Here is a 72,089-nt window from a genome sequence, read left to right as displayed (position 1 = left end):
ATTTCAGTCAGTGGTTATTAGCACACAGACAGCTGGGCAAGCAATAAGTGCAGGTACCCAGTACTAATTAATCTGTGACTCCTGAGCTTTAAAATGCAAACCTCAGAGTCACCTTTTTCCCTTAAAACCAACCTGCAAAACATATTCTGTACTCTCTTTTGTTTGTTTATTTATTTATTTAAACTACAGCAACCTGAAGCTCTTGGTGGATGAGAGTATGATAATAAAGCCAGGACACAGGCATTGTATTTCACAGCCAGGCAGGGAATAAAATAAAAATTTGGAATTGCACTTCAAATAAATCATAAAGGGAGCACCTCTTGGATGCTATCATCACACAGCAAATCATCCAGTTTTGCAGATGAGCAAGCCTCATGGATTTTTCAATGACAGGACAAAGACCATGTGATTAAACCTCCTAAAAGGAAGCTCACCAAGTGGATCTACCAAAAAAATTCCTTCTTCTCAACCACAGACCGTTCCTATGAAATAGGCACGCAGTGGAAATGAAGGTGCAAATCCCTAAAGGCTGTATCTGCATTTTATCCAGTGATTGCTTAATTTTAAATAAACAATCAGTCCCCGGAAAATGAACAAGCAATCCCGGAAGTAACTCCCAGAACCTCCTAAAGATCTTGATCACTGTAGTACCGACATCTTTCGGTGACCTTTTTTCTCCAGAATAGCACAACTGCAACAAGAAGCAAATATCTGACCAGCCTGATTAAAGTATAAAGAAAGTATTTAATCCAGACATTTTCTGGACAGAAAACCTAATTACTGACCAACCACACTAAGCGAACAGTAATATTGTCATAAGTCTGTTCTTTAAGGGAATGAAAATACACCTCTATTCCTTGAAATGGTACGAGGAACCAAATTAATACAAGTACCCAAACAGTAGAGTTTTCTAGCTATGGAACTCATATAAATGTTTCCGGCAGCCCCAGAATAAGAATTATTTGCATATATACCCATATTTTCAGTGCTTCTATCTAGATAGTCAACTTCTATTCCCTATTAAGCCCAGAGAGAGTAGGTACTATATTCAGAACTACTAATTTCACTTCCAAGCCTTTGTGAGTGTAGTTGGAAGTCCGTATTTGGCACAGAAGAGGACATAGTATTAAAACCCAGGGTATTATCTGTCATATCGCTTTTTCTCTTATTATGGGGTTTTGTTCTGTCAATTTCATTTTGTAACAAATAGATAGTCTTGTTCTAAGCTCAATGAGACACTCCTTTAATATATATTACTATAAATCTACATAACCCAGGCATTATTACTATCTTTAATAAGAATTCTTGTTAAATTATGCTTTTTCCCCCCACAATCTTAATGCAGGATCATATAAGAACAGTGTTTCAACTGAATTTGTCATCCTTCGTTTTGTATGTCTATGGCTATGCAGCTAGATTAACGCATTCTTGAACTTCCCCAAAACTTCAGTATGCCTTCCATCCATATATAAAACCTGCAACTTGCATTTGAATTCAGGACCTTTAACTCTTTGAATATTGTATGATCAGAAAGGCGACATTTGTTGCAGTCTATACTACCCAGACCTGAAAAAGGTTTAGGGCTCAATTTCTATGCAGAAATGTCCTCTAGTTGTGTTGCATTTATGGGAAAATCAATTCAGAGGCCAAACATATGTAAACAAACTAGTCTATCAATGCTCCCAAATGACCAAAACAATCTTATCAATATTATCTGCCAACACTGCTTCCAGAAACTTCTTTTCCAGTCTGCCAACAGATACAAAACAAGACAAGTAAGATTTTTTTTTTTCCTTATTTAGGAGAAAAACTCCATGAAGTGAAAAATGAAAAGGTTACCCACTTCCAAAACCTTCATTATGTGAACAGACCCAAAGGTCTCTGATGATGAATAGCTCATTATTTGATCTCATTACCCTGGCATGTATATCCACTGAGTCTGACTGGAAACTGAGCACTTGCTGCCCACAAGCAGACAGAGTGCCTGTTGGAGATATAGCATATGCTCCAATACATGCACATCATCGAGGACCTCTAAGAACATAGTATGAAAAATAGTTGAGTCAAGACCCACAAAACTAATTCCTTGAAAAGACAGCGAAGACCAAAGGAGAATTTCTCCTTACTTAGCCAAAATAGCATGTACTGGCTGGGCTCGATATGATATACATATATATGAAATTGTGTGTGTCCACCAGATTGGAAGTTGTTGTTAGTGCTATAAAAATTATCTGCCATGTAAACACCCTCATCATAATGAACAATATGATGGAAAAGCAAATGTAACATGTCTGAAGATGTAAACCAAGCTCAAAATTGTATAGTAGCTCCCAGAATACATAGCCTAATTGTAAGCTTTCATATTTTGATTTCATAAGGTCAGTACATATTTAAGAATATGTTTCAGCACTCAGACTGCTAAAAGCAGATACATTCATCCTTCAGTTCAGATGTAAGAGATTTTATGAGGGCACTTCCTCAGCTTTTTTTTTTTTTTTTTTTTTAATATCATAGGACTCTTTCTCATTTCTCTTCTACTCTGCATGTAAACTTTTTTCCTTAGCTTCTTCTGTAATCAGTTAACTCCTGTGATGTTCTTCAAGCCTGTGTATTTACACAGTGCTATAAGACTCTTGTTCCTGTACTTTGTCACTTCAAAATCCATGAAGAAAGATCTATCAGTCCTAAATGTACATTTACGTGTACATTTTTATCTTCACATGAACAGCAGCACTCAAACTCATTAAGTGAATAACCAGTACATGACATCAAATACTACCAGAAAGTAGTTAGTTTAAATCTGTGAAAGGAACATCATTCATTAAATCTTTGTATTATTAGGCCTAGAAACACAGAAAGAGGATGTAGTCAGTTCAAGACTGCACAAATATATACATGTAAATACTAAATAGCAAAGAAACAGTCAGCAAGATTCAGCAAAAACATAGCTGAGGCCACTATGTTTTGATATGGTAGCAAACAGCAAACATTTGCTGCTTAGACTCATTTGAATTCTAGTAAAAGGCTCTAATGATAATTATCAATTTTTTCTATTTCTAGTAAAATGGCACTGATTTCCTGCTCTTGCAGAAAATTGCCATGTCACAAATGTGGAATTACACTTTCAGTTACATAATGGTCTATTTTCCAATGATGTAAAAATATGGTAATTATCACTAAATCTCTATTCATTAAATGAAAAATGCTCTTTCATTATAGGTTAAAAATGAAAAAAAATATATATGTCATTAGCTTCACTTAGTTGCCAAGCTTTTTATTAATAAATGGCCTTACAGTAACAAAACAAAATAATCCCTGACATAATGCCATTCCATCCCACTTTTGAGTTCTAATCAGCGTCAGAACAGCAGCATAAGGCACCCTAACTGTACTGAAACTTATCTATTTCTGCTCCTCTGATTCCAGCTCATCTTGAGGTCTGCCTTTCTTGTATTTTCTTATCCCAATCTTTCTGCCCATGCTTTGGAGAGTAGAACACTATCAAATTTGACATTGCTGCAGGCCCCTTAACAGAGCAGAACATAAGCAACAAAATGATTGTGTATGGTCTCTGAATTGAATATATTCCTACAGGCTCAGCTCTGAAGTGAAATTATCATTTTTAACTCACTCTCTTCACCAACTGAACTACAAGAGCTGTTTTGAGTAGCTGGAGGGCTAGCTGAGAGCTCTACGTGGAAAGCACCACGATATGCTTGCATACTCCAAAATGTGTCAGGATTACTAACAATATAAACATAAGTTTTAATAATAGAATTATTGGCTATAGGAAAGAGGCCAGTGATTTCTTTCATAGGAGAAAATTCACAAATATCATCAACTTGTAAAGAAGTTCACTTGAACCTCTAAAGGAAAAAATATACCTTTTTTCCCCTCTTTTCATGAGGCTTGGCTAAATATGAAGAACACTGACACATCTGTTTACTGTGTTCTTCTTCTTAGTTCTGATTTTCCCAGCTGAAATGAGTTTTATTTTTTCTTTTTAAAAAGTCTGCTCATGCCTCCAGGAGGAAATAAATAAATAAAGGGAAGCTTAAAATGCCTATCAGCTTTTCACAAAAAATGTTAAAAAAAAGTTTTAGCTGCACAGTATGCCTAACCTTTGTAGACGTCTTAGGACAATACCCCAACACTTTCTCTCTCTTCCCCTCCTTTCATTCCACCTCCTCGCAGCTCCTCAGCAGGACCTTCTCCTTCAGTTGTCATGAATTTAAAGAAGTGAAATACTTTACAGAAAAGCTGCCATTAGGGACCAAGTGGAGGATATCATGCCTGAAATGGAAATGGGAACATGTTACTGTTTAAATTCCAGAACCTTTGCCTTCGGTGCCTTGTTTACAGCTGTCAGAACAGTACAGAGACATAGCATTAGTCACTATTTACCATGTTTAGAACTTAAGATAAAAGCCCTCGAACTAGCAGAAGACTGACTAAGTACTAGCAGAATAAAAGGTTGGAAAGTAGTCTAGAGGAGATACGTTAAAAAGATTCAGCGCCCTCCTGACCTCCCTTCCCAGCATGTCCATCACAAAAGAATTGAGAATTTTACCCACCTCAGCCTTTCCTACTACCCATTCTCTGCCCCTTTTATTTTAAATAGCGCAATAATCAAACCGTGCTCTTAAACCAGAATAATTTATTCCTTCATTGACCTTTTCAGTAGTGCTTACCACCACAGCGTATGTGTGTTACAAAAAAATTGTGAATTTATTCAGCGGGAAAGGACGCTGATAGTATCCTCTTCTCACAGACTAGCACCCAAGTACGGAGACAGTAAAATCCAAGTAGAGATATGGGGTGCACAGGGTGTAACGGATGAAGCAGTCTTGACTCGAGGAATTTTACCTAATTTACTGTATTGCCAATTAATACAAATTTTTGATTACTGATTCTGGTATTGAGAAAAGGAAACAACTAAACACTTCAGGAAAGAGCTTTCCTCCACCTTCCCCAGGCTCAGCTTCAGGCAAACACCTCTCCCTCCCTTACTTCTTGTCTCGACTTCCTTCAGTTTTGCCATTGCAGTCAGGCCATCCCCCAATCTCGTCAGTGAGGCGATGGGCCATGCAGGAGGTTGGGGGCGCTGGCGTAACATTTGCTCTCTGCTGCGTCCTGCTTCTTGCTTGTTTTCCTCTGCTCTGCTCTGGGTCGTCCACCGCAGTCCGTCGGTGGCGTCCCTGGCCCCTTCTTAAACACGCCTGAGCAAAGGTGCCATGCCCTCCCCTGTCTGGGTGCGCTTTTGGTAAGGGGGTGGTCGTGGAACCAGCTGGAACCGGCTGGAAGCGGTGGGGACGGGCCCAGGGCCCCGCAGCCCCCGCACACCCTGCCACTGCCCGTGTCCCACGCGCAGAGACGCCTGGAAACTCATTTTTCCCCCAGGACTTTGTGCGATGCAGGCTGGCGACTTCGAGGCTGAAATAGGGGCTTTTTCTTCACATCAGGGACTCGGAAAAGTTTCTAAAAAAGTGAATTTCCTCAGAATAAAGTACCCGTTGTAGAAAATACCTGTCATCTGAGTTGAAGCACTAGGGCATTATAAGGAGTCGTAAAACCCACAAAAATGATTTGCCGCAAAATAGCTACTTCAAAATAGTCTAGCACCTATGATTTAATTCAGTAAAAATCCCCTCCCCATTGATTGTTCGATGTTGGTATACCACAACGCTGAGACTCAGATGAAAACAGAAAACTATAAAAACCTCACTAAGCAGCATGAACGGATTATAAAATATCACATCTTTCCCTTTTTCATCCCTTTGACAATTTTACCCTGTTCAATTCAGAATTTCTGGAAACTCCAAAGACCAGCAAAAATGTAAGTGTTTGTTCTTTATGTAAAAACAAGAAATTGAAATTAGTCTTTCCTATATTACTATCATTCATGCTTGCCAGCAGTCCCGATCCAGCAAACAACCTTCCCGTTATTTTTTTTCCCCCTTTGTTTCTGTAATGGGGGAGCTGGGGTGAGGTGAGCGCAAGGCAAGAACCAACCTCCCCCCCACCCCCGATGGTACATAATGTACATTTTTTATATTAAGCAGGCTGGGTACAGCGGGTGGAGAGTGGTGTCTCCTCCAGGACACCAGCACATCTCCCACTCACACCTAGCAAGCCCCCCAGCCCCCCAACCTACTTTACACCAGCACCGTGGACCCAGGAGACTGATCCCTCCCGCTTGGTGCCCAACGGCTGTGGACAGAGGTCCTCCTGCCCATCCAAGGGGCTGCTGTCTATCAAAACAGTTGGAAATACTGACTGATAACAAATGCGGACGCGTTTGCACAATTAATTATTCCAGAAGCAGGAAAAGTTAAAAATAATAATGTTGAATGACCGCACACAGCCAGGGTACTGTCAATAATAAACATGGACATACGCTACTAAGCCAGTAAAACTTTATATTAAAACTGTCTTGCAGCCTTAAAATGTATTTTCTAAAGCAGCAAATATATCACCACAAATATAAACCAGAGAATAAAAATAAACAAAAGTTTACAAATTAAGTTCCAAGATAAGTTAGCACCTTTCTGTAGCCCTACCTTTCAGCTCTGAAGCACTGGAGCGTGGAGTAACACGTCACGGTGCACCAGCTGACCCAAGTAACACGAGCAAAGCCTTCAACAGCAAGCGTGGATGAATCTTCTATATCCAGTCGCTTCACAGTTTTCATGGAAGAAAGGAGGCACACAGAACGACCACGGATCAGTTGATTCGTGGTAACTAGCTACCTTCTGGTTATGTTGCCCTGTGTTTGAGTCTTCAGTTGGCAGAAAAATTAAGGCTGAACCTGCCATTTTACTCTGTCCGGTTATGTAAGATTACAATGTAGTGTTTAATTGGAAAACCATTTTTTGTTTTCTCTGTGAATACTCATGGCAAAATAATACAAATTTCAATCATATGGCAATTTGCTTATTATTTAGAATGTACTATGCAACCTATAAAAGATTTTTTCAAAACAAGGTAAGTACTGTACTCATATAACACTCTACTGTTAAGATATAATAGCAAAGAGTAGAACTAAAGAACTTTGTATTAATTCAAATTTTCAGCTGCCATAATCATCACTGTTACAGTCCTTTATCACATTTTCTCCTGAAATTTCTCCCCAAAAGAGTATCTTCCTCAAAGATAAAACATCTGAAACGATATTACAGCAAATTTCACCTCTTAATAGATATCATAAAAAGCAGTAATCTCCTTTGCATTTGGCTAGAGTTAAAATATGAGTCCTCATTGAAAGCTTACAGAAGTCCATCAAACATCTGCCTGAGACTTCATCAGAAGGTGTACTTTGGATCCAGACTGTGGATCCTGGCAGTATTTCAGATAACAGGCAGAAGATTAGAATAAATCTTTTAACAATAAATCAGTATTGCTCAGCAGAGAAATAACTCTGTGGAAAAACTTCAGTTATCACTTAGAACTGGCAACTAATTGTCTGCAGACTGTCTGCCCATTTATTGCTAGTACTGAAAAGGCTGATGTACTGCGTTTAGAATTTATTGGCTGCTAAGAGGAGGATTCAGTTCCTTACTTCCTTGCCTAATGCTTTGAAGACCCATACCTCACAATTTGTGTTACATCCTTTCAAAGAACGAGCAAATATTCCCAATATATCAGAGTTTCAATGCAGTAATTTGAGGCTTGCTCTGTTTTCTTGGGATGAAATCTTCCATGTTTGTGAGCTCTCAGAAATGACATGGGGACCAAATGGAAGAGGTAGTCATGGATATCCAACTTCTTTCTACTATGCCAACTATGCCGTATGGTAGTGTTCATGAAATAGTAACCAATTCTAGGTTGATGACTGCTAATAAGGACTGCACCTTGCTTGAAGGGATTAGCTTTTCCATGCCCAGCACTGATTCTAGCATTGTTTTTTCTCCACTTTTTGACTGAATGCTTCAACAGAAAGAAAAACATCTGAAAGATGCTGGTTTGTTCATTCTTTTTTTCATCATAGTAATTTTTAAGTATATATGCCAACTATCTTTACTCCTTTGGTTTCTGGCAGATAAGGAATTGCATGCATAGCATTGACCAAGGCTAACAAAAGCATCACTACATTCCTCATTAAAAGGAATGAGCCTGTTGCAGAAAAGGACGATCAAAATATAGTTTCAGTTTTACACTATGAAGTGTTCGGTGTGCTGGAAATGTTTTCACTACCCATTTAGGAAAGTGGTTGATGATTTCTAAAACTTACTTTTTTCAGAGTTATAGAATTTCGTCCTAAATAGGTTAAAAATGAATAAATTTAGACTATCCAGGGAGACAATTATGTTGGACGCTAGCTGGAAGCATTCTGCCAAGCTGGTTGGAAGGAAATGGGGAAAAACTACTTTCCATCTTATGACTTCTTGAAGTAGTACAACGAATGCCATGGCACTCGTATTTGAAAAAATAATGTTTTGAATTTCATGGTCTTGGCTTCCTATTTTCTATATATAGTACGTTTCACCTAACAAAGACATCTGTTTGGAAAATCCACTTAATTGGGATGTCTTCAAGAGAACCAGTTTAACCTCATGATTGTGAATGGCAGCAAATTTTTAGCTGGGCCAAAATTAACATAAATATTGCTTAAGAGAAGTGCACTTGCTCTGTGACAAGGGATTAAGTGGTGCTTAATTTGGTACTGAATAGAAGTGAAACTCTTAAATCTGATCAAATGACATAATTGTCAAATTAAAAGGGGGAGGGAGCAGAAGGAATACAGATGAAATGAAATGAATTCTTCCATTTCTATATCTCCTTTCTAGAAAAATTCCACATACATTTTCAAAACCTTGAAATAAGCATGAAAAAACAAAACTCAAAACCTTTTTAAAACTCTAAAAACAGTTTCAGTACCATATACTAAGGTGAGATGCCTTTTATTTTGGAAATAGTATGGGTATCCCAGTTAGGAAGATTAGAGTGAACTATAAAACCATCAGTTTTAAACAAGGCTGTGTTATCACTATGATATAAGGAGAGAAGAAAGTCTATGAGCAAAATGAACGTTTAATAAAATTACACTCTTAATGCAGGAAGGAGTCCTTGCCTTCTGTAAAGAAGTGATTTTTCCCAAGGGACAGATAATTTCAAGTTTCATTAACTGAATCCAGTTAATAGAAGAAGGAAAAATTGTTGGCATCATCTGCGAGTTTTCTCTTTTTCTGTTGTCTGTAAAAAAGAATCCTAATACTAACAAATTTTGCCAAGGTTTAGAATAACCTCAATGATCTCAAATAAAGTATGCAAAAGGAAAAATCATCCAAAATATCAGGTCCATCTTTTTCATATAATGGGATTCAGAAGATACATCCATATTTTTAGATCTTAATAAATTCACAACATAATATCACATACCCTACAAGTCAGAAAATGCCTCCCTCCTACCAAAGCTTAATGAAATAAACACAGCTGAAAGACCAAAACTTCAGGATGCCAGAGGGAGAAAGCAGCAGCAGCAGAGGACGTTGCCAAAGCCCTACAAAGACAACAGAAGAGTTCTGGCAGCATCTGAGAAAGGGGAAGGTGCAGAATTCCTTCTAGGGCACAGGTTTCTCAGTTGCACTTCAGCAAACTTCTCAAGTGCTCTTCAGCAATACTCACTAGACACCTGAGAGATTTCTCAGTGCCAGTTTGTGTGTCACCACGGTGCAGTTATCCCATCTTGAGTTAGCCAATATTTAGCTCTTCAGAGGACAAAGAAAAAAACAAAAACACCAAAGCAACAAAAAGTCAAGTTATATACGTGCAATAAGAAATATGTGTCTATATAGGTAGACGTAAAGAGGAAGGGACAACTGATGTAGGAGAAATAAACAGCAGTGACACAAATAAATTAAATGCAAATTTTCAGCTGCCATTCTCATCCCTGTTACAGTCCTTCACAATATATTAATATTTATAATTATGTATAAATTACAGTGACACAAACATCCTACATTCAAGCCCCCTTACAACCTCTACTTATATATTTTCTCTCATGTGCTGATGAGATCACAGGTTTTTCTGCCTCTTAGTTATCTGCCACAAGAAAAATAAACTTCTGCCTATCAACTGTCTGTAACTTAGAAATATAATTTAACTATGAAGTCATAGCTATTATGTGCTTTAGCTATGCCTTCAGTAGAAATATTAGTGCACATGCATGTGTGTACAATAGCATGTGTATATCTATGTGTATATGCAGTCCCTCACTCCAGTAAAGTTTATTTTTGAACATTGTAACAGCGTTTTTCAGCACTTAAAAATTAGAAACACAATTCTTATTAAAATTAGTGAGGTTCATGAACTTAGAGGGAACATTAGAACTAGTTTAGTAAGGGATATATAAACAAAATGTAGTAATTAATAATAACTACCCACACAATTTAAGTTATTACAGTTGAAGTTCTGAGGACTTTTTTGTTTATTTTAAGATTTTGGATAATACAAATACAGTAACATGATAATCACTGAGCAATTTTTTTGCCCTGGTCCTTTGCATTGTAATCAGAATTGCATACTTTGTTCTTTCTTTGAACTACCCACCTCCGCTCTAGATCATAGAACAGAAGCTACTTTGGTCTTTCATTTCTAGCTAGTAACAAACACCTCCAAGAATAAATAAACATGAAGAAATAGCAAGGATTATGACATTTTCTCTTTTTTGCCTCATGAAAGGACATCCTATTTTGTTAGTTAAGGTCTAAGAAACTGAACTAATAAACAATTTACAAGCAAAGGATATTGTACAGGGAAGTACTTCAATCACATTGTATTTGAATGCTCAATAGCACTGAATGACTTGGGTTTTGAGATTTTTTTATTTGCTTGTTTTACGGACAGCATTTTATTTCGGATGATCAGACTAACCTGGATCTTTTCAAATGAAACATTTAAAATTTGTCATTCTCTGAAAACTCAATAACATTTTTTAAATATATATATTTGATTGAAATTCTTTTTTCTTCTTAACAATGGAAATATTACTACTTTTTTTTTTTTTTTTTTTTTTTTGCTAAACAGGTTGCTTCAGACTTTATCGTTTGTCTGTTTTCCCATTTATATTTCCAATATGGAAATTATAGCTCAGTTTAGTCACATTGATGGAATTATTTCTAACAAACTGCTAAATAAGGAATGGTCCACTGAAAAAAACCCTGCATTTAAACAAAGTACACCAGACCTGTTACTATGCTCGTTACACCAGGCTCAATAAAATGCCAATTCAAATGTCATGGCCCTATGTCCTCGTCCTTGAAGGACTAAGATTCCTTAAAAGTTCACCTTAAGCTTAGGGGTTAAAACCACCAACAGCTCTAACTGCTCATCTGAACTAAAATAGAAGATTTGTAAATGTAGCAAAAAGACCACACAAATCTAAAACTCTGCTTAGATTCACTGATCACCCTTTTTGTCTTCTATAATGAAAGCACATGATAAGGCACACAAGATATTAAAGCTCATCTAATTTATGTTTCCCTCATTTAGGAGTAAACAAAGAACAACTGTTAAACAACTGTTAATAAATACTACCTATGTTTCTTAGCACATCAGAAGTTTTTTCAGAGGCAAGCAATCAAGATGGTCGTCTAAAAACCTAAAATACAGAAAACAGAAGGAATGAAGTCAGAATCACACTTTTTCACAATTTATGAAGTTGCTGAAAATCTGGACAGGGTACAGAACAGAGACATAAAAATGACTTCAAATATTGAGAAAATACCAATGAGATAAGCTGAACAGTACTTGTGAGAAAATTAAACCAACACCTAACTACAGTATACTAGTCTGATCACAGAACAAAATACTGAAAGTTTTGTTTTTTTTTTTTGTTTGTTTTTGGTCAACTGACTTAGGTGATGCCTGAAAAAGGGCAAACATGCAGAAGTTTGAAAAGATAATTACTGAATAAAAACAAACATGTGCAAAAGTTTGAAAAAAGATGCACTTTGTTTTCGTTTACCTGGCCAAGCAACCATTTAAACAAATAACAAGCAAAATGAAGGCTTGCACGTTTCCTAAAGTTTTCAGATAAAGAATGGATACTTTTTAAAAAGGATTTACCTAATTCACTGCAAGCTTAATATTGCAGGCCTTAATACTCCAGGTGATGCTAGCTAGGCAGTCAGACAACTGATCTAACTCTTCCCTGTGGTATTAAAATATATGAACCTATAGGCCTTACCTCTCATCTTTTCAGTCACTATTGTGTCACCTCGCTGCCCTAAGACATATGAAAGAAAACAATCCTTCAATTGTAAAGTCAGGGAAATAATTTCTCCTTAGTTCTTATGAAAGCAGTGTAGGGATGTACGTGAAGAAGAAAATCTCTATGTGCACTCCCAACTTATTTTATTAAGAATATTGCACATCTATTTTTTGAAAAAGTTTTTTTTTTTTTTTTTTTTGCCAGAGAGCACATGCTATGCTGAAATATTAACAGCATACATCTATGAACGCGGACATACAATATATATAATGGATTCTTTATTAACATTTTAAATTCAGTATCTGCAATTTATACTATAGATTAAATTCTGCAGTGCAGAACATTTAATTTCTTTACAAATATATAGGCTAATAATATGAATTTGAGCTTTCAACTACCATCCATTGTACATTATGCAAGGGTATATTTTCTGTTGCTTTAATGTCCTTGACTTTCTCTGTTTATTTTTTACCCTATGATTTATGTAGCATCTTTACCAGAAGAGGTAGTGTATTCTATTGCATTCTTAGCCTCATTATTAGTAATGGATTCATTTTCAGTTTCATCACTAAAAACAGTTCATTATCTGCAAAGACAAAATTATCTTCATATACATTCTGAAGTAATTGATTCTCTCTATTTATATGCTGAAGAGAAAGCTCACTCACTCAGATTTGGAATGAAAACCCCTCTTCCCCTCCCCCTTTCTTCCATACAACAGTGGCATAAAACAACTGCTGTTTCCACAGATAATATTAAAATGTTTAGTGATAAAATAAGCTTAGTTACTCTGAAATTATGTTATTCTTTGCAGAGTTTTTTAAAGATATAGTTAGGCTAAGCAAAATGGACACCCTCTTCCATCATAAAAGAACTCTCATGAAGCATCGCTGGAAATAAACATTCTGTTTATTAATACTTAAAAGTATTAATATTTATCATTATCATTCTTCTTTTTTCATTAACCTCCTCTAAGAATACTTCATCCTTTAACAGCTCAGAACACAATTAAAGATTAATAGTAGTATTACTATTTAGAGAGTAAAATTTAAATTTATTTATCTCACTCAAGGAGGCGAGGAGAGGCTGAACAGTTGAAGTGTCCTAAGCATTTTCAGTAAAGTAGAGGGACTGTATTCTTTTACATTTTAATTTTGATTTATTTAATTAATTAATTTATTTAAATTATAAATTTATTTATTTAATATTTGGATTGGAGAAATTAGAGAAATTTGATTTCATTGTATGTTCATGTTTATGCCCACAAACGATACAGTTTTGCTCTAGATCAATTGTGCTTTCTAAGTGATTTATATCTGAGTACTTCTGAATGTGCATCCTCTTCATGTATATTTCTTCATTGAATTTATAAGCATAATAAAACATCTATTTGTCTGCATGGCTAGCATAGTTAGAAAGGTCTCAGCTGGTCTGGACAATTGCATGAACCAGTGGAAACATCCTCTTCATTGTAAATAGGAAATATTTTTACTTTCGTTATTAAATCGACTCAGTAAAATTCATTTTTCATTTTCTACATTTCTCTAATGAGTGGTCTCCATGATCTTTTGATGAATATTTTCATTTGGTAACCCAAAGTCAAATAAAAATGATTTTTTTCCTTCTCCCCTCAAATTTGTACGGACCTAGTTATTGCATGAAACCACCATATTATTTTACAATTTCTTCAGAAAGAATAGAAGTAGTCAAAGACAGCATTTAGACTCTCTTGTGGCAGCAAGATACTTCCATAACGTACTGCTACTTTCTCAATACTACTACGTTTAGCTGATTTTCATGACTGTCTTAAACTACAGAAGAATTTAGAGAGAAATTCTTAAAGCCTTTGCTCCACGTTACTCAGATCATGGCGCCTTCTGGAACACACCATAGCTTCCTCACCCTTTGCTTTAAAGAAAGGTTTCCCTTTAAAGGAAGGAAACACAGGAAGGTCTCCTTTCAAGTCCTGATGCAAGTCAGGACTTGATTCAGTAAGATGCTGAATTCTTAATACCATTAAACCCTTAAAAATTTATTTACAATATGTGCATGTTGTCCTCTTCTAATTTTATTACTCATGTGTTCACAGTTAAACTTATTCTTAATTTTTTCATTGGTTCAGAATCACAGCACTCAACATCTTGAAAGTTCAAGCCCTAAAAGCCTCTGTGTGTTCAAGATGGAAGGACGTGTTTTCATAGGCAACCACTGACATATGTAGCTAGCTCGTCCCTTACTCTGGTACTTCCAGCGTTTCAGGAATGTGATACCTTTCCATTGAGAGTGAATGCCATGTGAGTCAAGACAGAAGCTCAGCTGAAATTCATTGGTATTTCATGGGGGGATAAATACAGAGAAAGAATACACAATAATAGCTGGTGAGACTGGTTTGATTTGGGGAAAGGTAAAAGGTCTTTTACCAAGAACAGAGGTTGTGCGGAAGGAGTAGAGAAGAGACACTCATTCACATTGATATAAACAGGAAATTTTCAGCCTCTCGTAGTTTGACTCTGTGTGGAATTCTACATGGAAAGGCCTCACAAAGGGGTAATAAGATGTATTATTCTGCGCTAGGAATTGAAACTCATTCTCTCTTGGTACAAAGCTTGTGTTCAGCTTATATCCTCAGCAGCAGATCTTGATGCAGTATTGACCATATATTATCTGGGCTCAGTCATGTGCTAAACAGTATTTAGTATCTTAGCAATAATTTGTATTATTATGCTCTGTAGTAACTCTCAAATGACAATTCCAACTCCTCTCCTATTCCATACACCTGTCAATTTAGTTCCATCACATATCTTTGTCTAGTTACGTTAAAACACTAGAGAAGTGAATTATTTCAAATTCCCAAAAGAATAAGATCACATTATGTAAATATTGCTCTGTATGAATGAGCAGCTTGCAAACACATTTTCTTGTAGGAATTGTTAATATATTTTTTAAAGTACCTTGAATAATTTTAGGTTACTTTTCATCATCAGTTATGGAAGTTCACATTTGGTATAAAGGCAATATGAGATACAGAATAATCTGAGGTAATTCTGATACTAAAGACATATCAGTTACAATCACAAGCAGCCTACATCGTGTTGAAACAATCACTGTCAGAATGTTCTTTTATTTCCTTCTGAGGAAGCAGGGCTTTTGAAGATGCCTTGTTACAATCAGTAGTTCCAATTATACTGAAGTAATTAGCATTTTTGTAATCTATAATATTTGTGTCACTCTTTGGAAAGAGAAAAGCACATACCTAGATTTCAGAAAGTAAACTCAGATGTTTTTCTCCAAGATAGAGAAGAAATGCCTAAACATTACCTGAATAAATTTAAATCAGCCAGAAAAGCAAGAAAACAGAGCTTATTGACCTCGATCTCACTATGCATTACCATGTAAACAAATGATTTAAAAATAGTAAAAGAATGTAAATTACTTTTTTTTTCCTCCTTTTTCCAAAACACAGGTCATATACTTTTCAAAATCAGTATGACATAAGGAGATTGCTGATACTTCTGAAGAAAATATACTGGAAAAGAGACCTGATAACATAAAGAGGTAAGAAAATAAAATTTAACAGGAATGAGATAAAGACAGAAAGCTAAGTAGTAGTGGAAGACAAGAACAAAGTGTATGCAAGTAGGAACTAGGGATGCAGGAGAGGAAGACAGGTGACGAAAGAAGGAAAGGCAGAAAAAGCAAAAGCCTGAGACCAAAAATACTTACTATTTGGAAGCATTTAGTATGTAATCCTAAATCCCTTCTTCCATGTTTCTGAAGTTACTTGCAACTTCTTTCAACTTCCCCTCCCAAAGTAAGTTTCTAGTTTCTGTGCTGCAAGAACAACACAGTTAAATTTAGAAAAATGAAACAATGGTTACTCTTGGGGTGTAAATTGTCCTATAACGGATCTTAATCTAATAATTTTTACTATCTGTATATATTAACTTTTTGCTTAGACGTTTTAGGATTTTCATATATTTTTCCTTTCAAAATGTCAACAGAGCATCTTCCTGAGAAGTATATACCTTACTTTCAAATAGTATTTGTGCTCCTGTGTGTCTCCAGTATTTATATACAGTGCTCTAAAATGTCTATTAAATCAGGCAGGCAGCAAAGACAAATGTAATGTAAGCTATGGCCAGAACAAGACTGAGGGATACTAAAACCTATGATGATAATTTGCGAAGATGGGTATCAAAATAAGTCAAAATAAAAGCATGAGAGAGCACAGAAAAGAGAGTAAGAAAGATAAACTGAAAAGGAGTACAAGCGAAGGGAAAGGGTCAAAGATGTAAAACGTTAAGATTTAACCATTGTAATATTGAAGGGATTGATAGAATAATTCATTTCGAATCACTAAAAATCTACCTACATCAAATTAAAAGCTAGGGGAAATAACAAGCACACAAACAGAGATAGAACAATGTTTAGACCTCATGAATTGAGAATCAAGTCTCACAGCTGAATTCCTGCAAGACAAGTTGATGCCTAGTGTTAAAACAGGATTAATTTAATTCCTCTACAGCTCAAAGTATTTATTTGTTTTCCCAAGGAAATGTGCATCTCAGACATACACTTGTCCAAGGACAAAAAAGTTTTAGAATTGTTTATTTGAAGTTCAAACGTATAAAAAAAGAATATTCAGTCATTTTAATTTTCTATGGAAGTCTGGAATTGGAATGATTATCACCAGCTAATATTCTTAAAGTAATTTTTACTTTAATTAGGAAGTGTAGAAATTATTCTTAAAATTAGAGGTGTAGCTTCAATGTAGTAACTTTAGTTCAGGGTCTTTTGTTGTTGTTGTTGTTGTTTTTTTTAAGAAATGTGAGTTTCTAGAAATGTCAGGGAAAATTACTGGTCCATCAACAATCATTTGGCAGGATACACTGCATCTTTAGCAAGCATGAAAAACAACATATTCTCACTTGTCGTACCTTCAGCCTAGTTTTTCTCCTATTCACACAGCCATTGATTTAGCATTAAATAATTAGGATAATGTATATATTAAAAATGCAATTGAATTCCACACATTCATGCAAAACAAAAAAAAAAGGCGGCTTTTTTTTTTTTTTTTTTTTTTTTTTTAAGAATGGGTGGGTGTTATACCACTGCAAAGCTTTGAACTCCTTTCAGGAAAATAAATTAATAATAAAAAGAAACAAAACTCTAGCAACAGTAAATATTTTTTAAAGCACTAAAGTAATTAAAAATGAACCTGTCCAAGTGCAATACTGATGACATTAAAGGCATTTCAGGAAACTTTAAAAATTAGAAGGAAAAAAAAAAAAGAACTCAGAAATGATCCTATATCTAATGATTCCTATGAGATGAATTAGAAAGTTTTTTACTTCGTTTCATTCTGCCCATGATTAATTTACTACTTTTTATTGAAAAATAATGACATAGAAACAAAATATAGTACAGGCTTTTATTTCATGAATCTGAAATTATAGTTTAGCCATAGAATGCATGATAAAAAAATTAAATGAAGTTTTTAAAGTTTCTATGTATATATTAAATACATATTAGCTTTTCCTTATATTGAAGAAAAGTATTGAAGATGCATGATATTCTCAAAATATATGAAAAATTACATTTTTATGAGTTTTAATAAAAATGTTAAATTCACCAAATTCTAATTTGTATTTGCCATAACGATGATTCTAACTCATTTCTCATAAGTACAACTTCATGTGAGGAAAATCTTGTTTTAAAGCTATTTTTGCATAATCTACCCCTTTGTCCTGTATAATTAAAATTAAAGAAAATCAATTTCTTATCTCCCATGTTAAATATTTTAAGTATAGACACTCGTATATTTCCAGGACTGAAAAATTGTTCTAAAATTCTTCAAAAATAAATCAGTTCCGGTGCTCTCTAAGCCTCTACACTCAGGTACCGCTTATAAATAATATCAGCATCCAAGTTTTTTATTAAACATCTTGATCATGTGAAAAGAAACCATCTATAGAAGTCAGGCTAATTACTGTCCCTGTGCTATTTCAGCTCAAGCCTAAGCATTTTCTTTGATTCATCTAGTGTTTTATATGAGAGTATTTCAATAATTATCATGCATTAACTTTTCTAGATTAATCTCCTTTTATTTTATAATAAGAATTAACTATTTTTAATCTCACTATTGGTGAGTGAGGTCATACTCACAATTTCACATTTCCCAAGGTACGTTCATTGCGGGAGCATAGTCTGAAATAAAAAAGAAAAAAAAAAGAAGAAAGGAAAATAAATGCCTACTCCTCTCAACTGCAAGCAAATATTAAGAAAATACCAGCAACAGTTCTTTACATATATTTTTCCCCTCGTATACTGTGAAGGAACTTGAGAATATGCTAGACTATCATGCTACATTGACTGATAACAATCCTCACTCATAGTAGTGTAATTTGTTATCTAAAATCACATTTGCCTTACTAAGTCTTAAATATGGATAAGGTGGAGAACACAAAACGGGGAAAAACCCTGATTTTTTGTCGTTTCTCCAGCAACTATGCAATATTAAAAATATCAAAAAAAACCAAAACCATTTCCTGTGTAGAAGAGAATTCCCTACTAATTCCTACTTGCATCTTCATTGTAATATTTAGTTCTTATGGTTAACAGTAAACTGAGATGTCATAAGCTATTTGAGGGGGTTAAAGAAGAACAAGAGGAAAACTGCAATTAAGTAAGCATAATTAAAAGGTAGTATTTTTATTGCAAAAAAATTTACTTTAAAGTTTGTATTTAATCCCTGGTAAAATCTTAATTGTCTGAAAGAAAATCAGGAACAACAACAAAAATAACAAAAATTAGAAATCAGAATCAAAAGCTAAAATCCAAAAAAATCAATTTCAAGTATAAATTTGATTAAAAGATTTACAAGTAAAAGAGTAGGATTTTCAAATCAGGCTTGCTATAGTGGCTTATATAGTAAAAGAAAAGTAAGCATAGAAGTCCCTAAATTAATGTCTGAGACTTAATCCAATATAAGATTGAAAGAGTACATTTACTGCCATCACTCCTGTGCTGAAAAGCGTGATATTTTTTGATTTTCCAGTCAGCTGGGGTTCAGACCCCCTCAAGTGAAGTGCTCAGCTGTGTCCAGGCAAGCAGACACCTACCATTCTGGGGGCATCCTTATCAACACCTAAAATATTTAAAAGTCATCTCTTCCTCATCACATAATTTTTATGAAATGAAGGGCTAGTCACTTAAACCAAATTTTACTTTTTCTTTCACTATGTAATTTAGAGTACTGGAAAATGATGCTAAGGAATTGTATATCATTTCAGATACAAACGAAGGCAATGGAATTCAAATCTAAAATATAATGATATTTAGGTCTAGAATTTAGGTCTAGAATTTAGGAAAACAATTGTGAAGCAAACTGATATATAAAAATAACATATGAGGATTATTGTCAAAAAAAATTGTACTGAAAATAACTGACAATCACAAACTGGAAATTAGAATGGCACTGCAACTGAAAAATTAGACAGTGAATCATGTTCAAACTGGACCTGTGCTCTTCTAACCTGTAATGAGGTCTAAAGATGGACTGAGGTCCATACCTACCTTTTAATTGCTTGGACTCCTTCTCTGAAATTGCATGTAACCAAAACGTTTATGGTAATAAAAAGAATTAGATTTTAATTAAAAAATGAAAGGCACAACTTGAATATGAAAGTTTTGAATACAGTACAAATTTATATGCCATGCATTTTGTATGTATTAAAATAAAATATTGTAAACATATTTAACATTGATGTTTGTGTTTATATACTAGAAACAGAATAGCCACATATGTGCAATAGTCTATACAGTGTAATGAATCTTGCTGTGCACATATCACTAATTCAGTATTTTTAATCCAACCTCATTGGATATAAAACGGTATCTTCAAGTATATTATTGGTTTAATCAAAAGTCTGTTACTTTTTTCTAAAAGAAAAGTGTTACATCTATATTTGATATTAAATTTAAAGAATATAGAGTATATTTCTTGTTTATCTCTTTATCCCTTCTACTTTCCTCTTTAGGGAGGCTCTTTCACTTCCTTCTTTTTTTTCCCCCTTCCTTTCTCTTTTATTGAAGTTACGTTCTCTCTCCCCCTTTCTCTCTCTTCTTTTCCACATTACTTGGCTCTTGCGTGTTCAGTTTGTTCTTTCTTCTCTCTTTTTTCCATATTTCTGTTCAGCTTCATCAGTTTCAGTGGATGTGTACACTCGGGGTTCCCTACGGCATCGCATCTTCTTTCACTAGTTATGGTTTTCCAGCAAAGGGGTGAGCTAGATGTCCAGAGGTAAAAGGCATAATGTTTCAAAGACTAAAGGTAAATAATATGGAAAAGTACGAGATTTAGTGGCTTTGCATGTACAAAAGTTTCAGCAGATAACTCAATTTTCAATTTAATATGCACAACACTTAGGCCTGTTAAAAAAAAAAAAAAAAAACTTTTTCAGCAAGTCTCTTTCAGAAAATTTCAGCAACCATGAAACAATTTCTCTTTTTAACCTCAAGATGTAAAAAGCAAAGCTAGTTTTCTCCCTAATGAGGACAGGAGCTGTTGGATTAAACGATTAATTTACTACTTAAGCCTCACTGACATTTCCCCGCTACACATCTTGACAATCTTCTCTGTGAACTTGGCATCACCTTCGCAAGTTCCCCCTAGAGACCAGCCTTATCATGATGGGAAGCAGGAAGTGAATATCAACAACAGAAGAATTAAACTAAAATCTCCACTTGATACAGCAAGAGGCCTAGCAACAGCCCAAGTCAATCTGGTTAGCAATGCCTCAGCACTTCAGAACAAAGCACTGGAATATGATGCTCCTGAACCTTTTCTTGTTGATTATGGGTCTTAGTGCTTTTTTCAGTCACTCAAAGAAAACAAACCTGTAATTTATAATGTTAAATGTTTTCCCTGTCCCATTTTTCTTAGGACTTGTCTACAGGATAGAAGCAAAACGGATTGCAAAAGTCAAAAAAAGGATTCAATAAAAAGTTTGATGATACTCTAGGTCATTGTTCTCTGTGTATTTCCTACTCCTTCCCTTAGTCTGTCTGGTGTCCTAAATTTAACTTCAACTTGCTGTTGACATAAGTCTTTTATAAAAATGATTGACATAATCTATACAAAATAATTTTTAATGAAATTCATTATTTTGCTCAAAAAGTACACTATAAGCAACTAACTCCTCGGTTCATTTCCTGCTACACAGAATGCAACAGTACAACGCTAGAGTTAACAACTATTTATACTTTGGATTTAACCAGTCCCTTCAAATACTATAACAGCAATTATTAAAGCAGAGGTAACACAACCTAATTTGCGCTGTTTGTAAACAGCATTCAGCAACAGAACCTTTATTCTAATTGTTTATCAAAATCAAGGCTTGCAAACAGGCATACAGCTGAGCACCTTTTCAGCTGAAAGCAAGTATGTTAAATATTTACTATTTAATTAACATATTTACTATTTAATTACTATTATAGTAGTACAGTCAAAATCACATGCAGATGTGAAAGCCACTATGAGTTTATTTGAAATAAGCCATGCAAATATGGAGCAGTGAGAAATACAGAGAAATGAAGAAAGATAAAAACTGAGATGGAAGGAAAAATGTTAAGTCATCATGTTTCCAAGCAATTTCAACTTCGGAGAAAAGAAAAGTGTAAGGTTTGAGGATATAGTAGTCCAGGAAAGATGAAAGTAGAAGAGCTGCTATGCAGTAAAACAGAAATGAAGAAACTGAATTGGTGACGACTGGAGAAAACAGTTTCACTGGCACAGAAGAGAAAAAAGGAAATGTAGGTTGTACAATGTTCTGTGACTGTCCAGGAATGAGTATATTGGCTACTTATTCATCCACAGCCAGAGGCTAGAACCTTAAATTTTTTTCTTCATCAAGCCTATGTAGTGGCATGGAAATGAAAGAGAATGAACCACTTTCCTTTTGATGATCCAGGCTGTGTGAAGGGGGTTAGAAATGACTCCTTGTCTAAATCCAGAGAGCATTGTGGTCAGAGTGTGTTTTTAAATAAAACGAGTATTTTCTTGAATGTACAGCTGAAGTCTGACTGGACTGACACTATAATGGTGAGCGTGACATCCTGTATGGATGGATATTCAGGTGACTAGGAAGTACTAAAAGTCTCTTAGAGCCCATGAACTCATAGTTTTGGACTTTCATATGTCTTGAAAACATTCTATTTGATTCAATATTTACTGTGTTTTGTTTCTTCTTTACCTTTTCTTTGTCTTTTCACTTTGCTAACTATGTTCAAAACCCTTAGATTTATTCTAAAAGTTTTATTTTTCTCTGTAACATACACTAAACTGGTCTGAAAGACTAATATTTAATCCCAACAAAAACAAAACAGAGAAAAAAAACTAAGTAAGGTATGCAATGTATTTCCTTCTATTTTCCCATTTTACATTTACTTTCTACTAATTGATCTATCTTAATGAGTTCTTTTAGCCACTTTAGAATGTGTAACATCTGGAGTGTTGTATCCAACCATATTAAAAATATTTTATATTGGTATGGCATCTGTTATATCTTTTTCAAGCACATGTAGGTGTAAAGCAGATATAGATAAAAGCGTATTACATAGCTGAGGGTTGAAAAAATTGATTTCAGTTTTAATAAGTCAGCCAGTCATTCCTGGTTCCTACAAAAGAAATGAGAAATTACAACCTCATAAAACTGCATGTAGTGTTTAAACCTTACTTCTCTGAAGTCAGTAGCAAAACTCCTACTGAGGTCACTATGACCAAGAATTAATATAAGAAAATAATTAAAATATAATTATTTTTAAACTGAAAACTAAAAATGGCTGGTAGATGTTGCTATAGTACTATACCTGGCAGAAGACTTTGCAGTATGAACTCTTATTCAGGATTTTCTAAATTAAATACAATTAAAATTCCTTAAACGTAACTATTCTATCAGTTATTCACCCTTCTCTTCTCCAAATGTCTAATACTCTCAGTAGATTAGAATAATGAAATAGTGTGTTAATTTGAAACACATCTTATATGACATTTTGCACTGCATGTAGATATTGTGGGTCTTTTCCCTTTACTTTATTGAGGAAGTAAAATGCCTTTCTGCATGGAGGAACAGGAGTTTAAAAAATAATAAAAACAGGAGATCTGGAATGCAAATGAGAGGTTAGAATTAGGACAGAATTGGAGTGATGTAGATAAAATTAAAGATAATACATTGCCTATTTCTACATTATATTTGTTAGCTATATTTTACTAAGTTCGTTTTTGCCTCATCCATAGTATGGATTACAGAGGAGAAATTCACCAGGGTAAACTAGAATTTGGATTAGTCCTTTCTATGCCAACTACAGATCTGAACTAATATGGGCAGTATGGATGATCTGGGGTCCAGACTCAAGTATGAAACTAACATGACAGTACTCATGTTTGCCTAAGGAGGCTTCTTTTACCAAAAAATAAGTATTCTGCAACCACCTCAAAGGTTCAAGAGAGGACATACTACAACCCATATGTCAAGGCAGAAGTTTGTTTAATAATACAAACGTGAGACCTGGCAACATTTACCATAATTAGCCAAACATCCTATAGCTCACTGTTTCCCTCAGTCATGCAGTCTCTATATCTTGCTAATGAGGGACACTTGTTTTTTAAAGATAACTTCTAACTACAGCTCAACTAAATCCAAAGGTTTTTGCTTGTGTTCCTTTGTTATTAGTCCTTTTGAATAACAGGGCAAAAGCACCAATGTCTTTCAGCTATACAATGACTGATACTGTTTGATAATTTTGCTAACTGTATGATTAAGCATAAGCTGAAATATTTCCATAGTAAACTCATGCAACACCAAAAGGAAGAGCTTGCTATTTCACTCCTTTTTTTCACATCTTAATAGAAAAAAAGACAGGCTGCAACCTTTCTGAAAAATCATTGTAGGTATCTACATTTTAGTATCTCAAGACAAGTATTTATTCCTGTGAGATCTAGGTTTAGGAGTTCAGTGTTCCTCAGAAAAGTGATAATTAACATTACCATGTAATAATATAACAACACCATAGCATATATTTCTCAGTGTGAATTATTAGACAAACTGTTCCAAATTTTTTTTTTATCAGTGCTAATAAAAAAAATTGGCAATATGATTTAGTCCTCCAAAAATAGTAAGTAAAGCTGGCAATGGCTATGCAATGGCTAATACAGGAACCATCTAACATTTTAGAAATACTACAGCACCATGGACAAATACAGTCAAGAGTCAACTATCAGATCTTGATTGTCTCCACAGCATCCAATGGAAGCCATTTGATAACACATTTTCCTAATGCATATCCTTTATTTGAACCAAACATTGAAAGTTCACATTTGAAGAGCTTTTCAAACAGCACACTTCAAAAGATATCTGTAGTTGCTACATTAAAAGAGAACCCTGAGTACCACACTGTCACTTGATATAGGCTTTGTCAAAAAAAGAGAACAAGACAACCGTCCCTTATTCCAAATGAAAAGGTAAGATCATGCACCTGCAATATTGCTTTTCTTCAGCTGCTACCACAGCACATAGCCGACAGCCACTGCAGTTCTGTGCTGTTTCAATATGGAGATCTGTGAATCTAATCTTCGTCTAATTCACTTTTGATTCCAATTCTGTGCTAGCTCATTAAGCATTTGTATACTTGCATGGACTATATAAGGAGATGACTAGTCTGATTATTAATTTAACTGATGGTTATTAAAGGGTCTGACAGGACGAGGGGCCTGACAGAACTTTTCTGAAAGGAAATGAATTCTTCCAGTTTTGAGTGGACTTTCCAGTTCAGTTTAGTATGCAATACTTTGGTTGTCTTGTTCATGCAAGCACAAAACACCTCATAGATTAAATTGCCTATTCTTACTAAAATCTAATCTCATGAGTTGTCGTCCTATTCTTCGTCAAATGGATGAGGTGCAAAACTGTAGTCCATAAAACATTGGAGGGATGCTGCTGCTGTTATAGTGCTCTATATAGCATAGAGCACTATAGTAGAGCAGATTGACCTTTTCAGTATTTTCTGTTTTGACTGGGTGAACATCTAATGCCTATTTTATACTAAAAGTGGAGTGTAAAAGCAGGCAACAAAGACAAGAAATGGTCATGAGACCAAAATTCAGACTAATCAAAAGATTGAAGTGTGTGACCAGATGTACGGAGCACAACACAGTTTGCAGTCCCATCAGTTCATTCTCCTAGGAAAGATTATAGCCAGAACATAAAACAGCAGTTAATCTTCATGACAAGTAAGGAGACAACAGGATAATGTTTAGCCTTCAGATTCAGAAGACCTAGGAAGATCAAAGAGATGATCATTGATAAATTTCACAGCATTTTCTAATGACAGCTTAAAAAATGAAAAAAATGTAAATATGCAGACACTAGTTTGCAGACCATCTGATCAAGGCGTAAAAGGCACAGTGGCCTGCTTATAAGCCCTATCTATTATTAATTTCATATTGGAAATGTCAGGAAAAAACTTATGTTGTAATAGTATTTATTTTCAAGGAATTTTTCATCGCAAAAAGGAAGAAGTGTTATAGTAAGAAGTAACCTGACTAAAAGATCTAGTAGAAAGGATAGACAAACAAATAGACTCAGCTATATATGGTTACCTAGATGTTAGTGGTGCCCGTAAAAAAAACAAACAAACAAAAAAAAAACTCATCTGGGGCAAAATCAGGATAGAATAAAGAAAGGTAAGGAAATTAAGGGAAAATAACAGAATTCCATAGAAAATAGATTGGAAGAACAAATTTCTGATTTGAATTGCAAAAAAAAAAAAAGATTGATTGATAAGAAATGTATTGGAATAATAGACTTATATGAGGCATTGAACCTGGCTGGACACACATCGACATCTGGCAAAAAAAAGAAGCAACATTATATATTTTACACCGAGTATTTTTAAACTACACAAAAAAAGAAAAAAAAACCTAACAGAACTTTTATCAAAACTTTTGTAAGTGACTTTAGTATCTAGATTCCTCAGGGATTTGAAGTGTGCAATTTCATATCTATCAGGCATGGCAAAACTTTTGGAAAAAGTGATAGAAGAATGAAGAACCCTTAGAGAGGTAACTTCTTATCTGCTCAGTAATGTGGGCTCTTTTGATGAACATTTTAAATATAGCCAAATACAGAGTTAAAAACATTAGAAAAATTTTTATAGCTTATGTTCATAATTTAACCTTGCAAACTTGAAGATTTTATCTTGCAACACTGTCAATGAAGACAAGTCATAATCATCTGCTCTACAAGAGTTCTTACAATAACATTCTATCTAAAGACCGTCAAGGAACTACTATTCAAAAATCATGAAGAGAAATGATATCTCTTCCTTTAGCATTCAAGACCACCAGTAATAGACTACCATATCCAGTTCTGGCTCTGTGATTTCAAAAACAGTGTTGAAAGACTGAAAAGATTTCAGAAAAGTTCTAAAATGCTGGCTTGTGATCCAAAAAATGTGGCTTAGTAAGAGAAAGTTTAAGACTGAGAGGTCATTTGATTACAGTCTGTAGACACCTGCAACGCATGGAACTGCAAACAACAAATACAATTATGTTATAGATACCTTCTTTCATAGTAGTTTCAAATAAAGTGCATAACTGAAAAATAAGGAAGCTCTACAGAGTTACATCTAAATTCTTCTCATGAGCATTTGTAACTTTAAATAGAATACATTTTTAAAATTATACTTCAAAACTTACTTCCCTTTTATGGCAATAACCACTATTAGACTTCCTCAGATTTGTGTTAATAATACTCTATTTATCTGAGGAGGAGGCATTTTTAAACACTTCCGGTAATTTACATTCAAGTGGAGTTGCAAATATGGAAGCACATTTGTGTTGCATCTAAAAACAACTTTTCAATCTAAAACAGTGGTAAGAATATAAAAAAGCAAACATCAAACTAAGAAAGGTTAAAAATTCAGCAAAACTGCAGAGTTCGAAAATAATTAAGGCAACTTTCCATATTTCTGCTACAATTCTGCAAGAGAAAATTAGAAGCCAAAGTAACATAGGTGTAGGCAGGAATTCAATAGTGTAATTGGTCCTAGCTTGAAGAAAAGAATAAACAGAAACAAAAAGGAAGACGCAAATGCAGAAGAGATCAGAGGAAAAAGGCAGAATTGCGGGTAAAGAGAATTGCTCTGCTCAGGAAGATTTAAAAGGTTAATAGAAGTGATTTGGCCTTCAGTATAACTACGTATAGTTACTAAAATCATCTTTCTGTTCCACTAATTTGATGATGCCACTCCCTTGATGGAACCAAGTTCTCTTTGGATTCAACTTTTCTTTACCTTGTCTTTTCAATACGATACTGCTTTCCGCCCTCCAACTTCTTCTTTGCTGAACCTTTCATTAACAGCTGTCCTTTCTCTTCCCTAAATGAGGACTGATAGCACCCAATGACAAATCTGCCAGCTGCTGTGACTTCCTTATGAAGACTTTTGTTTATGGTTCAGATTTGCTAATCTCATAAGGTCACATCCGCATTGATGTCACTCTGCTATTCATCCAGCTACAGCATGTGAACTGAATTGAATTACATTAACAAACCTTTGCAGTTCCAATTTAACTTTCATATTCACTGTCCTTACAACAAACACACCCAGGTACTCCTTGATGTAACTCAATTATAGAATCACAGAATAGTTAAGGCTGGAAGGGACCTCTGGAAATTGTCTAATCTGACCCACCTGCTCAGAGCAGGGTCAAATAGAGAAGGTTTCTCAAGACCATGCCCAGCTGACTGTTTCAGTGGTCAATGACCCTCAAAGTAAAACCTTTTTTTTTTTTAATGTTTAAATGAAGTTTGCTGGATTTCAGTTTGAGCCCATTGCATCTTGTTCATTCATTGGATACTACTAAGAAGACTCAGGCTCTATCTTCTTTACACCCTCCCATCAGGTATTTATGCACAATGATAAGATCCCCCTGACCTTCCCTTCCCCATACTAAACAGTCCCAACTCTCTCAGGCTATCTTCGTATGATACATGCTACAATCCCTTAATCATCTTTGTGGTCCTTTGCTCAACTTACTCCAATATGTCCATGTCTCTTTTGTACTGAGGAGCCCAGAACTGGACACAGTACTCTAGATGTGGTTTCACCAGTGCTGAGTACAAAAGAAGGATCACCTCCTCCACCTGCTGGCAACGCACTTCCTAATGCTGCCTGGCATGCTGTTGGCTGCCTTTGCCGTAAGGATGCACTGTTGGACCGCGTTCAACTTGGTGTCCACCAGGACCCCCAGGGTCTTTTCTGCCAAGCTGCTTTCCAGCTGGTTGGCCCCCAGCCTGTACTGATGCATGGAGCTGTTCCTCCCCTCGTGCAGGACTTGGCATTTGCCTTTGTTCAACTTCATGAGGTTCCTGTTGGCCCATTTCTCCAGCCTGTCAAGGTGTCTCTGAATGGCAGCACTACCATCTCATTTATCAGCCAGTCTTCCCAGTTTTGTATCATCTGCAAACTTGCTCATAGAGCACTCTGTCCCTTTCTCCAGGTCATTAATAAAGATGTTAAATAGTATTGGCCCCTCAGTATTGATCCATGGGGCACATAGGTAGTGACTGAACTCCAGCTGGACTTCACCCCGCTGATCACAACCCACTGAGCCCAGCAATTCAGCCAGGTTTCAGTTAACATCACTGTCCATTTTTCTAACCTGTACTTCATTGGTTTGTCTGTGAGAATGTAATGGGAGACAGTGTAAAAAGTCTTACTAAAGTCAAGATAACATCTACTGCTCTCTCCTCATCCACCAAGTCAAGTTATTGCCTTCTAGAAGGCAATCAGGTTTTTCCGGCATGATTTCTCCTTTCATAAACTCATGCTGACTACCTCTCAGTCACCTTCCTGTCCTTTATATGATTGAAAATGGTTTCCAAGAGGGTTTGGTCCATCACCTTCTCAAGGATCAAGGTTAGGCTGACCAGTATGTAGTACCCAGAATACTCTTGAAGATAGGAGTGACATTTGCTTTCTCCTAGTCCTCAGGAACCTCTCCCAACTGCCATGATTTTTCAAAGATAATCCAGACTGGTTTTGCAACGACAGTGGCCAGCTCACTCAGCACTAGCAGGTGCACCCCATCACAGCCCATGGACTTGGTTATATCCAGTTTAAGTGTTCCCTAACCTGATCATCCTCTGCCAAGGGTAAATCTTCATTGCGCCAAACTTTCCCACAGGTTTCACAGAATCACAGAATGGTTGAGGTTGGAAGGGACCTCTGGAGATCATCTAGTCCAACCTCCCTGCTCCAGCAGGGTCCTCTAGAGCATATTTCCGAGGATTGCATCCAGGTGGGTTTTGAATATCTCCAGCGAAGGAGACTCCACTACCTCTCTGGGCAATCTGCTCCAGTGCTCAGTCACCCCCACAGGAAAGTTTTTCCTCACGTTCAGATGGAACCGCCTGTGTTTCAGTTTGTGCCTGTTGCCTCTTGTCCTGTTGCTGGGCACCACGGAGAAGAGGCTGGCCTCCTCCTCTTGACACCCCCCCTTCAGATACTTGTACACATTGATGAGATCACCCCTCAGTCTTCTCTTCTCCAGGCTGAACAGGCCCAGCTCTTGCAGTCTTTCTTCATAGGAGAGATGCTCCAGCCCTCTAATCATCTTGGTAGCCCTCCGCTGGACTCTCTCCAGGAGTGCCATGTCTCTCTTGTACTGGGGAGCCCAGAACTGGACACAGTACTCCAGGTGAGGCCTCACCAGGGCTGAGGAGAGGGGCAGGATCACCTCCCTCGACCTGCTGGCAACACTCCGCCTAATGCACCCCAGGCCTTCTTGGCCACAAGGGCACATTGCTGCCTCATGGGTCCTACTCCACAGAGCTGCAAGCCTCAGCAGTCTTTCTACAGTGTCCTGGGTCCAAGCCTTTGGCAAGCAGCAAAGCTCTCTAAATGACAGGTCATGTCAGTGGATGGGGACCTGCATCCCCCACAGTGGGGAGTCTCCCACTGATAGCACTTGCCACTTCCTGCTGCATAGGCTCAGCCAGCTCAGATGCTTCTTTGGACAGAACTCCTAGCCCCTTGTCTGCTGCCAATGTGTCAAACCCCTTCTCTAGCTGCAGATCTGCAAGTGGATCAGGAACCTTCCTCCCAGGGCCAGAAGGCACAAATTTCCAGCCTTTACCATCCTAGGAGTCTCCATTTCCAACCTGATAGGCACAGACTCTGCCTGCTCTTCCTTCAGCGCGGCTGGGGCTTTGGCCTCTTAAAGCTGCAGTGTCTCCGGTCAATCTGTTTCTCATCATCTCTGGTGCTGCAAAGTCTGCTGATCACCTCCTGCAGCTCCTTTCTTTGGTAACATAGTCCCTCAGCAACCATACCCGTCCTGCAGGTGGGGAGACCATATCCCACTGCCCCAGCCTCAGTGAAAGGCTGAGAGAACCTTTCCGCCGCAGACCTGCATCCTCCTTCTGGAGCTCCAGCCAGATCAAGGCCTCTGAAATTACAGGGAAAGTTGCTACAATGGCTGCTGGGGACCATGCTCTGTGGCATGTCACCACCATTACTGAGGATGCATATGCCGTTCTGCACAGAGTTGCTTGGCCCTCTTGTGCATCCGTCTGTGTCAACTGTTGCATCTCTTGGCTGCTGTGTTAGCTGTGCTAACTCATCCTGGTGAACGAGAGTTTCTCACTAGCTAATGAACTAGAGTTCACATTCTAGCATTAGAACATAAAGAGAAGTGAATAAAGAGAAAATGCAGCATACTCAGGTCATTTCATCATAGAAGGAGAACTTTGCTACTTTAAAAATGAGGGAATAAGGCAGTCCTGTCACTGGAACGAGACAGAAGAGGCGGAGAAGGGACACAAGGCTGGGGAAGGTGAGAGGGGAGCAGAGGACTCTTAGATTGGTTCGTTCTCCTATTCAGAATAAGCTTCATGAAACTATTTACAAAGTTCTGAACTTTAGCTATATGAATTAGCAAAGCAGAGCGAGTATATACACTGTGAAAGCTTTTGATGACCATCTGAAAATGGAAACCAGATGAGTACCATATGTTTTGTTCTCTAACATTACTCATTTAGCTGATTTAAAAAGATAAACTTTTCCTAACAAAATTTAGGAAAAAAATATCAAATTGTATCCGTGCACACTGCTGTTCATTACTGGGGCAGAATAGCACTACAGATAAAATCATATTGATCTGTTAAAGAACTCTGAATTTCTAAGATCCTATTTCTTTTCAAAACTGTCTAGATGGTTTAAATGTAAAGGACATTGCTTCTCAATACTACAAAGTGGAATTATATCAGCCAATCATACCAGAGACCTTTTAGCTCTTGTCATCCATTGTTATTCTTGTATATTTTACATATAAGTTCTTGTACTCTAATGGTTATAATGGCAAGTTAGCAGACATAAGCAAAAAACTATGAATGCTCCATTCCTAATGAAAATTTGTTTACTCTTCTGCTACCAATGGAACAAAATGCCTACTCCACAAGCTCAGAAACAGTAGTTATTTGAACATTTTACTCTCTTTCTCTTCCCTTTCATAATTACTTTGGTAAGAACATATAGACAAATTCATATATCCATTGGCTTAAAACACATTTGAGGTTTGTTTTTTTTTTTTTCTTTTTTAATTTTAGTAGAAAGCACACTCATTTAAAGTCATCTTTGGTTCTTTTTTTTCCTCCGCTTTCTTCCTCTTCCACCCTCACATCCCAAAGAATAGAGTATATTATATGGTTTAATAAAAATTGGAAAGTTTAAATTTGTGTGTTTGTAAGGTGATATAGACCTTTTCTGAATAAAATGACCATAAATTAGAATAGGAAATATTGGTCAAGCCAAGTCTTAAGATATAAATTACAGTTCTGCATTATACCATGTATACAGTCGACGTATTTGGGTTTTAAACGTGCACTGCATTCTCCAGTATTGAAAAGAACTTAATTTTGTCTTGAATAACTACTTACATACATTTGGAAACATTGCAAGCAATCTAACAACAAATTGATACTATGTGTTCCTCCTCTTTTAAAAAAGCTGAACTCCATCAAGATACCTTTCAGGTGCATCATAAGTTACATGCTGTTTTGATTCAATTCCGAAAGTAATTAGTGAATAAATATTTGAAAGAAATAAAATCATCATCGAGGCCATGAAAATCTTCTCAAATAGATAGTTGTTTGATTGTATGCTAGAAAGAACAATCTTCTTTCAGAGTGAGCTGGTCAAAAACCTGGAAAGCTATTTTTCTCTCTTTTATACTCCCTCTGGAGGAAACAGTTATACAATAAAGGTAATTGTATCATCCTTGTAAATGGCATTGAGAAAAGTCAGCAGATTTGTCAGGACCTCGTCAACTTCAGTTAGAGATGTGATAATGATGTTAAAATAATGTTATGTTTTATACCTCTAGTCACCAGAGCAGTTATTATATTGTGATGAGAGGACATCTTCTCACAGACAAATGTTCATACAGGGATGGGAGAATATAAAATGGGAAATAAGTACCTTTAATTCTATTTTCCTCTGTATCGTGTATAGAGTAAAATAAAATAAGAGAGAAGAGCAGCCAACAGTGGTCAGAAAGGGAGAAATACTCATCACCAAATACAGTGGGTTGCCATTAAAATGTCATTTGACAACCATTTTCAAACAGCAGTATGTAAAACATCTAGGGTTCTATTTATAGTGGATAAATGATATCTATGCTAATAATTGACAAATAATTATGGCTATTTTAATGCTTTCTGCTTTATTATGGGTTAGCAATTATTTCTACAATAATATAAACAAATTATTTGTGAAAGTATTTACTTTCTTCAGTACGAACTTTATAAAGTGTTCTGGATTTTTTGGAAATGTAAGCCCTCCGCTTATTCACATGACTATAGTGGGGTGAAAAAATTGTCCTGGGAAAACTTTCCCTTCAACTTTTTTACTGCTTCAAGGAAGTAACCTGAATGAGAACGAAACTAATGCATTACTCATTCCATCCTAGAGGCTCATAATTAAAACAAAGCAAAACATACCCTTAAAGCTTTAGAGGCATTTCTGTTCAAAAGACTGCTGTCTTCTTTATAGGGTTGCATTTTAATTTGTCTATTTTATAGCCATGGATTGATTATTTATCAATAGTTCAATACTTATGGCCTGATCAGTAGATAGAACACATATAGCATAGGGCATGAATATATGTAGAGAGCTGTCTAAAAGATGAACTAGTTTAAATTTCAGAAAGTAAGAGGTAAAGTAAGGTTTTCATTATAGCTATGTACAGCTCCCACAATGTAAAATGATCCAAGAATATTTCAAAACCATCAGTTGTAAAAATTAACTAAAGCGACTAATTTTGCAATATGCACACATGATGTATAGGTTTCAGCTCTTCTCAGAAGAGCAGAAATTGCTTTCATTTTTCAGTAAAACGTAGGGGAGTTCCTTTGCAAAACCCATTACATTTCTGTTGAAACTTGGAAATCATTACACGGTGAGTGTTCCTGAAGTAGTACAAATATTTTAATTGAAAAATATAAGCCGTTTCTGCTCTCATAAAGAGGCCAATAAATGCATGATTGGCAACAATACAGTGACGCCACCCGAGTATTTTACAGTACTTGCAAATTTAGTTCTATGTTTCTATCCTCTGAAACCCCCACAATCTCAAGATTTGCAATTTCGCATTATTCTATAGCTATCATAGACAGAACATATTTCAATCGAGAGATTGCTTATAAAATGAGACTATTTTGATGTTCGATATGTTATAAGCTGAACTATGAAGTCCTCCATATCAAATAAAGACTTGAGGCTTGGCATGCAAGATATTATATTAACTCTGTGCCATTGCAGGACTTTCCAAACAAGCTGGAAGAATCCTCCCATTGACATAAGTAGGATTTAAATCTATAATCCATTTGCAAGGAAGTATAAACATAGTGGAAAACTGCCACAAAATATCTTAGCATACAAAAATAGATTTTAAAAGCTAACGTAGTATTTAGAATGTGATACAGCTGTGAATAAATGGGCATGTACAAACTTATGTATACTTATTAAGATGAAAATATGAAGAAAAACAGCTCTTTTATGAAATTAGACTTTGGAATTTTTTGAAAAACGAAAGATACACAAAGTATAACTTCAGAATGACAGTGAAGAGTGTTGAAATAAGAATTAAACATTTAAAGCACATAAGATACAGTCCAGTCCTTGGTTTCATGGGTGGATGGGATTTTAAGTGTTAAAAACTTCTGATGACTTTTCTGTGACTGTTCCTAAGTGCACAATTTATGGAAAGATGAGTTAAATATCAAATGCTTTAGTTAAAGTAAGTGTGGAAGCTTAATCCTGTGACAAACAGAATTAGGAAATACATCTGAATTCGGGCGCTTCAACTGATAAGTCAATGCTGTGAGATTAAAAGTGCTTCCACATTTATGTCATGTTTTCAACGAGATGAGCAGAAATAGGAAAAAAAATACATTTATGTAGATATACTTTTACTCAAGTACATTGCTGCTTGCCTATAAGATGTAGTTCTATTTCATCCATTGGTGGGCACAATTAGTAAGTTGTTGTTTTGCCCCTTTGATCTTAACATCGTTCTCAACTCTCTGAAAGATATCAGCCAATAAAATTATTTCCTGCTTTCTCAAAATGAGGGCTTTCCCTCTTTAAAGATTTTATGATTAATGTTAAATAACCTATGACCAATAGTAAATCTACAGTGTTATTTTCCATAGAGCATCAAGAATCTCATGTTACCTTCCTTTTTTGTAGCTTATGTTTGTTTCTAAGTAAATAAAGAAGATGATAGTGAACATTCAGTTACCTTCTTTCCACTTTGGAAAAGCTGTACAGGAAATAGTTTTGTTAATTCCACAACATGCTAGATGTTCCTCTTCAGGATAAAAATTAGGACTTCAGAGTTTTACGTAGGAAAAAAAGAAACATCATCTTTTTTCTGTCTGCACTTAGTAAGCAGTGATTAAGAACGCTTGAAGGAAGAAGCAGCCTAGGCATCTTACTACAAGGAATGTATCCAAATCCTTGGGTAATTTGGTTACCTAGGGATGGATCTATTTCAATGTTTTCTCTAGGAGTTGTTGCACTTCAAATTAGTAACTGAAGCAGGAACTTAAGCCTTTTGCACGGTTCATATCAACATCCCAAAGTTATTAATTAATCTAATCCTTCAGTTCCCGAGTTGAAGATATTGCATTTTTGTATAAACATTCTGATTAGATCAACAAGAATAATCATAGTATGGTTGCCCTCCAACCCTTCCCATTTGTATTGCCCTGAAAACCTCCCCCTTCTTCCAAGATCCCTTTCGTAATCTGGCACAAGGACGCAGCTGAGGAGGGCATCAGGGAAAGTTCTTCCTTCCACGAATTGTGCAGGGCAGTTCAGCACATTCTCAGCCATCTGTCCTTTGGTTGCTTCAACTTAGAGTCTGTAACATGGAGTTTAGGTGTTGCAGAGGAAGAAGGTTTTTTTTTTTATTTTTAGTTTTGTTTATAAGTGAAATGACACCAATCTATAGACAATTTATGTAGCATGCATTCATAGTGGCTGGACTAAGATTAACAAAGGTCTTTCAGCAACATGAACAGTTAATTTATGAAAGAAAAACAAAAACCAAACTGGTAGCATCAATACTATCTAAGTAGCATGGTTTGATGAGAGTTCAGAACTTACCACTTGAAACATGTAAAACACCTCTTTGCTTCTCTATTTTTGTGCAGACTAAAGGGTGATTATCCTTCCACTGAAGTCGGTTGCAAAATTCCCATGATTTTCAAGGATTTCCATTTAGTTATGTAGATCACTGGCCCTGATTCAGGAGACCACTGTCACATACACTTAACTCCTTCCTTAAATTTTGCAAATAATGAAACCCATGCTTAAACTTAAGGGCTAGGTATTAATCATATTTTTAGTTTTTGTTCTAGCACAGTGATAAATTTCTTTACAAAACTGGATGATTATCATACTTGTTAAATTATGTGTCATACTGACTAAAAGCTATGTGAATTGTAGTGTGTATCAGTTTAAAAATATATATATTTAAATTGTTTCTGATATTGAAGCTTTTATAGCTGTTTGCATATTCCAGTGGGTAAACTAACATTCCTTTACCGAGAAAACATCACGAAAGAGATTCTTTAGAAGAGTGAACAATTTTTTGATAGCCTAATGAATAACTGTTTTAATTGGGTTTATTTTTATTGCCAAGCATCCTGAATTTATTAAACTTTAAATTCTCCTCATTAGAACTGAATTTCATATAAATTCTCATATGCATGAGATAAGTCACATAAATAACTGGAAAGAAGAATTTTTTTCCAGTGACAGATTCTAATATTTTTAATCTGCAATTCTCAAACTAGGAGATCTCAATTTTACGTGATATAATTTAAAGAACAAAAACAACTAAGAAAGTGAAGGAGTTACACATTAAATAGTTTCAGAAGGGCTAAAATCAATTCATCTAAAACAAGGTTATATTTGAAAATACATTAAGTCACATTAATGAATCTGATTCATATCCCTTTGACCCCAATTTTACATTTTGACTTCAAATGGCTTTAAAGGACATGTATAAGCACTACCAGATGCAAGTTGTCACCTTGTGACCCTGCCAGAAGAAATTATCAAATTAAATACGTTGACTAGACACCCAAAAGCTACATATTCAAATATATAGCTACTTGCTTATTAAAGGAACAGAACTTCAGAAATAGAGGAGGGAGAGGGGAGAAAAATTATACTTGAGATATTTGCCTTAGCTAATGAGACTTCATACATAGCAGTTCCCTTCATCTTTTAAAACCCTGTAAAAATAGAAAAGGTTCAGAGGAAGGCATCAAGAATGATTAAAGATACGGAACTGTTTTCACACAGGAGATACTTAAGATAAACTCTTGAGCGGAGGAGAAGATGGTTGTTGGAAGATATAACAGAGAATGGCAAAAAAAAACCCGTGAACGGCAAAAGGAGTGACTAAGGATTGCTCATTCATTGTCTCTTCCAAGACAAGAAGTCAGCTGCATCCTAAAAGTTAGAAAGCAGCATGTTCAAACCAATCAAAAGGAAATAACTCTTAAGCTAACATCTAATCACGCCTACATAGATTACGGGGTAAGTAGACAAGTTCATAAAACAGATCTGTACCTTGGACTATTAAGTACAAAGACATGGTCCCTGGGCTAATGGATTCCCATGCCACATAACTGTTTGAAATGGAGTGTGAGAACTGTGTACCCATATAATGAAACTTTCCTAGCATAGTCTCTATCTCTAGCATACCTCTCTCAGATGACAGAAATATAATGAACTTTTTGTCTGACCCACTGTCACTGTCCTTATATTCTCACACAGTGTACACTCAGCCCTTGAACTTACCAAAATTCTTTTTCCTTGGAGACTTATGAGCATATATACTTATACACATACTAGTATATATGTATGAGCAAATTTACTTATAAACATACTAGTATATATGTACGTGTGTGTGTGTTTATGTGTGTATATTTATGTTCATGCATAGTTTCCAAAGGAAAAGAAAAATATATAAATATATATAAAGACGATAACAAATCAGCATTTTAAATGATATAGCATAGTGCTTAATTGCAGAACTGACCCTATGAAGACAAATAGTGAAGCCATAAGGCCTTCCCATAAGCCCAAATCCATTGTTTCCAGATAACAGACAACAAAATATCTACAAAAAAGTCATTGCTAATAAAAATTATAATAACGAATTAATATTATTCATAAAGTATCATCTTATTGCTGTGAACATAGAGAATCTAGGACTGAGTAACTTGAGAGAAATTCAAACATTCAAGTAGAAAAGTTCACAACTAACTTATCTCGTTCAGCAGTAACTTTCATTCAACCTGTCATCTGTGAGCTATAACGACTGACCAGGAAAGTCAGCTTTTGATTCAGGAATAGCTGCTGCTGATATACCATGGGCTTCAAATAGATATTTTTCCATTGAGTGACTGTAAGTCAGAAGTTCAGTCCCTTAATATACAGAAAGGTGTAGTCCCTGTAGAGTAGAAATGCTACCAAACATCAACCTTATTAAAGTTTATAGATATCAAATGTCCACATCTGAGCTAACCATCAGACTTATTTATTTAAACAGTCAGTGAGGTCTAGCACATAATTCATTTTATATGTCTACTTTAGTTTGAGATAAAAAAGACCTTTCACGTCCTAAAAAAACACTTGTTTTTCCTTTCCTTAAAAGTATTAAGTTAACTAGCTCAGATGCATGAAAGAGTCCAGGAAGACTGTACTTTGGGAAAATTCTGCAAATCCTCAAGCAACAGAAAATACACAAAATACTGATTAAAGAGAAATATCTTACCCCTCTCCCCTCACCCAATCCAGATAGGATTTATCTCTAGAATTTTGTCAATTTTCCCTGAAATGCATAATACATGAAACCGAAGCAAGAAAATGTTACATGACAGTCAAGAAGGTGAGCAAATCCCTTGTCAGGCTGGGTATACTCTCTACACTTTGATAGCTGTTAATTATCCCACTTTTTTGTCTTTAATCTTGAGTAAATTTGGTACTGTAATAAGCAGGTGACCTTATCCACAGTTTCTGAGTAAGGGACCTTAATTGCCTTTTTTCATATGAATTTATATTACGCTATAACAATTTCCATTTTCACACCACAAATGTCCCACTTTTTACAGACTAATGGCATATAAAAGTTAAGAAAAAATATAATCAAAGGATTTATAAGATGCCAGCAATTTTCTTTCATGGCATGTTAGGAATAGCCAAAGTTTTTTCCCCTTTTACAAATGATAACCTTGATATACATAAGCACATAGTGTATGTGTACAAATCAAAGTTACTACCTTGTTATTATATCTTGCACAGAACATTTGACAATTTTTTCCTGAAAGCAGGAAAAGCACATAGAAAACTATTTTCCTTTTTCTGGAATATGTAATAAATTTCTGTAAAATGGGTTTACTATCTAAATTCACTGGATTAACAATTCTATAAATTGCTCTGATATTTATAAACTACAGTTTTTGTCTTTTATTTGTTCTATTGAATAAGTTTTACCCCTGCACCAGACAAAAGCGTACTATGCACTTTTGTGTTTGTCACCCTTCAGTCCCCACCAAACAGGGAGCCAAAACACCCAAAGTTGTGTCCCTTTCTGGCAGTGTGTGGCGTCCTAGGTGGAAACTGGAGTACAATTCTTCACAACCCCACAAAACTTCTGTCCAGAGTTGCAGCCTCTTGACAGTCCACACCAAATTCACGCCTCAGCGCAGGAGAACATCTCATTTTATTACAAGAGATGGTGAATTTCTTGAGCTTTTTGTTGAACTTGGTTATTTCAAGTTTCAACGGTAATAATGTGCAACATGACACAGAATCTACCTTTTCAGATGAATACAGCTCAATAGCTGTAACTTGCTGTTTTCACTTCTTAAAACTTTCAGTGTAGCCAGTGAAGCTTGACATTCCTCTCTGTTTTTCCTTCCTTTCTGCTCCATTTTTCTAAAAGAACTGAAAATTAAAATAGCAGCAGCAAACTTTCTGGAATACCAAAGAAATAACTTATTTATCATCATTTTTTAACTTTGGACTTTTAAATGTTGTTTTTTTTTTACCCTATTTGTTGCCACAGTGCTTCTAAAAATAATAATAAAATCTGTCAAATATTAACCTCCTAAAACTTGCTGTGTTTACTTTTAAAAAGGGGGCAGAGAAGATAAATACTAAAAAAGAATATAGCATGACCTCTGACACTTTCACTGGAAAAGATCTGCTACCGCCTTCATGAAGCAATGGATGAGTCATGTCAAAATGTGTGCCTGTGCATGAGATATGACAAATGGGTTCATCCAAGGAAAGTAAAAGATATAAGAGGAAGCCAACACTGGAAAAAAATCATCCCTGACTACAGGCACAATACATTGAGGATCAAACGAATGAAAAAAGGTTTTGAGGACATCTGTCATCTTCAGCAGTGCTGCAGGTCTTTAGAGCTATGTAGAATTAACTTCTGATTATAAATACAATTTTCTAAATTTTCTCTCTTTTCAGTAGATTTTTTTTAACCTAACTCCAGCACTTCTGTGAACATAGCAGGTTGCACAAGAAGTAGCACTAATTTCAAGCAGCACGTGGCCTTGGTAATATTTGAAAGATACCAGGCCAGATCTTAAACATGTACCAGATGTTCTTTTCTTCTATTCTAGCATATACACATAAGAAAAGGGTTCCTGTAGCATTCAAACAGATCATTTGGGTCCAATAGGGTCCAATAGTCTCTCCAGATGTTCCACTGGATATTAAAAGCTGCTGCTTTCTTCCTCTCTTTCTCTCTCTTTTCTTTTCTTTCTTTCTTTTTTTTTTTTTTTTTTGGTAATGAGAGATACTAGGCCAGGAAAAATGGTTGACATCTCATTTCTGAACATTAGCAGCCTCTAAAGAAGCCATATCCAGACTGAAAAGAATAGTTATAATTTATTTTTGAGAAGGTCATTCTTGTTTTTGGTATGTGGAAATTACATATACATGATTTGCAGCTTCACTCTATAAACACTATACTAAAACAATTATTTCATGCTAGCGGTTTGCTATTTAACCATAGCATTTTATTATTTACTTTTACTTTTGTTTGTAATAGGTTTATAGAAATTCAAAAATGTGGAAGTTGAGAACTTCACTCAGTTTAGTTACTTTAAAAGACGACTAACTAAAACCAGAATAAAGTTTGAATGTAACAGCAATCTATAGGATTTTTCCTCTGAAAGAAAAGGGTATATGGGAAATACCTTTCAAGTACTGTAAGTTGGTACATCACCAACTGAGATTCCCTTTAGTGCTGGATTAACTGACAGAAAAATAAGGAGTTAAGATTAACCTAAGAGGTTAAACTTCAGTTTTGTAAAAAGTCCTTTGAAGTAACCAAACAAAATACTCACTCTTCAACTGAAACAAAAATTTCTACTGCAGCCATTGTATTGAATGATATAATTTTAATCAACTTTCTTCCCAAGAAGAGAACGCAACATTCAATGTGAAGAGTGCCCAGCAAAATGCAACCACTCCTTTCAACATATGACAAACTGATGTAGAGACTAAATAGTTAGAAAAAAGAACAAAAACCTAACAAATGCTGCTTCTTCTTCTTGTTGAAAAAAGCCATTTCCTTACAAGTACGTTCTACTTTAACCTTAACATTATGTGACAGACTGTTCTTACTTTAATTGGGCTTAACAAGTTCTGGTAACCACTTAAGCAATAACATGAGAGCATAGTATCAAAAAACTAATTAGGATCTATTCTATAAAGTAGACTTTGAAGCATGTGCTGATAAACAACCCCTTCCTCCCCCTCCCCAGGAAATATTCTGAAGCACTATCATGAATCTATTAAAGTTCAAAATATGAACAAGTGATAGTTAGGTAGCTCAATAGGTGGCTTATTTTATCCTTCTGTAGCATTAATGACATGTAGAAAAGGAAGCGATTTAAATTAAATTTTCTGGAAAGGGATTCAATCTCTAGTTCTGCCTTAAAGGGCTACGGTGACTGAAGCAATCATTCTATCTGAACTTTGTAATTTTGCTATGTTTCCAATACACAACAGGGAAACGCAATTTCTGTTGTAGGGCTTATTTCTGGATTAAAAAAAAGAAAATATAAATCAACTGTTTATGAGCCAGAAATGTAAAGGGTGTGCATACACTGGCTACAGCACACACCATTCCTGACAACTACAAAGCTATTTTGCAAGCAACATAAAATGAACAAAGTCATAACAAGCTGCATACTGTCAGACTACGGCTATGACTGTAAATGTATGATCTCATTGTATCGTATGACCAAAAGCTTCGGTTCCTCTTGCAATCAGCAGCTACTGCCTGCACAACACAAGGGCAGATGTTAGCCACTGAAACATATTTAAAAGAGGATTCAGGTTTATTAATATGCTGGCAAGAAGCAGCCAATTAGTCACCATGCATTAAACACAAGCTAAAATTAATGTAAATTATTTGACATTCCAAAACCTACCACTTAGGTGGTAAAAACAGTGTTGATTATACTTTCTAGAAAATGAATGTCTTAAAAAGTGTATTCAGGCTTTGTTGAAATTTCTCATTTGAGCCAATAATTGATGTCTTTTTTTTTTTTTTTTCTAATTTATGATAAGAACAGTTCTCTGTTTTCCTTTTTCCCCACACTGGGCATGTAGGGTATCATCTTTTATATTCCTGTACTGCAATGTTTTTGATGCAATTTTAAGCGAGACCACTCTTTTGTTGTTAGTAACTACAGCCTACCATTTTTCTAATCTGGGCGCTGAGATGCAAAATAAGTTTTATCTTGCTTCAAGAAAAAGGAGAAAGTATGAGCTGTGCACTTGCCTATGGGCATGCATGAAATAGAAGCCAATTGTATCAGTGGACAATTTAGGGGTTCATTCTTTGAGAGGTTTAGGAAGAAATACTTTATGTGAATGATTTTTTTTTCATTTTTTTCATTGTCTCTTTCAAACCTTCACTTATGTAGTGATAAGGCAAATGAATACCCAAGCACGTCATAGGATTGTTAAGCATGTTTCAGGGCATTCACAGACTAGGAGCAATTCTGTTCCTGGTCAGCAAATATCATGAAACATGTTTCAAACTTCTATGGCACTCTTGTTTCAGCTAGGTCAAAACTAAAAGGCAACGAATGCAATACGATACCGATGTATAAAAACATTTGCACCACCTATATTCAAAATATGTAGACATGCTAAAAGTAAAACTTGAAATTTCTCTCTTGCTATATCAGGCTTTAGAAGCTTTTGACACAGAGGCAACAGAAAGCAAGAGACAAGTCAGTACTGGGTGTTCTCAAATAACAAAAATAATAAAATCTACTTTTATTTCCCACTGCATCAAAGTTTGACTGCAGCTCAACTGTGAATACCAATTAGACTCCACTAATAGTCATTGAAGAGTCTATTACTTTTTCCAGGAAGCCATTAATGTAGTCTCACTTAACCTGAAATACAGAGGAATTTTCTTTCACATAATGGATAAAATTCAAAATCAGCTAGACTGACTTACATTTTACAGCTGCAACATTATGGAAATTTCCTTTTCTCAGTTCTTTGAAAACAAGTCATGTGAGCAGCTAATGACTGCAATGGTAATTGCTGTGTCAAACCAATGCTCCCACCACTTTGCCGAGAGGGTGCTCCAGGTCACTCACACTTTGCTGCTCTCCCTTTCGGTAGCCTCATTGCTCTATCATCATGTCGACTGAGAGTTACTGGTGGGGAGGTGGTGCTGTAGGACCAAAAAGAGATGATAAGAGTTTTATTTGAACCACCATCCCATTCTCCTGCTCCAAGCTGTCAATTCACACATCCCCAGGCAAGGCAGCAGCTTCTCTCGGTCTCCTCAAACCCGTTCACCAGATGCAGCAAGCTGGACAGGACTGCGATAGTGTGAGCTTCTTTCAGCAGCAAATTTAGAGTGTATACATTTTCTGCAACCAGTTCCAAAATTGGAAACCGTTTCTATAAGAGCATTAGAATTAAGAGTGGAGGAATGAGAAAATTGGGGAGAGGAGAAGAAAGCTCACAAAATTCCAAACACTGCCACAAGTTGGTTTTAAATTAGTTCTCAATTCAACGTTGATGTTTCACAGTTACTTAAGTTATCTTTTCTGCCTAAAAAGGGTCGATCTTATTCTTTAAAAGTAAAAGCTAAAAATTCTCTTTCTTGAAATTTATTGGAGTTCTTGGATCACTTCCCAACATGTATTGACATGTATTATGGCCTTGTCAGTCAACAAACTTGTGGAATTGATCCGCTGAGTGTCAAAGATAAGTGTGGCTTATGGAATGAAGTGCAGAACTCAGTTCTCATGCACACATAAGAACAGGCAATTCAGTGGCAACCTTTGCAAATCAGACAGCACACATACATACATATGTTTAATTATACAGTATGAAAGTGATAGGAGAAAACTGGCTGTTTTGTGCTAAGCTAGGCAGCTAATAAAAATTGATTATATGCCTCTTCCCTTTGGTCAGCAAGGAATCCAGATATTTCTAAACATCACGTGAAAAACAACACTCCTCCTGGCAAGAGCAGAAACCCTCAAACCTGCTCCTACGTGGCAAAAATTTAAGCATGTGAAACACAACCTCCATACATATCTCATTCTCTCCTTCAAATCAAATATAGAACACTTAAATTATCTTCTTAATCCAATTAAAGAAGATGTTCTAATTCACGATAGAATTTTAAACATGCTCCTCCATCAAAGTGAAGTAGTGATGCTTTCTCGACTCCAGGGTGAAGATATCAGACCCAAAAAATACCTTTGCCTTGATCTATTGTTTTTCTCTCTACCACTTCCTTGAGGGAAGTAACAACTTCTTTAGCCAGTGTTTTAAAAGTTTAGGTGTTCAGCCTAGGAATAATAAATATGCCAGAGAACAAATACTCCTATGATCACTCTGCAAACTCCACAGAAAGAAGAATGTTTTTTAGACAAGGCTGTTAAACTGTTATATAATTATCTCTTAAAAAAAAAAAAAAAAGATGTCTTCACTGTTCTTGGTAGGTTTCTACAAAAACTACTGAATCAAATGGTTATAATACATTCATAATGAATAGTTTCACCTGAATTACTTACAGCTCAAGCTATTAAACAGAATTACATAACAAAATTCATTTAACCTTTAACATTAAAAGAAGTAAAACTAGCAGTGCTTTAGAAACATATAGAATATCTACATGGCAGAAGATACAAACAATATTTGACTACAACTGCTAGAGTCTATGATAGAAGCCTATACGCAACAAAATACTTCAAAATTTTCAAAGGCTGAGGGTTTTGGACTATTATCTTCCTCTTATACTGCCACTAATACTCCTTGTTTTGGGTGAACAACTCAGAATAGGGACCTTTATATGAAAAACTTCCCTGAACACCTATGAGCACAAAAAAGCAGTAGGAAGTTATTTTGTTATATTTCTTCTTTGAAGATGCAATATTATAATTGATAAAAAAAAAAAAAAAGAACAAAGCATCCTCTCCTTCCAGTTTCATTCATTCTACCCTGATCGATAGCCTTCAATTTATAACATGTTGTCAGATGAAATTAGGATATAGTCCAACAGCACACACTTCACTCTGCTAGGTGTTAATGGCACTGTTTCTTTTGAAAGAGAAAACAGAGCAACAAAGCCCAAAGCAGAACTTCTAAATGGCCAGGCCCATGCAGTCAAATTCAATTTTTGCTCAATATTTTGAGCAAAATACTTTACCACAACAGAATGTCAATGAAGAGAGGTGATGGAACCCCTGTTGATTCTTGTTAATGTTGTATTGTGGCAAACGATCGCTGGGCCTGTTTGATTTCACTGTGTCAAGGTATTGTTTAAGTCCATTTCTTCCCCTAAAGGGCAGGGGTAAGTCTCCCTACCTTTGCTCTCAGGTCACCGTGTGTGTGAAGGGCCTTATGTGATACTAATGCCAAGTTTCTTGTCTCCTAAAGAGTCATCTCCATGCTCCATATTACTTCTAATGAACTTGAAGACAGACATTTCTATAACTTTTATTATACCATACAGTAGTAAACTGCATGGCCCACTATGAGAAGGGGATATAAGTAGAAATTTGTGAAAACAGTGAAATACTAATTGCACTGAGGTTCAGGGCCCTTCCAATTATTTCTTTCTCCCTTGGAGAAGGAGCTTCATTCACACACAAGCTCAGCATTTCTCAGCAGTGTCAGGTCATTTTCATCAAATATGTTTACATTCCAGCTTTAGCAGAGTTTCTCAAGAATGTCAGTAGTAACTGCAGTTGTACTTTCATAACTGCTAATGCCAAAAGAGACTAATGCTACGCTATCTAAAACTGGTCACAGTTTTTATGGAGCACAGACTATTGTTCAATGTGGAACATGCTTCACGGTCACCTTCCATTCAGTTACTGAGAGCTCATCTCTTCCCTTTATTCATGTGGCAGCTACAGCTAAGGAGTACAGAAATCATTAACGTTAAGAAAACCTTTAGAGTGAGCTTTTAAAATAATCTTATTCAGAGGAGGTCATAATACATCATCAATAAGCACTTTTGATGATATTACCCGTTAAGGTGAATAAGAGCGTCATACAATCTGTTCTCAGAAGGCTACAAGCCATGCAGGATAATAGCATCAGTAAAATTGGAACAGCCTAATAAGAAAACATATCCTATACTGTTAGGCAATAGAAAAGATTTCTTGAACTAACAGTAAGGAGAAAAATAAAAAACAAAATAAAACAAAACAAAACCTGCAGTTCTTTTGTGCTGAAACACCAGACTGAAGAAAGAACTCAGAATAACAACAATAAAAATCCAAATCTCCATCAAATCAGGTTTCAGTGGAGAACAGATATGACTTTTTGTACTGTGCAAATTCATTTCTTTTCCCTTCTCTTCATAAGCTTGTACTTTCTAAACTTTTAATATTTTGGTTTCCTGTGTTTAGCATTCCTTTAGTTTAATAATACATGATAATGCATAATAAAACAAAGTAAGACAAACAGAAAATAAATCTCTGACAAAGAGGTAAAGAAAGAAATATAAATATTTTAAATAAAAACCTAAGTAAGCCTATTTAAACACACATTACAGAGGAACAGTTCTGTTGCTTCAGAGGCAAAAAAAATCAGAATATGTGAACAATAGATTCCTTTGTCATAGAATTTATTATATATTTCAGCAGACCTCTGTGTTAAAACTAAGGCAGAGCTGTGTTTTTTGAACACATATAAAACAACCTGGTACTATGAACCAATCTACCTCAAGTCAATTTATGAGTTAAAATGGCTTTACTTTTCTAAGCACAAAAATAAAATATTACTATTAATGAGCCAAAAGCTAAATGAGCTTATGATTTCAGTCAGCTCTCCAGTAAGCATTTCTTCTTTACCACAAATGCATAACACTTGAAGCAGTACCCCTACCCTCAAGCCATAGATCAATATTCCACCCACAAAAAAAGCGTTTTTGACTAGCAGTGTTTTTGCTTTCCCTCCAGTCACCTGTTTGCTACCTGCACTGGAAATACTCACACTCCTACACCCCTCCTCAGCTGTTCTCGTAAGGAGTTAACAGAAGAATTGTGAGACACAAAAAATAAAAATAGCTGAATTAGTTTATACAAGTGTCTTCATTCAATTTAGTAGATTTTTGTATGGAGCAGAGTAGGGCAGCAAACTCATGCAACTCACCCAGAAGAAATGCTGAAACAGTACTCTTCAGCTGATGAGAAGCAATGAGCAACCAGAGGGAGAAATGAAAAGAGAGAAAGATCTGCCTATAGCCTCGATGTCAGCAGACAGTGAAAATCTAAGTATGCTTAGTGACTGAAGATCAATACTGGTTTCCACAGCTAAACTGCTTTTAGCATGGACTTGCCATTTACCATCTGAGCAACTGCAGATGTGAACACAGTTTGATCTCTGCAGGTAGAAAAGTCATTTGACTATGGAGACCATCGTTTTATTTAGTTATTCTTAACGTGGTAACCCTACTTGCCAAGTAGTGCTGCAAACCAAAGAGGAAGCACATTAATGTTCCAAAAATCCTATAGCGGTGCTGCTCATATGATCTCTTATGCAAGTAAACCAATTATCTTAACCTTTGCGAGCATAACATACGCACTCCAATAAGGCTAGAAATCCACACGAAAGAAAAAAAAAGCTAACTAGTCACACTTCCTGTCATCCTCTGCAATTTGTTCATAAGAAAAGATGCAGCAGTGCAGAGACACTAAGCCCTTCCTATTAAGCATTAGGGGAATACAGATCTCCTGCCTAGAGGTTTCATACATATAATTCACTTCAAAAACCCCAAGCAAACTATCCAACCCCAGAAACTATGTGATAAACATATATACATGGGAAAGTGAGCAATTTTTTACCCCCTCAGAACTGCCTGGGGTCATTTTAAAAAGTCTAAAGTCAACATTGAACACTCTCCAGATTAAGAGAGGGAAAAAAGAGTTCTGAGTAACGGCAAAACAGGAGTGACAAACTACAAGGATTCTTCTTGAAAATGCCTTTTCCACTGACCTCACATCTGCCACAGTGAACAGCTGGACAGAGAGCAGGGCCTTTGGCAGAACGACTGAGTCCTTCCATTGTAACGTAAGCAATATATCCCCGCACTAATGAAAAATGATTTCCACTTTGATAAACCAAACTTCCGTTTTACTATATTCAAAACAACAGCAAGCCCACCAACATCCTGAAGCTATTATACATTTCTTAAGTTTTATATCCACCAAATTAATCTTACAAATCACTCAAAAATAAAAATAATTCTCAAAATTTCTGAGGTTTGCTGCTGAAGAAAATTCCTGAATACTTTGTTGGGATGCTGTGAGGATATAATGGATAAACAAATATAGGCCACCATCTACCACAGTAGATTCACAGTTTAAACTCACTCCTAAAAAAATAAGAATAAGAATACAATCAACATATGGAGATTCAAAACAGCCGTAACGTTTTAGAAGACAGATCCTTACCTGTGTATGGACGACCTATGAACCACTTATACGCCATATAAACTGTCAAGTACAGAATTTAATCAGTTTATAGAGCACCAAGCAAGATCTCTTCCCCAGAGTGCAGATGACAAGTGGATAAGACCTATTTGTAAATAAAAATCAAGATTTATTTTAATGTGCTAATGCACAACGCTCTAAGATACAAAGCTAGTGAGGTATCTTGTGGAAAGCAATGACTGATTTCAAAGTATTTCCAAATGTCCAGACAAAATACCATTTTAACTGAGCACATAACACAGCTTTTATTTAGGAAAAAATTACCTGATATATATTTTCTTGAGGTACAATAATAGCTTCTTAGAGCGTGACTTTAAAAGTAATTATAAAAGCAGCAGTTTCAGTATTAACTACTGCCAGAGCTAGCAAGTGTGCTTGAAAGTCCAAATACACCTTTGAGCTCTGAAACCACAATTGACGCTGTGTTGAGTAGGATGAGGCCTGAAACACTGTGCCAGTGCTAAATGGCACTTCTGGAGAATATTAGGGTGCAGTACAAGCAATTTCTTAGAAAAAAAAGCACATAGGCAAAAACAGGTTATTTGAAGAAAAAAAGTGCCATTGCAGTTGTCTCTCACCCAGTACACATAACGCCTCCTCTGCTATTGTTAGAATATAGCGCTCCCTCCCCTTGGGGTTCACAAGTGTAATCTAGCTGTATGTAACCATACTGTCTCTCTGGTTCTCAGAGAAGACATCTGAAATAGGATAAACCTGTGACTATCTCACAGCTGCTTAGTTTACAGGTTGGAAGACATTCTGGGAGTTTATTCCTATGACCGCCAGTCCAAGCAGCTAGGAAAGATGCAGCAAGATGTTGTTTCACCACAGGAAAAAATTGTGAACTAACACCTAATCATATTAATCCTTCCTAAAGGTTGAGACATAGCAGACAAAATTAATGTTTTTTGGTATTTAGATAGCAGGCTGAATTTGAAAAGCTAGCAGTTGGAGGACAAGGGAAGAGGGTAAGGAAAAGGAGAATAAAACACAGATTTTGATTTTAACACTGAGGGTCACTACAGAAAAATAATTATGGAATCCAGTAGCCTTGTTAAAAGCATCTTTTGTTAAAATGACTACACTTTGAGTCAAACTTCTAAGACGCACTTACATGTAAATTTATATTATTGCATATATTTATTTTTAAACAAAACCAATGTGCCAAACATTTTCCAGGAATCAAAGTCTTTTCCGTTATCAACACGTGCATTATATTCCAAATTTTTTCACTCCACACTGCATATGGCAGTAACCTAGTAGAACATAATAGCTCACTTTCTTCTTAGACAACACTAATCTCACACGATAGAATAAAAAAGTACCCAATGAAAACAACTAATAAAAATATTACTGCACAGCAGTAATGATCCATAACTCTGTCACTCACACTGAAGAAAAATAGCTGCAATGCTTTGTATTTAGGATTATAGTGAATCATTTTCAAATTTTAACGTTATCTACCAGAAAGAAATATCTTCCAAGGTAAGTCGATGTAGTATGCAGCAATGGCAGAGCCGAGCTCTCCGCTTCTCTTATGGGCGCTCCAGCATGATAGCTAGTATTACACACAGGACGATGCCACAGAGTAAAGTCCAGCAACTGAAAGTCTGTGAATTTTCATAATGCTATTTATGAGGGCTATGATCCACTAGCGGAATTCCTCTATTAACCTGAAATTAGCATGTAGCGTTCTCACATAGATAGTGTGAACAGTAGGGAATTTCACCCATAATATACATGGCAAATATTTAGGCCTGAATATATGAAAATGGAAATCATTATTCGATTCAATACTTTATTGAAAGCTGGGAAAGGCAGGTTGCCATATTTTTAAAGCAGCCCTGTGCAGGTTCTCACTTGCCTCTTTTATTTTCAGTTCTGTAACCAAAAAGCTAAATTATGGAAAGGAATAGAATCTAATGACATATTGAGCTTAGACATTGTAAAGATGTCTATGACTTGGCAGCCTACAATTAGAACTTCAAAAATATAACAGCACAAAAGCACATATGCTGTATGTATTTTAAATTTCTATTTTATGCCACAGTGGCTATGTTTTGTGTTCTCAACCGAAGAGTTAATTACAGCTCTTCCTTTACTACACAACTGTCACCAAAGAGAATCGCAAAAGTTTTTGGCAGTATTCAAAAAGTATGAGCAGGAGGTAAGGCCTCCAAAATCATTGGGGAATTTCTCCAAGTGGGGAAGATGGAAATGCTAGCAATGAAGTGGCAAGTTAGACTCTTTCTTCCTTTTTGTCCGAGGTCACTGCCCCGGTTCCTGCTAAGTTCCTACAAGAGCCAAGGAGCAAGGTGCCGCACACTGCAACAAGTATCTCCGTAACAGACTAATATTGTCAAATCTTATATGATGTTCAGAAGTCAATCATCAATAGCTCTATTTAATTTGAAGATATTGTGACATGATGCCACTTGCTGTGACTTTTCAGTTTAGAGCACCTACTGTTAAGGCTTATTTATTTATTTATTTTTAACTGCTGTGAATCAGGGCATTTTCAAGGCAAAATGACTAAAGCCTAAAACTTCAGGAAAATGAAAGCTCACAAATAAGCTTAAACTATTTTTAATCTATCTAAACATGCCAAATGTGGGAAAACTTGGACTCATTTCTGACATTTTTCAAATTTTATAATAATAAAATAAAAAGAAAAAAATACACACTCCTCATCCAAACTCCCCCAATACTGGCACGGTACAATTTCAATGAAACTGAATTTCAAACTACATTTTGCTGCTGACAGATGCATACCTATAACTCTTCAGTGACGACAATTTAGAATTAACTAAACTGTCAACAGGATAAAATGGATATAGTCCAGTGTAAAAGGCTGCAGTGGGTAAGCAGAGAACAACCCTCTTCTATTTTAACTGAGCAACTTTCTGTGCATTTGCAGACACCTTATATATTTTTACAATATGAAAATTAAGACAATCGTCTCAGAATTAACTGCATACAGTTGCAGAATTAACTGCATACAACTGCAAGAGCTCCAAACCCACAGGCTTTAGGCGGTGTTATCTGTCACTTAAGCATCCTTTTACACCACTTTACAATTTGGCAGTAAATAAGCCAAACTGCTTCTTGGAAAATTCAGGATAGAGAGGGGTAAGCTGATGCTTGTTCCCTCCATCAGGTATAAAATCACCATAGAGATAGATGTAATTTTAAAAGTACTGGGCATCAACTGCTTCCCTTGAAATCATTATCATCTGTTATAGTCATGCCATCTCAATGTGGGTGACTTAAGTGTGATATGGAAGAACTGTGTATCCCAGAGGCAATGGAGACTTTTAGATGGCATATGCGACATATAAAGGTACTTAGGTTTTTTGGGGAAGCAACAAGACTTCCCATCTAAGGGTGTAAATTCAGCTACATTGTTAAATTTGAATCCTTCTTGTAACACAAAAAAAAAAATAATTAACTGCTTTATACTCTTAAAGTTGTATTTCGCTGACAACTAGAATAATATCAGATTTTTTTTTTACATGAAAGGACTAAACATTGTTCAAGATTAAAAAATTAACTAGCTATGTTTTTTTATAAGAATGTATAAAGAATCTTTCTTTACAGTGACACAATGAAATCGAACCATTGTGTAGTGTTCTGTTTTTTTCATTCATGTACAATGCTTTGACATCTTAATCATAATCACTTCAAAAATTCTAATAGATCACCAATCACATATGCCAAAATCAAAATCAGTTTCCACAGGCAGGAATAAAGTATTTAAGAAATTACGTTATTTTTCAGCAATAATAGTTCCTCATTATTCATTAGTGAGAGAAGAATTAATATACATAATATTATCAAAATCTCTTCTTTTCTAAATGAAAAGGCCAATATTGAAGACCACATATGCTGCTTGAAAACAGCGTCCAAGAGTTTACCGCAATCAGGACGTGGATAAAGAGTAAACCCAGAGGAACAAACTTACCTGGTAAAGACTAAAACATAAAAGAACCCCTACCTATTTCTGTTGTATCTCACTTGATTTTTCTACATTTTAAAATTGTTACTTCAGGTTGAGGGACAACAGTGGAGAGTTGCAAAAAGGTCTCACAAGGCAATGACTGAGCAGTAGATGAAATTCAGTGTAGTGAAGTAATACATATGGGTGAAAAGGCTATCCTGTCTTCACATCAAAAGTGACAGGGTTCTATCTGACCATTAGTGCTTTGGAGCTAGATCTTGAAGTTATGATAGCTCCAAGGAAATATCGACTCACTGTTAAGAGGAGGTCAGAAAAACAAAACAAATATTAAGAATTATTAAGAAAGTGATAGAAAATAAATTAGAGAACATCATTTTGCTAACATAAGAAGCTATCTTTTGTTTGTATCTTAATAGTTTGCAGAGGTTTTCTCTCAAAATAAGACAGGATTACAAAAGGTTAAGAGAAAGGTAACAAGGATGGACAGAAGATATGGAAGCCTTTCCATATGCAGAACAATTAAGTTAGGAAAATCTCTGTTCTGGAGAAGAGGGAATTGAAGGGACATGTGACAGAGACTTGCAAAATGATGAAATATATGGAGAGAGCACACCCAGATGGACTGTTAGTTGTTTCTTCTAATAAAAGTAATTGACAGCGTCAGATTAGCGTAGTGAGAGGCAGGTTTAAAAAACAAATTCTTCATGCAAAATGTATTGGAGCTGTGGAACTCTTTTGAAACCCTTCCATCATTTTGGAAGGGGAAAGAAGACCTGAGCATCTGATGCTACTAGGCCTGTTGGGACCTCCCTCCCAAAACGATGAAAGGGTTTCAGAAGTTTTTCGCTCATTATCCTCTTTCCAGCCTGAGCTCTGTTAGGGAAGTAGAAGATAGGTTAAAAAAAAGGGAAAATTGCCACCTATCACAATAAATGGGATGAAGAAAGAACAAAACAGAGCCTTTGCAAAAGGGAAAAAGAGCCACTCCGCTCATTTTTCTCTTTCTCTCCTTCCTCGCCATGTTCAGACTGATGAAGGAACACAGCTCAGTCCGTTTCTTGCCGTGGGCCTCGCTGATCCTGCTGCAGAAGGTAGAAAAGAGACACAGGCAGCCCATCCAAGGGCTTTGCACACAATCAGAGCTAAACTTTGCAAAGGGCCACGTGTTTTTGGTTCGTTGGTTGGCTATTTTTTTAGCTTCTTAATAAGTCCATCACTCATATAAACAAAAGGTCTTCATTAAGGTCTACATACATTTTACTCTTTTTTTTTTTTTAGGAATGGTGGGGATAGTTATTTAATAGAAATCCTATTATAAAATTCCTTGCTTTTCCAGGCCTGTGTTTTCTGCAAGTAAATACAGAGCAGTCATTTCACATCTGCAGGATTTTTTTTTATTTGTTTGTTTTTGTTTGAAGTTACCTTTTCGGTTCTGATATTACCACTGAGTCTCTATCTCAGTCATCTCAAACACACGGAATACAGCAGCTTTTTCAGTAGAATCAGATTCTTCATTGTAATCCTTTTCAGACATCCAGGTATCAGCAGCCATTACAAACTGCTCAGCATATGAGTAAGCCTGACAGTTCATTCAGAAGACAACAGTTGAAGATGAACAAGAACCAGTATTTTCCAAGCATCTTGTTTATGCATATGTACAGAACATCACAGGTTATGTTTGTTTTAAGGGAGTAGAATAGTACCTATTTTGTATCTATTTACAAAGATAGTAGGGGTTCTGGACCTGCCACATATCTAGTTACCCTAAGAAGTATCAGTAGAACTGAACGCATCATCACTGATCACCATCAAGTCCTTATTTTTTTTTCTAAATAATTATAACAGCTTAGAAGTATTTAGAACATTGTAAAAAGTTTTATATCTGTATTACAGATAATTAACTATGAAGTTATTTTAACAGCTGCTAAATACTTTTTCTCTATGAATTTTATAATTCTTTTAAATTCTTTTAATTATTCTGTAGCTATAAAACCACATATTACTTATAAGAGAAGAAAAAAGGCAGTTCAGAAATAAAGGCATAGCCAGACACAGAATAGCAAAACAGTTCAAGAGGGACCACACAGATGAGAAGTCAAGAGCCACAGAATATTCCTACCTGGATTTTTATCTCATGTATTGTTCCACGTGCCAGTGAATTTTCTGTGTTCCTGCAGTGTAAAAAATTATATTTGCAGCAACACTTGTGCAGCAGTGAAAGAGTGTATCCTAATACCCATGCATGAGGAACAAACTACATTTCCAGAGACAGATGAATGAATCACTTCAAATAGACTCACTGCATTACTGTACCTAGTTTACTCTCTGGCAAGGACATCGTACTTTGAACCTCACGTGTTTTGCCCTGATGTATGTGAGGATTGTTTTGAAGCTGAAAGAACTATCAACTCTCCTCACTGTGAAGCTAATGTGCAAGCACAACAGTGGTAATTTCTATATGTGCTGCTGCTACGTATTCTATTTTGTGAGAAAGTGGTGGTATTTAATATTCTCTGGATTGCAGCCAAAGATAACTAGTTTAGTATTAAGATTAGTTCACCACTGAATCATTAATATTTGATTCAAGATATGTGTAAAAACTGTCAAAATGACTATTCAAGGAAGGCAGAACCTCTGTATAAACTGAACTTTCAGTTCATTGTAAATATATACAGAAAAAATAAATGATATGTCTTGCTGTTATACATAACATACAGGACTTCAGTAAGACTATAAGGCAATGAAAAGCAGAGAAACAAAAATTTGAAATGGACACAATCTGCTGGTACAGATGAATTCTCCTTATAATGTATTATCAAAAACACAAGGATCAAAATATATGTCATATATAGCAATGCATATGTCTGCTGCCCATGCTCTTGATATTCTTTTAAGTAAGCATTGTGTTTTTGTTCCTATGCACAAATCATTTCCAGCAGCGGTTTCCAGCACAAGGGCAAAATGCGTGGCAAAATCTTGCTCCCAAACCCACTAAGCAACTGCAGGACTCCTGAGATCTTTAACCTGGCATTCAAGAAGAGCAATACTGCAAGAAGTAATCTACTGCACTGTAGGGCCCCCCCCCCCCCCATAAGAATCCCCTATGCAGAGCCTTTTGAGGGAGGAAAGCATTTTCAGTTCCACTGTAAAGAGAGAAATTCAGCCACTTGCTCAAGATCTGTTTGCTGTGGAAGAGGATGTATTCAACACTAATAACCAAACCATTCTCCCCGGAGAAATTACTAAGGGTGATGTCTCATTACGTCTGAGCAAGCTAACAGGCAGCAGAATTTGAGCTCCATAAGCAGTTCCATGGTTTAAGCATTTGTATTCTTCTTGAATCAAAACAAAATATCACGTGTCCTACATTTTCCACAAATGTTTAAGGAAAACTAAAAATCTGAGAGAATGAGGCTGAAAGAGGCATCAGGAGACTGTGCACCACCTCACCAAAAGACAAACATCACTTATTACTAATGTCATTTGTGGCATATTTGTCTCACCTGTTCTTAAAAGTATCCATGAACAGCAATTTAATGGAATAATGCTTTCAAATGAAAAAGCATTTTTTTTCTTTTATGCTTTCTAGCTAAACTATATGTTAAACAAGGACTTCCTACTAAGGATTGTACCACTCTACGTCCTAGTAGGATTACAAATTCAGGATTATTCTTTGTCGTTCAAGGATTTGCATTTATGGATTAGGAGACTGGAGAATCATTCTTCATATTAGGAAGCCTTTATGGAATTAATTTCAAAAGGGCGCATTTCATCTTATCTATCTGAGATTGGAATAATGTTTTTTTTTTCCGAAAGTGTCATTTCTTTCTATCACCTGTTTCTGAGCAACTAGCCCAGATACACCTGTTATGGACATTTAAATTTTGAAGGGACAAACCCTACCCCAACTCACCACTGTGATTATTGGATATTATTTCATGAAGTACTAACTCTACAACAGGAACATCAGTCCTAGATGAACTTACCAATTGAAGTAGTATTGCTGCAAATCACACTTGGATATTTCACCACCAACCTCTACGCGCCACTTGCTGTGTAAAGTCCTTTTGAACAGTAATTCCCCTGCCAGCTTGAGCAGTATTACAGAAGAAAGAATTCTCAGTGTCGCAGCAGGTGAGGCAGTCCTTAGTCTCTAGTTCTTACTGATTTTTAGAGGAGTTCTTGTTTTAAGCCTTTCTTTATAGAGTTATGAGTAGTTTCCTATATATATGTATACATATAAATATATACATATCCAGGAAGGGGAAAAATGGGTGATATTCAAGTAAAACAATTACTGTAGGTAAGTTTCCTGTAAATATCATTTATAGCTATAAGATCTTGTTTAGGACTCCCATTAAAGAAGTAAAAGTTAAATATTAAAACAAAAGACAATGTAAGTATAAGCCTACTGTGTTTTGAAGTGTACCTAACACACATACACAATGGCTGCAATTCTTTTTTCATGTCAGATTAAAACAAATCTTTAAAGGAATTTGGTTATATTTCACATAAGCTTTCTACTGCACAGTGACTTTCCTGCTCTGTTTATTTTTTCCATTAAGCTGTCTCAGTTGGGCTTTATTGGCACTTCCCAGGTCTGTTAGGTAATCTTTGCTTAAAGATTCTGCTCCTCCAGTTTGAATAGGTGGACTGGGATTGATTACTCTGATTTATTCAGTGCTTCTGCTACCGCTGAGTGATATTTGTAGATCTGTTGGCAGCAAATCCTGGAAGAGGGCTTTCATAGGCTTTCAGATGTTCTGATAGGCTTCCAAACTCCTAACGATAGGTATCATACACATTTACCGGCTTCAAACCTTGTGGCCTGATCTTGTATTTATTATGCATCCAAAACTCCAGTGGCACAGTATTCCAGTCCTGGAACCAGACACCTGTGCAAAATGGCTCTAATGCATGACAAATCATCAGGCCGCCTGCTGATTTCACAAGAATTTGAGTGCTTTTCAGTATTTTCTCCCTGCTTGCCTGTTCAACTGCCTTGATGCCTTTTTTCAGCATTCTGCAGTTTGGAAATCATTTTTCCAATCCTATCGACATTTTGCATTTGGTTTTAGACTGTCTAGACACAATGAGTCCTAGCTGAAAAATTTGTCTTGAAGAATTTAACTGCTAGGATTCTAAATTGTTCAGAGAATAATTTTATTTTTCAAAAAACCCTAGTAAATGTTATTTCTCAGAAAACACCAAAACTTGACATTATACCATTACTGCTCTATGGTAATCAAAAGAAAGTGGGTGGTGGAGCAGGGGGGTTGAAAGATAGAACATTCTCTAATCCTGTGATATCAGAAGATAAACTTTAAAACTGGGAAAAAATTATAGTAAAGAAAAAATTAGTAATTGCATAAAAAACAATCAAGGAGAAACAATTGTAATTACTTTGAATACATTTTCTCTAAAACAAACAATTCTCTGCAGTTCAACGGTTCCTTGGGTTGAAATATTATGTGGGTAGCTCTCTGCAGCTACAACTAGAAAGAGAAAGAACAGATAAATCGTCAAAAAAACAAATGGCAAACAGGAGTTAAGTGAATTTCTAAACTGGCTCTTCAACTTAGCAGATATATTAATTATAATAATGCAATCATTGCAACTTTAGCAATAATATAAAAAAGTGTGACACATCAGCTGAGCTAAATTTTCAAGAAGTATTCAAATATTAAACATGTCATTTATATATATTTTGGTAAAGAATGCTTAAAAAAAAGGCAAGTAGTTGAAAAACAGCTATTGCTTTTTCTGATTAACATACAGTTCTGTCAATATTTTGATTTCTTTCAAAAAATTCATTAACTAATGTAGTGAGTGAATTTATAGTAATGATAATAGAAAAAGCATAAGGGGCTTATATAGCCCCTTCCTATGCCCATCTGCCACAGTAGTTTGCCCATTCCAGTTTACATGGTTCCAACCTTTACCACTTTGATGGAGCTGATTACCCCTTTTCTTTATCTTTCCACCCCAGTTTAGTAATACTTTCTATACATCTTCCTGATTTTAATCTGTCAAATAAAATGTTTTCAGAGACTTACAAGTGGAGATATAAAAAGAAAGCAAAGCATGGAGGGGAACAGAGGCAGAATAATCCTGTTTGAACAGGTGCACAACACAGAGGTTTTCCAGGCAGCTGGTTGGACTCAATCTCACTCCAAGTCTATTAAACCCTCATGCCTCCTGACTTAATGAGAACATATTTTCTGTCTAGCTTGGCATCAGCAGGTCTCTACTTCCCTCCTGGATGTGGCAAATTCTAAGATGAGGATTTCTTTTAATGCTATTTGATTAAATTTGAGCTTCTGTAAAAGTAATCCTGTTTCTGCTTAACACAAAAGTAATCTATGAAGAGAAACATACAATGAACTGTTCACTTTATTACACTAACTCTGGAGAGGAAGTGTTGTAACTGATAGCACAGGCATAACTAAAAAAGAGAAAAATGGTACTGAAGAATTTGCCACACATGGGAACTTTAAAAAGCCATTTATTCTTTTGAGGATGTGCAGCATAGGGAAATTAAAAATAATCTGTAATTAGGAATGTATCTGTAGAACCCTGTGGCTCACCATCATATTATCTGGGGACTCAAGTTGGTAAATTTTTATCTTCCTTAATCTGTCAATGTGAGCAAGTGCTTCCCTATTATAGATACAGGGAACTGAGGCATCACACCAAGGTACCCAACATCACAGACACTTTATGCTAAGTCAGGAACTGAAGAGAGATTGACTTCTTGTCTTATGCATGCTACTCTCTTACAACTCTCAGAAAATGTAAATTGGAAAATAATATCCAAATTATCGTGGGTGACAGCTGAAAGAATAAATCCATTTATATTTACAGAAAATGACATATACATTTTTTGCAGAATAACTAACGTCCAATAACACTCATGAGATGCATATCCATGTACCACTTCTACTGTAGTTTGGTTGTAAGGTTCTTAATGTTTTTGGCAACGTATCAACACTATTTATTTTAAACTTCAGATTTCTACGATAAAGTAGAAATGGTGTTCTTCTCACACTGTATATAGTAATAAGCCTACAGGTCCTCAACAATCTCTGTTAAAGCATACATAAAACCTAAACCATTTTCTTCTTCATGAAACTATTTTGCTAAGTTTATAAAGTTGATTTTCTTCCATAGTTCCCATTTGAACTTTTACATGTTTTATTTTTGGAATAACACATCCAATACACAACACATTTTGGGAATAGCACAACCAAATACACATAGCATTTGCCACAAAGCTTCTTCACTCTATATCTATAATTTCCTCTATATTATTGAAACTCAAATAACTACAAATTTCACTGCTTACTCAGCTTTCACTACAGTTCAGTAGCTGTCCAATTTAATATTTTAAGAAAAAGCAATTTTGCAGCAGATATGATGCTTCTGATTTATTTTGGACAAAGTAAATTTTACAGAAAGTAGATGGCAAAATACTGAATTATACATGCTCTATCATTCTATCTTTTCCTCACATTAACAGAATTTGAATAAGCATAATAAATTAGAAGTATTTCCCTCATATATTAGCATGATTTTGTACCCTTGTGGTTATTTACTGCTTCACAAGCCATACACAATACAGTAAGAAGAATAGCAAATATTGGATTTTACCAAAGTTGAAAGAAAAAATCTTAACAGAAAAATCACAGATTTGTAAACCTGAGGTTTCTAACAACTTTTGTGGAAAAGGAAGAGGGATGTTGCATTCTCTTTTTATGAAAAGCACATGATGCAGAAGTGTTCACAGGACTTCACGTTTCTTAGCTAACATACTGCTAAAGTGAAGATATAAGTATAGCAGACATGCAAAGGTATTCCAGATACTGGTATTCAGCTGCTGAAGATTACAAAAAAAGCACTCATGTCTGGATTGTTAAGGAGGCAGATTATTACAGAAATAGTAAAAATAGTAAAAAAAAAAAAAATTAAAGCCATGAAGTAAGACCGCAGGAAAAACTGATGGATCTGAATAGGCCATTGGCACTATTTGGGAGAGATGTTTGATTTATGACTAGGTAAGGGAATATGGGATTTTGGGCTTTTAAATAAGCCTCTTAGCCTTAAATCGTTTGGAGAATGTACTAATTTTGTAGTATATGTACATTTTGCAGTCATGGAAGAATAGTACCTTCCAAGTGAGAGAACAAAAGATGCATGTTAGGACCAAATTCCCGAAGTAGATGCTTTCAGAAAAAAGTGATCTGTTATTTAAGTTAACTCATCAAAACTTATAAAATTAAGCTTTTACTTGAGACATTGTATGCATTAAACAGGTTTGCAGTTCAATTTAAGGTGAAAGATAGATCTGTAGTTAAAGTATGATGATTAACTATGTGATTAGTGCCTTCAGAATGAAACATTGGGGAAAATTTCTCTGCTACATAATGGAAGCAAATTTGATTACATGTGCAGACAAACAGAGATGATAAGATTGAACAGAAATTGAAGAATGCTTGAGTATGGCTGGCCCAGAGAAATGGGGAGAAGCATTGTTATGAAAATGGCATGTATTATCAGGTCACAGCATATCTCCATTTAGCTTTTCAGGACACCCAGATTAGGAAAAAACCAAAGGATGGCCTATATCTACACTAAAACAAAGACTTAAGGCGTAGTGGGAAGCAGGACATAGCAGGAAGACTTAGCAGGAAGATAGACCATGTTTGGTGCCTTGAAACATTGAGATAAGACAAACGACAGTGAGTAAATCCTAATACACAGTGGTGGGATAAGATGGAGGGATGAAAGGCTATAATCACCACCAGCTCCAAAATGGTGAAGGAGAAAAAAAAAAGAAAGAAAACAATCACCAAAAACACCCATATTTTAAACCAGGACAAGCTGACCAAAAAAAGAACCACCCAGGAGGGAAGAGACGGATTCACTAGCTGGTGTTCTTTGTCCTCCATCTGACTGCATGAAATTGTGGGAAAATTACTTTACTACAACCATTTTTGTGCCTGAACTTTGAGCAAACCTTCTGGACAAGTTTTATGAGTGTGTAGGTATAAGAATATAAGCAAATGAAAACGGTTTTGTTCTACAACCGTCACCTTCCTCCCCAAGATCTCACTTTGAGAGTTGCTACATTTTTGCTACAATGTCACAACAGCTTTTCCTTCACAAATAGACTAAATTCTACAGCAACATTAACTTATACTTTGGCAATGACACCTCTAACCTTTCCACTCCTTTTTATATACTGTCATTGTTCCCCCACCTCCGTTTTGCATCCATCCTAAATGCTGTTTTCAAGAGTAGGACATTCATTCACTACGTTTTTCAGATAGATGTGTCTTGTTCTCAGGGTACAGCAGGCAACTTGATATTATTGATAAAAGATCTGTAATGTGACACCCTCAGTCATCATTCCTCTTTCTCATGGCGTTCCACGGTCCCACAGATGCCAGGATATACTTTCCAATGCATACAGGATAGTGTGGCTTATAATATACAATATCATTTATTATTGTCTCCTACAATATCAGTCTTCCTTGCTGTGAGTAGAGAGCTTGAATGTTATCAGCCTTTGCACAACTGTTACCTGGAGAAGTCTGAGAAGAGGGAGGTATTGCTACTAGACAGATCAGTGAACAGAAGAATTCCCTGCCCCCATGCATCCATTTATTTTATTTATTTTAAGGATTATATTAAGAGTGAGGTGTTACTTTGCCCTCTCTCTATACGGAGCCATGTTTTAGAAATGGCAGTGTTTGGGGGTTTTTTATTTTGTCATTTTAAAGTTTTTCTTAAGTCTTCCCCCCCCCCCCCCCCCGCTTCCCCTTCAATTATCACATGTTATCCTCAACACAATGACACAACCCCTCTGGACCATGCAGCTCTATTAGACTTCTCTTTTCACAGATTTTACAAAAAGGATAGTTTTGTCATGCACATTTCACTCCCTCCCCCCCAAAAAAACAAAAACCACACACTCACTGGTTTATGCAACTGAAGTGATACACATCCTCATTTAATTTTGAACAGGCAAAGAAAAACAGAGGCTCAAGCAGTCCTAGGTGACCATTTTAGCATGATCTAAACAAAAATAAGATGTATAATTTTTGATAGACATTTTATAAAAAAGTTGACATTTTCAACTTAGACTCCCCAACCTGGGTTTTTTTTTCTGTATTATAAGCATACCAGGCCACTCTCCTCTTTTATTAATTCTCATTTGCCTCTAAATCATTAAGATGAGCGTAAACTATGATTTAGGTAAGGGATAACAACTTTTATATATTTAGAGACCACTATTTCTGGTTTCAGGGTCAGCAAGAAGTCTGGTAAAATCATGACTGCACTAAACCCACCTGAGATTCGCACTTTCCCCATCCCACCCAGCAAGAAAAAACCCAGGCAGCTCTCCTTATAAAAACAGCCGTTGGGACCTGCTGGGACTTAGTCTTTGCTCTCTGATCACCAGTCGGAAATCTTAGCATAAGAACATCTCTTTCTCAGAGGGAACAAGGGGGCATTTCCCAAATCCATCTGCCTTCATCCATTTATGACACTATTTTTGAACATCTTCCCATTCATGTAGTGAAAAGCACATTGACATGCCAAAAAAAAAATAAAATAAAAACCCTATAAGCTCAGAAATCAAATTTATATTTATATGAATTTACACAAATTTATATTTATATTGGGATCTATCATGAATGCTGATGTTTGATTAGATCGTAACTCTGAGCTCTCTACTTGACTTAGGGCCTATATTCCTTCCCAAAGTCAACAGCCTCCTTTTATTTGGAGCTTTCTTCTACAGGTTTATCGTAAATAAAATTGCTTGTACTTACACATCTCATAGCACAATGTTGGGATGTTAGCTACAGCACAGAAAGTTCTTATTTTAACATAAACAGTTTAATTTGTTCAGCATAAAAATTTAGTCTAGAGTCATGTGTAATTACCACAATTGTTTAGCTTAATAGGATGGCAAAAGCATTTGATTAGCATATTCAGATTCTTTAAAAGCTTCAAATACACACCCTTAGGTTATGTTATATTTGCTAGGTTTTTCTAAGATTATGGATATTCATATGAGAATCAGATGTTTGCATAAGAATAAGTGGTATTAATTCTCCATACAGTATTGAACAGATCACTGTTTTAGTTATATTATGGCTGTTAGCTTGAAAAATGGGTGTCAGATTATCTTTATTGTCCTCATGGCAGCAGCTCTTCATAATGAATATACATCTAACTGCAGAAACCAGAATATCTTGCCCTCAGCAGGGATGAAAAGTATTACAGTACAAAGTTGCAGGTCAAGAACACTTCACAGTTCATAGTCAGCTGTATTATGGCTTTACTTATATCTAAACACTGTAAAAGACGTGGAGAGAAAGAAAGAAGTAGAAATAAAAGTATCTGTGTGACTTCAGAAGGGAAAAAGTAAGAATAAGTTTTAAAAATAAACTGTCTGGAGACAAAAAGTGTTTGTATCAAGCAGAATATAATCTGTACATTTGAAATCTTCCTCAGGCCAGAATATCTTATTTTCTCACCTATTTCAATTCAGAATTTTGACATTCTAAGTGACTTCTGATTACCCTGGCAAGAGATGTACCAAGTCATTTAAACATGCTTAAGTATTTATAAAGCAATTGCATAGAGAAACAGAATTTAGGTCTTATCGGACACCATGCACAGATCTGAGGGGTTTTTTTTGTGTGTGTGTTTGATGCCCACTGCCAACATTCCATCTGCAAATCTCTCTCAAAGCACCAAAAACCTGACATACAACATAACAGATGCATTAGCATAAATTTGGATAAATTTATTATGTACCCAGAATGGTTATTTCACTCTCGATGATTGTACTGACACTTACTCATGCAGTTTCTATATTAAAGAATTCCTAGCAATAAATTTTTGTTACAGAGCACAACTCTTAGGTTTCAAACTAATTAAATGGGATTGTTTTTTCTTTTCATTGCATCTGTCTGCAGTAACATTTGTCCCAATATCTCAAGCTATTCTTCCTCTTTTGATGCTGTTTATATATAACTGAAGGATGAAAACATTATTTTTCAAGTTCAGTATTAGTTATATGTTTCAGAAAGATGTTAGAAAGCCAAAGCACTTACTATGTTTCTATTTAGAGATTTGTGTTATAATAATCTCTTTCCCTTGCAACAGACAGAGCATTCAGAATTATGAAGTCTCTGGGAAAAAGAAAAAAAGAACATTTAAAAAGTATACAAATACTAGGCTTGCAGATAATCTAATATCTAGATTATCTTAAAATCTTCAGAATTAGTAATAGGTGATAAAAAATTGACAAAAGATTCAAAATGAGGGGGAAAATTCCAGACTTTCTCTGGTTAAGATTCGTACAAAATTAAGACTTGTACAGCAGAAAGCCAACACAGAATAAAATAAAATAAAACTCCCATACTTCTGTTGAAAAAGTTTCCCAGCTTTATCTGCATAATAGAGGACTTCAGTGCCAGGGCTGGGTATGTCAGATGTCAGTAACAGATTAGACAAAGCAACATTCAGTGCGCTTTAGTTCCCACAGTCAAAACCTTAGAAGTCTGTGCACACTGCTCCCAGGCAAACATTCCTAAATTAGCTTAAAATTCTTCGTATAGAGACACTGAGAACTTCTAGGTACTGAAAGGGATATTTAGGACAGCTCTTTAGGATATCAGAGTATAAAAAGGAGCCAAGGCTCACAGTGGTCAAAGTGTGTCAAGACTACAGATTAACCTAATAAAACAAAGTAGTTCAAAAAGTATCGGAAAACTTGATAAAAAACCAACAGCAATGATCATTTTCCATGGGGAAAAAAGACTAAAGTTTAGATAAATGAAAACTAATAAAAAAGGAAAGAAGCCAGAACAAAAATTCTGCAAACCTGTCAGGGACAAAGGAAAAAACAGAACGAAACAAATAAGTCTGTACTAAAGCAGAGAACAGATTAAAAGTTTGCCATGGATAACATCATAACACATAACAGCTGTTAAAGGGCATTTTATAAGTTCAGTAAGCTCTGGGTAAACCGTAAGCTTACGTCATCCAGTCTGTCCATGAGAAACGAGTTAAGAAGTTAGCAGAAGAGAAAATATATCAATTCAGAGAACACTTTCAAGATCTGCTGAACAGACATCAGAAAAAGAAAAAAATTAATCTTGTACAATTAGGTGCTGTAATATCTTATAGCACAACCAAAAATGTGAAAGATGTGTTTACATAACGAAGTTTGCAATACTTCAAGCTACAGAACTCTCAGTTTTTAACATGGAAAGCCTCCAAAATAATGACAAAGTAGCATTATATTTCAAACAATAAAGAATGCAAGTGCATATAATTGCAATGAAGTATATTTCTCTAGATACAAAGTGTTTTGATCTTAAAAAGAACTAAGTGTTAGGGAGAAGCTAAAGGCAGCCTGATGTTCAGACTCAGGTGCTCATGTAGCAAACGGGTGTTACAGGAGAAGTAGGTAGACAAATAAAGGTACAAATAGGTTGGAGCAAAAATTACTTATGATAAACTTCATATTTTTTAATAAAGCATTTTTCCAGCTCTGTCTCAGCTTAGAACCCTTTACACTATGAATCTTGAATTCAATTATTTCCATCATGATATAGGATGGAGGAGCTGAAAAGCTAGAAGAACTCCAGATAAATCTCAGCACCTTTCGGAAGGCAAATACCTCAGAAAGATTCAATGTTATGTTATATTCATGTTCAATGAATGGCAAGTGCTAGCATTCATGGGAGAAATCAGCAGCTCCTTTCCCCAAAGATAAGCAGAAAAGGAAGAGTCCAGCAGTCAGGTGTGGGCCGGCAGGTTAGGACCAGGGCGAGATTCTTGCTGTGCTAGGGAAGCCACTGCAGAGACAGAGGAACAAGACACTGAATAAAGGGTCATTCAAGTGCTATTCACAGAGCAACCTCTTTCTCTCTCTCCACCTCAAAAAAACACCCTTGTAATGGAACTCAGGAGCAAAGTCATTGCATATGTTCAAAGCGATAAGGCTATAACAAGGCTGTAGTCAACATTTCTCAGCTAGGAGGGATTCAAGGTTAAATTATAAAATTATTTTTCCTTCCTAACAGTGAAATATATTTTAAAGGCATGGTTATAATAAGGTTTCCTTTTTGCTGCTGTGACACCCCATAACTTAAGATAAATATTCAAATAAAGTCATGCAGAGTGTACCAAACATTTACAGAAAATTATTTTTCTGTGATCCAAGCAAACTTTCCTTCTATTTCTCTTTAAAATTTCCAAGGATTAACAGGCTGTATGTGTGCACAAAAAAATTAAGAAAATTTATGTAAATACCACAACAAGTCAATAATAGAGACTTTAGGCACTGGAACATCACAGTTTCTAATTACAGATTCATGAATTTACAGAGGAACATTTCTGATCCTTTTATAGGCATATTTGAAAAACAATTAAATTCAGATGTGTTGTACCAGCAGTTTTTTCATCATCTGATGAACACTGATTTGAATTCTTTGAAACCTAGACCTCCAGCTGTTTCCTCCCTCCTCCAAGGCCAGACAGATAGTGATCTTCACCCAATGCTGTGAACGGGCTTTAAGTGCATCTGTACATGTCAGTTTAACTGACCCACTTTATAATACTATTGGCCTCTAATGTATCACCTCTGTTACCTATGTAAAGAGAGTTTAACTATTACAAAGAACAAGTGCCAAACAAGTCACAGCTGCTCACTGAACAGATGGGAAAGGTTACTGTATTTGAATATTTCATTATTAGTGAGACAAGTCACACAGCAAACCATAAATCACCTGTTTATAGGCACTTTATCCAATGTGAAAGATAACTTTTGATTTTCTTTTTTTTAATACCTTGAAAGTTTGCATCAGTGACAAAGTCAGCCATGTTCATGCTGAAAATATCTTTAGTGTGTAAATTATATTTCGAAGCAAACAGAAATGGCATAACATATGATGCCTAGCTTTTGTTCAAAGATACACACTTAGATGAATCACTTATTTACTAATATTTCTCTTATATCATGAAACCAGTATATATGATATGTGACAGCAACAAAAGATGCTCTTTTTTTCAGGGAGTAAGCGGGTATTAGCATCCTTTAACAACCCAGGTAGAAGAGTTATATGGCTCTTTACTAAAGTAGTTAAATATCTTATAGAAAGTAATTTTTCCATTTTTAGAGAAAACTCAGTGGGACTGATTAAGTTTTAAAATTTCTGTGTGAGCTTAATACAGAATGAGTGAGGTTGCTAGTTAGTTATAGGTATAAGGTCTCTGGTACTTAGAAGTTGCAGCAAGAGAAGGGTAAATTGGCTGTAAGCACTAAAGCAGGACAAAAACAAGATGCAAACTTGGCAGGAGGAGGAATTTCCCCTGCACCTAGGATAGAGATTGGAAAAAGCTAAAAAGGAAGTCCAGAATATACTGTGAAGCAGGCTTTTACTCTATGCACTCCTTAGCATGCTTACTACATAGAATATTGCTTTAATCTTCATCTCAAAGGTGAAGTTAGTTGCATTAGGAACTGAGCATTTGATTTGTATCTTCACTACATGTAGTTTTCACTACACCCTACCTCCCCCAAGCTGAACAGTTCTGTCTTTGCTCATCTGAGCTTACACTCTTGGGAATAATATAATATTGAATTATATGTGGCTCACTTTCCCAGAAGCATGCATATCCACACAAATTTTTACTATTGCCTTGGGCTAACACCAAAAAACATGTTTGTGTTTTTTTGTACTATTGTTGTTTTAAGCTTTTATGAGGAAAAGAATAATGTCAACCTAACAGAGAAAACATACAAAGGAAAATTTAACATCATATTCATCAGAAAGCAGGAAAAACAACGCACTCACTGTTATCCACGTTTCACTTGTACAGCAACAGAAGCCTGCATTGCAATAGGATTTGAAACACAGCAGGATTTCAGAATATAAATTTAGAGTACATGGCTTGTAGCTTTTCTAAACTTATAAACTATTTCCTGCCATTAGCCAAGAGAGATGAGATATAGTTCACCTGAACTATATCTATCATTATACTAATGACACCTGATCTATGTTTTGATCCTATTTTATGTATCTACTCTGTATTTTTATCATATAAAAAGGGAGTTTGAAAAATGGAGAAAGATTATTTATATTCTGTAGCAAACAAAAGCTTGAACTTGAAAGTAACCTAGGTTCCTGCAGCAAAGGCCATTTTCTCTGCAGCATGTTCAGAGATTTAATAGCATGGAAAACTGACAGTAAGGAACAGTGTGACAGAGATGTAACGTTAACAATTTTCAGTGGAAAAAATTAGGAATGGGATACAGTGAGAGAAACAGAAAATGGAAGTTCAAGTGTGCAAAATCTTCCTCTTCATAAGGAAACACAAACTCAGCAGAATACACACTTAGCACACCTTGTACTAAATTCTACCCCAAACCCCACTAAGTTCTACAGTCCTGATGAACACTATTACAGTCTCAAAGTCAGAATCATTTAGCCTGATTTCCAAAAACAATTTTGAACCCTTAGCTAATGTTAAGAAAATATGTAAATAAGTTTCCACAAGTTTTGTTAAAACAGGTGGATGAGGAGAGATACTGGATTTTCAACACACCTTTCCCTTTAATTTTTGGTTTTATGAATGATTTAATATTAGAGTAAAAAAGTGGTTAACATCATCATCGAAACGCTTCAGGAAGTGAATGATGAGAACAAAGGTGAATTCAAAAAGATATTTTTAAAAATCAACCATTTTTTCTGATTCTAGGAAGCCATATTTGGCTATTTCAATGTCACATTTCCATTTTTAATGCATCTTTCAAAACAGTTTTCTGTTCTTGGTATATTTTATTTCCTCTGTTTCTGTGCTCTTCCTTTTTCCCAAATGGGTATTGCTCCAAAACCTTACACGTGAGCATTCCCCCTTCCTGGAGACCCTGAACTGCTCTACCTCTCCACAGCATCTTCTCTACCTTCGGTACAACAGGCGTCCAGAATATCCTCCAGCTACCTGCTAACATCAACACCCAGCATACCGTCTTTGGCCATGAAGGTCACCCCTCACACTATTGTACCCATAATAATTTTATGTGAAATACTAAAGGTCATTATAGAAGAAGTACGAAAGATTTAGGAAATACATTAAAAGGTGAGCTACACTTGACATGCAATATAAAGATTATAGGATATTTTCCCCCATGTATTTTAATAGTTTAAGATTTCACCAAGGAAATGCAACCATTTACCAGCTTATCTCTAAAATATTATATATTTTTTTTAAATCTGTCAATCATATGAAAAGAATCTAATGCCTTGGTTTGGAGTCAGCAGAAATCTGTTGTTTCTGTTAGGAAAGTGAAAAACATCTCGCCTTCTCTTTAAAGGAACTCCACTAAAAGAAGTGAACTGACAGAACAAAACGTGATTTGCTGTTCGTCCTTTAGGGTACAGAGGATGTGTCATATTTGCATTGAATGCATTAGAATTGCTGACAACATGACTCTCTTGGCTCACTGTCATATCTAGGATAAACAACATGTCTCAGTACAAAGTTTTTGACTGTTCCGGTCAAATGTCAAAATTGCTTATACTATAAACAAGAATAATTCTGAGTGAATAATTCATAAAGTGATGCTGGAGAAGTTGTTTCTTACCTTATATATCTTATGAAATGATTTTGTGCTTTTCTTATTATCATCTTCTCTTAAATATATATTCTCTGTAATGCAGACAATGGGGCAGCTCCTTCACTGTCAGTACAGCTTCCATGAGTTGGTCTGCTCAGAATTCCCAACAATGGCAATACTGATCCCGGGAGAGAGCGGCTACCTAAGCCTGGGCACAGGCTCCAGCGAAATAGAGCACTAAGAGGCGATGGCTGTGCCATATTAATAATATATCACTTAATGCCAAAATCAGAGTTGACAAAACTTGCTGTAAAAATCAAATACCCTTATAAGGGTACAAAAGAATACAATTTTGTGGTAAAAATAGACCATATATAAAATGCAGCACAATTTATTTGCTCTTCTGTGGGTCAGAAGAGCAAGGCAAGAGCAAGCAGAGATGACTAGCACGGTGTAAATAAGTGAATGAAAAGAATACTTTTTATAACAAGGTAGCTGCTTCTCCCAGCATCCATCCTTCCTACAACTTCTCTGTCAAAACTGTAGCTTTGATGCCAGCAGTTTCACGTAAGGCAACTTTCTATATTTTACTAAAGCAAAGAATTAAATTTTGATTCAGTAATGTATTTTAAAGTGCATCTAGAGACTTCTTAGCTCTTATACTTAAAAGAAATCAGAAAATGGAAGCAGAAAAGCAGAAAATATATTAGATTTTAAAGTCATAACAGTTGCAAATTTTACTAAATGTGTGCAAAATACAGCTTTATGGATTGCTAGACTCAAAATAACATTAAGTCTTGGAGAGAAGGGTGAGAGCTGTATACCTTACATTTACATTTGACCAAGTGGTCTGGTTATATGGTCAAGTTTACTAGGCAGAGAAAGCCTAGTAAAACTTATTCTGCAACTATGTATACTTTCCAAAGCTATGCTTACTTGCCTGTACAAGCATTTCTGGGTAATGGTGTTGGAACTGCAATCCATAAAATATGGGTAAGCTTCAAACTTTCGTTAAATGTAGTTGGACAAAATCCATAATCAACTTGTCAAACTGTAATAAATGTAAATAAGTATGCAAATTAAACAATAGAAATACTGTCATCCTCACTTCCCTTGTAAGGGTTTTATTTCCATTTATCCAAATAGGGTAAGATAAATAGGTGTATGGTTCTATGCAATTTAAAAACATTTATTCTGATATTGAAGGTAACAGCTGCTGATAACAGTAGGATGAGCTGAATCAGGACGAACCCTCAACAAAAACTCTTAACACGTGCTAAACCACACAATGTTATGATTTTTCCAAACAAAGCTAGTATCTACAAAAAAGTAAAGAATATATAGGGTAAATATAACTTCAGCTTGAAAATAGAGTCATTTCTTATACAATTTTCTTTAAAAGTTTGTTTCTAGAAATTTGGAAGAAAATATTCTTATCCTTTTGAGTAAACGTGTAAATTTTTAGCTGAAACTTTTAAGCAAAAAAAGTCATGTGAATTATAATAGGAGTTTGCAGCAACCTCTGTTGAAGTTTTATCTGTGTGAATGCAATAATCAACACAATAAATTCCAAGCCACTGTTTTTTTTACATCCTTCAGTTTCTTTCCTGAGTT

Source organism: Struthio camelus, chromosome 2, assembly GCF_040807025.1.
Source record: "Struthio camelus isolate bStrCam1 chromosome 2, bStrCam1.hap1, whole genome shotgun sequence".
Lineage (NCBI taxonomy): Eukaryota > Metazoa > Chordata > Aves > Struthioniformes > Struthionidae > Struthio > Struthio camelus.
Note: the sequence above shows the minus strand (reverse complement) of the source record.